This window comes from Eleutherodactylus coqui, chromosome 11 (genome assembly GCF_035609145.1).
Source record: "Eleutherodactylus coqui strain aEleCoq1 chromosome 11, aEleCoq1.hap1, whole genome shotgun sequence".
Lineage (NCBI taxonomy): Eukaryota > Metazoa > Chordata > Amphibia > Anura > Eleutherodactylidae > Eleutherodactylus > Eleutherodactylus coqui.
The window spans coordinates 119,677,769-119,749,857 of NC_089847.1; the positions used below are offsets into that span (position 1 = coordinate 119,677,769).

The window sequence follows — 72,089 nt, forward strand, 5'->3', positions numbered from 1 at the left end:
CTATGGAGTGGCACACTGCCCCCTGCTGGTGTGATTGTCTGGGGGTAGCTGGGGGCATCACATGTGACAGTTGATCCCCCCTAGTGGTGGTATGAGGGACAACGACCGCTCAGCGATATGTTCAGCACATCCTGCAGCCACATGTGTTCCTCTCATGGTGGCAGGATAGTTCTATCATTCTTACATTCACACTTTCATTCCTCTCCTTCATTCTCCTTCTACAGGACGGACTCTTCCTGACAAGGACTGAAGGTTTATCAATCACATAACCCAATAATTCTTTTTTATAGCATTACAATTGATGTTCAAGGATAAACAATAGTTTTATTGTCGGTCTCTTTCCTTTGTTAACAGTGAACAATTATCATTAGAATGACTCAGGAATTAGTGAATCATGACTATCATTGGGAGAGTAAATGTGACTTTAACCCTTTCAGGGCCGGGCCTATTTTGGCCTCAAGGACCATAGAAATTTTTTATTTTTACCCCCACTGTATTCCAAGAACCAGAACTCTTTTTTTTTTCCCAGTAGGCAAAACTGTTCTTCGTGGGATAAGTTGTATTGGCCAACCATCTTGGTGCACATATAACTTATTCATTCGTTCTTGGAGGAGAATAGAAAAAAATAGTCATTATTATTTGCGCCGGGGGTGAGCAGGGGGTTGCAGAGGGGAGTGGGGGGGGGGGAGAGAGAGCTCCCCCCTGTTCCCCACTGCTACCCCCCCCCCCCCGCTCCACCATGCCCCCCCCCCCGAATCTTTTCGTCCGAGTAGTCAGTTACTCGGAAAAAGCGGTGCTCGAGTGCAAAAACACCCGAACCGAGTACGCTCGCTAATCTCTAATCCTGAGGTATAAATAACAGGTATAGTTTTTTTTTATTTATGAGTATATCTATATCATTAGAAAACTTTTTTTTTTTTAAATTTGGGTGCGGGAATTGGAAAAAAAATCGCAATTCCACTTTTTTTTTTAGGAGGCTTGACATTGAGATTTTCTGATCATGCGGGACGGACTAGGCCGCACGACGCACCACAAGCCGCAGTTAATTCCACATGAACGTCATCAGGCTACCTGCAGATTTTGATGCAGAATGGAAAATGGCCTAAAACCGGCCTACAATTCTGCATCAAAATTCGCAGTTAAACCTGCAGATTTTGATTGAAATTCCGCAGCTGTGGATTTGTCTGCGTCCTGCGGCATAATTCGGTCCTATTTGAAAGGTCCCTTATAATGCTGTATATAAGCACCGCCATTAGCTTCCCTCTATTTTACTGCTAAAGAACACAGAACATAGTACAGGGGAATTATGGGAGAGCAGCGCCATGTCAGCACCACACACAGCCCGCCCGCAGTACTGGATTAAATGCAGGGTTTACATTTACTAAAAAGTAAGTTTATGAGGTTAAACATTTGCCCATTAGATTTCTAACCCATAGACTATGTGGTCCTCACTTTGTTTGCCATACTATTCTTAGCGGAAAACCATTTTAAATGGTGGAGGAAACGGGCAATTTGCTTAATCGGCCTAGAGCACAAAAATAACTTGTCCCGACCCTGCACAATGCTATAATTGGACCAAATTGAGCAAATGACTAGATCAAAGTTGAATATATTTAACACACCAACACCTTGGAATGTGATTCTGAAGAGGTTGCATTCCAGTGACTCCTTAATGTATTTAACGGGGTTGTTCATTCTGCACAAGCACTTTTTCTTAGAAGTGTCCCAGACACAATAAGCGGATCATAGTACATACATCTGCGGGTTGCAGGAACTACCAGCGATCAGTTATAATCTATAGGGAAGCCTGCCAGTAAGTGCTCCATTATCCTACAGTGCCTCCACAGGTGAAATGAAGTATTACACAGTTTCTATTGAAATTAGTGCACTGTCGGTGTAATGTACAGATGTGTCAGGTCCTCCAGAATGGGAGAAGTTCTTTGGATCTACGTATACTTTGACTGAGGGTCCTGAAAGGCTTGTGAAACTCACTCATAGAGAATTTCAAGATAGGTTTTTCTAAAGTAATCAGAAGAAAAAGTAGGTTATTAGGACATGGTGGCAGAGCTGTAGTTTAGGGAGTGTTCCTAACTGTTAGGCAATGCCAGCTATAAATGATGACTTGGCAGTGTTTGTAGGATGGTGGTTTCTAACAATAGGGGGCAGGTGGCAACTACATCCCTGTTTCTATAGATAGAAGAAGGATACGATCACATGGCAGGTCTGGATAAAACATGAATCGGGCCAAGATGATGTGTGTTACTTCAAGCTGAACAGAAATCTCCAATCTTTCAAAAGAAGAATAAAGTCAGACCCTAAGGTGGTGAGAAAAGAGACTGACAGATGTGTAAGGCGATCAGACAATGCCAAACATACAAACGTTGTAAGTGAGAGGACAGGGCTATGCCCCACTGTACAAAGCCTGGGGCTACCGGAGCACAGAGGGATTTACTAAAGCCGACCGTGCAACTCAGCATTTAAAAGGGCCAACTTGCTCGGAGCAAAAAAACATTGAAAAGAACAGCACTAAAGTACAGAAACAATGCGCCTCAACACTGACCGCCACATTAACCAGTGACACGACAAAAAGCCCTCTCCCTGTATACTTTTAGACCACCACACAGAATATGGGCGAATCTTAAAAAAAAGTTCCTCTCCATTGATCCTTCTGAAAGCTAATTTACCTAATTCTTTGCAAATCCTACTGTCCACTGGTCATGGCAACTGGCGCTATCCGATGACCTCACCATAGGTGGCCTAGTTGCATGCTCCAGGACCTTCTAGACCAGTGATGGCGAACCTTTTAGAGACTGAGTGCCCAAACTGCAACCCAAAACCCACATATTTATCGCAAAGTGCCAACATGTCAGGGGGCGGGGCTTATCACGACCTATGATTTTCACCTCCGTCGTTCTTAAAAGGACAGGGCTGCTTTAAAATAGACCGGGTGCAGATTTTGACTGCTTTTGGATGTGGAAATGCTGTGGAATTTGCCACAGAAATTTCCGCTGAGGACGTTCTGCAACATTTCCACCTCATGTAAACATATCCCAGCAGTAATAGTGACCCCCCAGAGCGGCCCCAGCAGTAATATTGACCCCCCAGAATGGCCCCAGCAGTTAGAGTGACCCCATAGAGCAGCCCCAGCAGTAATAGTGACACCCAGAGAGGCTTTAGCAGTTATAGTGACCCCCCAGAGCGGCCCCAGTGGTAATAGTGACATCCCACAGTAGCCCCTCAGTAGTAATAGTGACATCCCACAGTGGCCCCAGTAGTAATAGTGACATCCTACATAAGCCCAGTAGTAATAGTGACATCCCACAGCAGCTACAGCAGTAATAGTGACACCCCACAGTGGTCTCCAGTAGTAATGGTGAAACCCCCACAGTGTCCCCATTAGTAATAGTGACATCCCACAGTAGCCACTAATAATAGTGACATCCCACAGAGGCCCCCAGTAGTAATAGTGATACCCCACAGTGGCCCCAGTAGTAATTGCGACATCCCACAGTGGCCCCTGTAGTAATAGCACCTCACCCCCCCGAGACCCATATTTCCCCACCTCCTCTGCTCGGCGGTGCTGCCACTGATCCCAGGTGTACATTGTGACGTGCTGCAGGACGTCTCCTTCCCTCCCCTGCTCTCACGGAACCAAGTAGAAGATGTCAGGGGAGGGGGAGGAGGATCCCGGCTGCACACTGACATCAGCGCTGCTGAGTGAATACCGACAGGGGAGCTGCAGCACCCCTGCCAGTATTTACCAATGTGGTGAGCGGCCAATGGCGACGCGTGCCAGCAGGGAAGGCTCTGAGTGCCGCCTCTGGCACGTGTGCCATAGGTTCACCACCACTGTTCTAGACCATGTTTGAACCTCAGAATTAGGGTTCCTGTTCCTTAGATGGATTCTGATTTTGACCTTATTTCTGGCTACATCTTGAAGCTTTAAAGTGGTCATCCCACAAAAATCACTTATCACCTATCTACAGGATTCAACCCCCCAGTGATCATAAGGACTGCACAACTCGAGCCATCCAAGGCGAACACAATAGTGGTGTGCATGCGTCACTGTGGACAAGTCTGGGGATGGGCCAGACGGCAAGGGGTGAAAATGAGGTGCTCGCATAAAGGTATCGGGGCGGCTGTCCCATAAAAGCCATTGGACGTGTTTGCACTGAACGACCGTCTTTGAGTTTGCTCTTTGGAGCGATTACTCGGCCAATAGTCGTCTTGTGTAATGGGATTTAACGATGAAGAATGGGAAGGTTCCTTAGATTCTGCTCCTTGGTTAGTCGGTGCCAGTCAGGAGGAGAATCCGATCAACCTGATGTTTTTTTTAGAGGGCACAAATTGCGAATTGTTTCTATGCCTCAAGACGAGTCAAGAAGAAGACGTCCAGATCTTAATGAAAGAATTACTTATGGCATTAGTGTTTGCCTCGGAGCCTTCCTCTACTTTTGAACACCTCTTCTCCCTCACACCTCGCTCCTTCACTATCCCTCCATGTGACACTTTCTCACATCCCTCCTCCTTCCCTTCCTCGCTCTCTTTTTTCCTCCCTGATGTCTCTTGCTCCCTCCCTCCTGTCTCCTTCTCTCTCAGCTGCTGGAGCTGTAATATCTCAGTGCCCTGGAAGGAGAAGCACATACATTTCAGCAGGACTGCAGTGAGATAGCTGTGGTGCCCTTCATCTGGCGGCTTCCTCAGCCCTCCCTTCCTCTCAGCCCCATCACAAGTCACTCTGTGATTTGCAGTGGATACCAGGAGCCATACTGGGGGGAGGGGGGTGACACTTGACTGGAGCAGAATACTCCCAACATATTAAACAAGGGACTAAGAATTTGGAGGATGGATGATATTAGTGTAACAGGCTGGGGGTCCAACACTGACGATGGTGGAAAAAATTCCAAGAAGCTGCCACGGTGTTTACTGCAAGCTAAATAAGGATCCCCCAGGTCCCAGCAGCATCCTGCAGCACCGGCTGGAAGGTAAGTGGACTGCAGTCCTGGGTGTCTGGCAGCTCCTGGGGTGGGACGCCAGCAGGACACTTGGTGGCTTCTTAGGTCACCAGGGCCGTACCTAGAAATAAGGCAAAGGGGCTGGATGCAACAAGGTGATATTATCCAGAGAACAACCCGGTTATTATTCTAGAGCGAGTCATAGGAAGGATAGAAAAAGTGACGATTTAGAGGAAATGGTCATTTATCTATCTATCTTGTATCTATTTTATATCTATCTATCTATCTTATATCTATCTCGTATCTATCTATCTCATATCTCTCATCTATCTATCTATCTCATATCTATCTATCTATCGCATATCTATCAAATATCTATATATCTGTCCAAAATCTATCTCATATCTATCTATCTAATATCTATCTATCTATCTCATATCTATCTATCTATCTATCTATATCTATCTCCTATCTATCTATCTATCTCATATCTATCTATCTATCTATCTATCTATCTATCTATCTATCTCATATCTATCTATCTATCTATCTACCTTACATCTATCTATCTATCTATCTAATATCTATCTATCTATCTCATATCTATCTATCTATCTAGCTTATATCTATTTATCTATCTATCTATTGCATATGTATCAAACATCTATATATCTATCTAAAATCTATCTCATATCTATCTATCATCTATCTAATATCTATCTCTCATATCTATCTAATATGAATCTATTTATCTCCTATTTATCTATCTATCTTAAATCTATCTAATATCAATCTATATCTATATATCTCATATCTATCTATCTATCTATCTATCTATCTATCTATCTATCTATCTCATATCTATCTATCTATCTATCTATCTATCTATCTATCTATCTATCTCATATCTATCTAACTATCTCATATCTATCTATCTATCTATCTATCTGTCCCATATCTATCTAATATTTATCTATCTCATATCTATCTATCATTTCTCAGGGTGCTGTTGTAGACACTTTAGTAGCTGCCACTAAGCCTCGTAATTTACGACTAATTTCCGGGCTGCACCTGGGTTTCCAACTTCAGGACTTCAGGTAATTAGCGGTAAATTGTCAGTGTTAGTGCTCCGTTAGGACTTATGTAGCAGTACACTAACTTCTATCTATCTATCTCATATCTATCTAATATATATCTATCTATCTATTTATTTATCTATCTCATATCTATCTATCTATCTATCTCCTATCTATCATCTATCTATCTCCTATCTATCATCTATCTATCTATCTATCTCCTATCTATCTATCTATCTATCTATCTATCTATCTATCTATCCATCTCATATCTATCTATCTATCTATTTATTTATCTATCTCATATCTATCTATCTATCTATCTATCTATCTATCTATCTTTCTCCTATCTATCTATCTATCTATCTATCTCCTATCTATCTATCTATCTATCTATCTATCTATCTATCTATCTCCTATCTATCATCTATCTATCTCCTATCTATCATCTATCTATCTATCTCTCTCATATCTATCTATCTCTCTCATATCTATCTATCTATCTATCTATCTATCTATCTATCTATCTATCCAACCAACTACAGAATGTTTATCTCACTTTCTAAACTCATCTATAGGTGTAGACCCCACTTACGGACACCCCTGGCACGTAACTATTCCACAAACCACAATGATCACACGCCATTTACCCTTTGACACATTTTAGCCACTAACTAGGTGTCCAGAGAGCAATAGAGCACATTAAGTGATAAATATTTGTAATGAGCACAATACATAGCGGAGCATCTCCATCCTGCGCGTCGCCTGACTGATGGATCGTCCAAAGAACAATTTGCATGACAACTGCGGGGCACAAGCAGGTCCAATCAGTTAGTCTGTGTGTTGTCTGGATGACTGAGGTATAATAATGCTATAACGGAGTGCTATATACCCAGCATAGGATGCCTACATCATAGCGGCGTACGGACATACGGACAGGAGTACTGTACGGTATATTATCTAGAGTATTGTATATATGAAGGCCTGAACAAATGTAGCATATGAGATCAATCAGATGTAGCAGAGCTGCATTGGTCATTTAGAACGATTCATTGCAAAGTGTAATAGCTGCAGCTTTACATGGGACTGCAAGTACGTCTACACATATAACGATCATTAACACGACCGTGATAACTTGATTCACGGCATTGTAGCACATTGCATTAAATGTCAAGTTAACATTTGCTACCTCTGTACTGTAACATCTTATCTCCCTTTAACAATGTAGCGTTTTAGAACCAATTCAGCTCTGCTACATCTATACAGTTGACTCTTCCTTTCAGCTACTCCCGTGGATTACCTAAAAGACTTCTTGACATAACAGATGGGCTCCCCGGCACAGGCCACCTGCTTTTGGTGCAGTATGTTAAATTAGAGGTGGGCCGGACCCCTGATCTGGTCTGGAGTGTAATTATCAACCCTGCAGAAACGGCAATCACAAATGATCTATTTTATGTCCTGAATGCACCTACTGCATTGGCGATGACAAGTTTGGCTTTGCAGTGCAGAACTTTGCTGCGTAGTATAGCGGTAGTAGTGCTGAATGTGCGGGTTAACTTTCTAAAGTATTGCAGTGATTGTGCGGCATGAAAAACCTTAGTCGGTTCTGTCTCCGGCTTGAGATCATGATGAGTTGTGCCAAATGAACGACCCAGCTCTGCTACATCTGTAGTTAAGGTTCAGCATTTAGAAGGGTCATATCCATCAGGCGTGATACAGTAGTAAGGAGCGGGGACTGTGGAAAGAATGTGGTAATCGGAGAGATGAACTAGCTTAGGAGCGAGGAGGAGATTTTGTAAGCAGGTAACACAGATATCATTTGGGATTGTACAGGGGGATAAGCAGTCGGTGTCTGTGGCTTAATGATAATGGCAGTAAGAATGAAGGGAACGCAGCTGGGAGGTCGAATCGAGTCCTTGGGCAAGAGATACATTGGCACGAAATTAGGGCGCCATGTTTACGGCCATGTAAGGAGACATAAAGTGGCACATATAAAAGTCTATGGGCCATACTGTAACTCCATGTGACTCGAGTCATGTTCCATTGACGGGAAAAACTTCCATGAGCACCATATGGCGGTGCATTGTACTGCGAAGCATGCTCCGTGCACGCATCTCTAGAAGTGTGCTAATACAAAGTACATAGAGATGTTAGAATGCTCAGAGTAGATTGGACAAGATTTTATAATAGTTCATCAGATAGTTGTCTGCTCGTTTGGCCAACGGCTACCTCGCCCAACGCCCCATGGCTTGGCAAGACATCTCTGGTAGCAGATTATCTCCAGGTGAAATTCAACTGCCCATTACGTATTTCTGCCGCCATGATGGAAGAGTCGGGAGGCCACCAAATTCAGCCAGATTGGCAGATTTGACCGATATACACCCAATATGCATGAACATTGTAATAGGAAACTCAGTTGTATTGCAGCCTGGATGCCTATGGGAAGACGCCTCAAGCCAATATTTCCAACTTTGCTCACCTATAGAGTATATGATGTACTAGAAGGTCTTTATTTTCTTCTTGATAGAATTTATTCCACCTGAACCCCAGAAACGAACAGACAGTGTAAATATTTAAACCAGTGACTCATTGTACTTTTCTTCTCCTTTCGGCTCAGATCACCCTGGCGATTTCTCCTGGAGATTGCAAAGTTTGCTGCTGGGGTATAGCTATAGTGGGTGTAGAAGTAGCCGTTTCTCCTGGGCCCTGGAGCTTGATGGTGCCCAAATGTCCCTCTGCTACAAGAGTATTACACGAGCATTATAAATGACACATAGCAGCTCACACCCATATCAGCCCCTGTAATTAATACAGTGCTCTTATCTGAACCAATAATTAAAACAGACCCCAGATCTGACCCCATAAATAAAACAGATGTGGGCCATGTCGGAATCCAGTGCAATGCTGGTGCCAAGAGCAGAAGAGAACCAGCCGGGAGCGAGGAACGGTGAGCAATACAAAAAAATGTTCAACGTTCCCAGGGACTGATGAATGCACTCATTGTATAGAAGTATTGCAAAAAAATCTTTACCAACAAAATAGCGCCCCCTCTGACAAGGTGGCGCCATAGGCAGTCGCCTACCTATGCTTACCCCTCATCCCGGTGTGCTGTCACATACGTGTGATATTCATTTGTATAGTGTGGCTGGATATATTATAATAGGTCTTACCACTGGCAAAGAAATCTGGAAGTAGCTCTTCATCCCTCATCCAAAAATAATGCACTAGGGCTTGATAAAAGCTTCACACTCCGCTCTCTCTGTACCCAAGTGTGAAATCAATATTTCAATATTTTTGGTTTTATATCTCAGCTGAGGTTCAGCATGATTTTTTCTTTTGAAGTGTTGGCTCTATTCGGTCCTCGATGAGTAAAATACAGAAGTCACACTGACATGGTTCGACCATATAGTCTACTCCTTGAGATCTACACTAGGCCGTATTAGTATAAGTCAATGTACCGTATCTATCTATCTCATGTCCCAACCGTGGTGTTTGGAAATCTATAAGAGACAATGCATGTATTTAACTAGGACCATAAGTAGCACATAAGTGGACCTTGTTGCTGTAGATAAGAAGGGATGCCTTCTTCTTAGGCGTTTCCCACACTCTACTATGGGATCTGCCCATTTAGCAAGAGTGATGTTCATAGTAGTTTACGGTATGTGGTGAAATTGGAAGGTGATCTGTAAGCTCAACGCCAGATCAAGGTAGGAAGAACAGTGTGTTTCGAATTTGGAAAAATTTAGCTCCTTTTCTTGGTTCCCCATTGAGATGTTGAAGACCCTAAAGTCATACCCAACTTTTAGGCCTATGTGCTTGCCCCACTTTGTATAGTGTGTCTCTGGGAATCGTATTAAGTCTGGTGTTTGAAATGCTGGACTTAATAAATTCTCCACATAGCAATTATTTCTCAAAAGGTTCCATGTATAGGAGATATTTTGGAAAAGCTTGACGAAAAAGTTGGCAACCAGTGGTGGAGGAACATAATAATGAAGTCCAACCACAAGAAGGTCCATGAGGTTCAGCACACTGTGGGCCAGTGCTTCTCAATCTTTTTTTAGCTTGTGGTATACCTTGGTAAAAAATGTAGATCTCTCTCTTTCTCCCCTTTGCCACGGCAATCCTGAGCACACTAGGGTACCCCGACACTGTGGTGGGGAATCCCTGTTGTAGAGAAACCCAAAGTCAAATCACATGTTTATGGGATCTATTATTTCTTCAGTGGGAAATACCATATATCTTGGGGGCATTGTCTACCTCAGGTCAACAATAGGGTTAGCTGTTGAGTTGGACAGATCCTTGAACTCAGCCAAACATGTCCCAGATGGGAACAACTCTGATTAAGAGGTGGCTTGGAGGATAGAAACAGCCAAGCTTGGATGAGCTATGCTGTCCCATAACTCTGATAGAAGTCAATGGGAGTTACACAAAAAAATAGAGATGGGAATATCCCTTTCAGTAAGTTACGGTGAAGAGACATGGAAGACAATGGTCAACTAAACTGCTGCTCCCGAAGGCTATGTTCACATGGGGTGGGAATTGCTGTGGAGTATCCGCTGTGGATTTCATCATTTTAATTGAAGGAGTGAAGTCTACTGTGGATCTGCGTCGAAATCCAACGCAACGGTGTGGATTTTGACATGGTTCTGCCCTGTGTGAACATAGTTTAAGGCCGGATTCACGCAACCGTATTTACACGCGCAATACACAGTAGATACAACTTATTGATTTCAATGGGTTTCGTTCAATTCCGTTACGTAATTAATAAGCAGCATGTTCTATATTCTTGCACATTTGCGCAGGTAAATAGAACATATGGAACTAATTAGGCTAACTAGCCTTTTCAATGCACAGGACCGTGGCTGTGGGCTTTTTGCACGCGCAATAAGTAAAGTAAAGAATGCAGTTACATTCGGGGGGGGGGGCGCGGGGGTGAGCGGGGGGTTGCGGAGGGGATCGGGAGAGAGAGAGACATCTCTGTCGCTCTCCACCACGCTCCCCTCCGCCGCCCCACGTTGCCCCCCACGGCACCCCCGAATCTTTAGGGACGAGCCAGCAGGTACTTGAAAAAGGCGATGCTCTCTCGAGTAAATCGCCTTATCGCGTATGCTCGCTCATCTCTAGGCAGGACCCATCTTTCTGCTTTTTTTTTTTTTGCTCGCACGAAGTTTGCATGGTCAAAAAAAAAAAAGACTTTTGACTGATTCATTGATTCATGCGCAATACGCTTCACAGCGGTGAGCCTATTAATGCATGCGCTCGTCTGTAGAAGGGATTCATGTGTGGCGTAACTTTATGCTTGTGCAAGTTATGGGTCCTTCACGCGGGCTTTTCTGTTTTTACGCACGCCTCAGAGCAACCTATTTGTGTTTTGAATGAGGCTTCTTTGTGCATATTGGCGCATTTTACTGTACTTTTTGTGTTCGCAGGGCATGTTTTTTTTTGCGCACGCCCCAATTTGATTGGCTAGTTAGACTAATGAGTTCCAGATGTGTTCTTCTTCCTACGGAATTGCCCAGCGTATTGCGCATTCTGTATTGGACAGCCCCATAGACTTCTATGGGGGCCTTTGGCGCCAAACGGTAGATTTTTTTTTTTTTAAAAAGGACAAACGATAAAACAGATTGAAATCAAAGGATTCTATTCTCTGCGTATTGCGCGCGCAAATTTTGTCTGAAGGAGCCCAAAATCTCCATATGTCCGTGGAGGTAAAATTCCGTCACATCTGAATCCCCCCTTACTGCTCAACTCCAATTAGGATAAACATCTTGGAAGTATTTTGTAAGGAATAATTGCGTCTTTGAATCCTTTCTTCCCCATAATCATGCATTATTAATCAGCGGTAATGAGTAAAGTCGTGTCGTATTGTACTTTTTGAAGATATAATTTTTGCTACAGGATAATGTAACTTCTGAAATGTAATTAGCATCTAATGATCTAATGGCTGGCAGCTTGTATCGCTCGCCTGCGGTGATGTAACCAGTTTTCCATTCCAAACCCTATAACAATCGGTAAATGACGGGGCATTTCATATATCACATTGCTGGAGGAGTAAAATAGTCGCCCTGACAACTGTGCCCTAATGAAGGACCGCGCAGCGCGGTGGTAATGAACGCTAACGAATGACCACACAGCCCCGGGAAAAGAAAAAACGCTTTCTGTATAGTGTTCTGAACAGAAGGCGAAATACCGCCATACAATGCCAACGTAAACGCAAATCAGGACCCGCGGTGGGAGCAGTTCTTTCCCACACCCTAGAAATATCCATAGACACAAAGAGATCACAGTCCGCAAATACGTTTCATCATTTTTGGATTGCCGTTCCCGTACGAGAATGTAATAAAAGTTGATCCATTATCGATTTTGAAGACAAAAACTTTCTTAAATACTTTGGAGGAAATTTATTGACGTCACTTTTTCCCAAAAATTTTTGTGGTGGGCGTGGCTTAGCGGGAGGGGTGTGGCCGCTGTGGTCCAATAGACTCAAAGGGGTTGTCTGCCCATTTTTTTTATTTTTATGAGGGCCTGCGATCAGTAGTTGATAGACGGGGATCCGCCACTCAGGGGACCCGTCCATCAGCTGATTGGCCAGCTGGCTGCTACGGCACTTCCTGCTCCGATCCTGGTTAGGACCGGATGTGACGTCCCGACAAGAAGAGGAACGGGAAGTGCAGTAGCAGCATGGCTTTCCCATTCATTTAAATGGGAATGAAGCCATCACTGGCACTTCCTTCCCTGTCCGCCCACTGCACTGGTCAGCGGGTTGAACGATCAGCGGATGGGGGTCCCGACTGGCAGAACCCCATTCTATCAATTAATGATGGCCTAAATAGAGGAAAGGTCATCAGTGAAAAAAAGGACAGACAACCCCTTTAACTTCGGGTTGAGCCCTGCTGTCACTTCACTGTATACTAGGCAAATAGATTTCGTAGCAGCTGTGCCTTTAATTGCAGCTCAGTCCTATTCACTTGCATGGGATGGAGCTGCTCTCAGGCCATGCGACCAATGAACGTGACGTCACCTGAGCACTTGATCCCCTTCAATCAGCTGATCGGCAAGAATCCTCAGGGGTGGACTCCTACCGATCTGACGTTGATGGCCTATACTCAAGAATATCGAAGTCCTGGAATCCGCTTTATTAAATTTCCCCCCTTGTGTTTTGGTTTCTCACCATTTTCAAAATCTGTTCTTGTAGTCAGTGAATGGAAATCTTAAAGGGGTATTCCACGAAAATACTATTGATGACCTATCCTCAGAGTAGGTTATCAATAGCTGATGTGGTGGCTGCTGACAGCGCTGGATGGGGGAATAGGAATGATTTATTGACTCGTGTAAAAGGGTTCTAAAGCTGCTATGGTGCAGCCCAGCAATTGTTGAGAAAAGGCGAATGGCAGTGGTAGCCGCTAGCAATAGTGTAACAGCCCAAGGGACCTTTTACACGGGTCGGAATTAGTTTGGCAGACATTTCTGTATCACAATGTTATCCCTATGGGGTTCGAATCCTGAACTTGTTCCAATCTGCGCAACTTTACTTAAAATACGCAAGATTAAATTACGCAGAAATATGTTCTACTACGGAATTTAGAACCTCTTGCGGAATTGTTGTTGCGGAGTTCTAACATACAGGAGGTGTAATTCCATAATTAAAGTTTGTGTAAGAAACGGAAATTCCACAAGACGTTTTGCGAAACGCATTCCGCAGTTAAAAGCGCAAAAAATCCGCACTAATTCACAAAGCCGCATCTGTGCTGCATCCTGCGGATAATTCCATCCCGTGTGAACGGACCCTAATGGACCTGCCTCACGGAATAGAATAAGGTCGCGGTAAATTCCACACCAGGGCCATTACATGCCGGCGCACCATGCTGATTTCCGTTCGCGGAGGGAAAATCACAGCATGTCCTATTCCAGCGCGGATTCCGCACAGCCGGCTTCCATTGAAGTCAATGACATTGTGGAAGGGTCGTGGGTTCTGCATCATCGCCTAGCGATGGTGCGGCATTTTCTATACTGCACATGTGCGCCATCCTGCTCATCCGCTATACAGAAAAGTCGTCTGCGGACAGGTACGCAGCGGTCTCCAGTTGGGCGCAGGGCCTGATTATGCTGAAGAATTACGCATGCGCAATCCGACCTGGCCCTGTGTATTTGGCCTAGTATGAGAGATTCTGGCACCCTACATATATAAGGGCCGTAGCTGCATCACAGGGCACTTCAGAGTTAAAAGCGCCATTGACAGGTGCGAGATGGAAATGTTCATGAGATGTCTGTTCACACTTACGGTGCGTGAGTTTGGAGCAAAGCGGAGCTCTGAATTTTAGGGTGTGCTCTGGTACTTACGGTGTGTGAGGCCACGAGGTAGTGATAGTATGGAGTACGAAGTTTGAGTATGGAGCGTTACGACTAAGATGGGAGTCAATGGACGGTATGCAGTGCTCTGTCACCCCGAGGAAGCAGAAAAACGTACCCCTGCACCACATGCTGCGAAATACGGAGACGGAGATACCGGTTATTGGTGTGAGACTTCTGGTTTATGGTTACCTAATGTCTAAAGTCCCTGTAATGGAGCGACTGCATCAGTATAAAATATTTTGCTTCCGTCTGTCATGGAGCGCCAACCTGAACCTGTGCCGCACCACCACCACCACTCACCATGGGCACGATATATGCAGGAAGCACGTAGACTGGCACGTACGAGGTTTGGAGTGGTGCGACTGTCAAGGATAGAAGAGCTGGGGCGGTTGGCCTGGCACACACAATGCCTTGGCAGAGAGCAGTTTGATGCCCACTTAGCAATTACTTATGTGTTCTATGAGTCTTACATAACTTCTCGTTATTTCCATACAGCTGAGGACGTACGTGGCTGTTGTCTCTACGAGGGCCGCGGCTGAGAGGGGATCGGGCTGAATGCTGAAAGCATTAACATTTACACTAGATGTACTTGAATGAAGAGCGCAGGAGGCTTACTCTGCAAATAATCGTCATTGGAAGTGGAGCGTAGAAATAAAACGTGTGTGGATGGATGGATGGATGGATGGACGGACGGACGGATGGCTGGATGGACGGACTGCTATCTTGGAGCGCACGGTGATAGTATGTAGCGTTGATAAGTGACACAGTTTGCTCTTTCAGGAGAGTTGCCGTTTGCTGAGGATTACAGGAGATTACTGTAGAGTTAGTAGCGTGATGATATCTGAGTGTTGGCGTCGTCAGTGAAGTCACATAAAGGCATCTTTGAATAGATCTACAAGGGCTTCACAGAGGCCCCCTATAGTTTGTACATTAAAAGGTATTTCCAACTGAGAGAAACATTTTACAATATATATACTGTAGTTGAAAGACTTTGTGAATATACAGCTCTGCCTATCTTTTACTGATCCTGAGTTACATCCTGTATTATACTCCAGAGCTGCACTCACTCCTATTCTGCTGCTGGAGTCACTGTGTACATACATTACTTATCCTGTACTGACACTGAGTTACATCTGTATTATACTCCAGAGCTGCACTCATTATTCTGCTGGTGGAGTCACTGTGTACATACATTACTTATCCTGTACTGATCCTGAGTTACATCCTGTATTATACTCCAGAGCTGCACTCACTATTCTGCTGGTGGAATCACTGTGTACATACATTACTTATCCTGTACTGATCCTGAGTTACATCCTGTATTATACTCCAGAGCTGCACTCATTATTCTGCTGGTGGAGTCACTGTATACATACATTACTTATCCTGTACTGATCCTGGGTTATATCCTGTATTATACTGCAGAGCTGCACTCACTATTCTGCTGGAGGAGTCACTGTGTACATACATTACTTATCCTGTACTGTTCCTGAGTTACATCCTGTATTATACTCCAGAGCTGCACTCACTATTCTGCTGGTGGGGTCACTGTGTACGTACATTACTTATCCTGTACTGTTCCTGAGTTATATCCTGTATTATACTCCAGAGCTGCACTCACTATTCTGCTGGTGGAGTCACTGTGTACATACATTACTTATCCTGTACTGATCCTGAGTTACATCCTGTATTATACTCCAGAGCTGTACTCACTATTCTGCTGGTGGAGTCACTGAGTACATACATTACTTATCCTGTACTGTCCCTGAGTTACATCCTGTATTATACTCCAGAGCTGCACTCACTATTCTGCTGGTGGAGACACTGTGTACATACATTACTTATCCTGTACTGATCCTGGGTTTAAAAAACACCAGTGGGTCGGAGCCCTAAGAGAGGAGAGAGCCGGCAGCAGAAATATCATTACAATTGATATGCCGCAGCTTTGAATTATGCGCCGCATGCAAGTTTCAGCACGGCTTGGCCGCAGCGGATCGGCCGCAGCAGATTTTTGTAAATCTCGTCCACTTTGCTGCTTAATCTCGTGATTAAAATTTCTGGCGGAATTTCCGCCCCGTGTGAACCCAGCCTCAGGCCTCATTCACACGGGCAATGCGATTTTTTGGGCCGCATGAAAATCATATGTGCGGAAGGGAGCCATGACCAAATCTCGCGTTTTCTCTCCCAGTCACACAGCTGGGTGCGGCATATATATGCCTCCTTTGCCGACATGTACATCATGGGGGGTTAATACAAGCATTCTGATAGTTCTTCATTGGCTGATAAAGTGGTATTCCGGGACTTCGTGAACTTTTTATATTGATGACTAACAGGTTATCAATGGATGATCGGTGGGGAACTGCCGCTCGGATGACCGCAGAACTACTGATAACTGGCTATGGCCACTGGAGGAGACAGACAGCGCCGACCATAGTGCAGCGGCCTGGGTTGCTTTGCAGCGCAGCTCTTGTTAAATACAATGCAATACCAACCTGGGCCGCTCAGCGCTTCCTGCTTCCTCTGTTGACCTGGGGAATCGGCTGATCGGCGGGGATTCAAGCAGCGAGTCCTCAATCTATGGGTCAGTCATCAGTAGAAAAAGTTCACTAAGTCCCGGAATACGAGTGCGATGCGTTCTGTTGCGCTTGCGATTTTCACCCGCATGGAAAAAAGCACATGAAAATTGCCCATTATTCCCTACAGAAGCAAAACCGCAGCGCAGCGCCCTGGCATGACCGCCGAACACGGGGCGATTTTATTCTGTTCCCATAGGGAAGAATAGGCAATCCTTCCACCGAATCCCCCAAAAATAGAACACGCTGCAATTTTTTTCTTGCATCGCTTCTTCTTATTGCATTGCAAGAAAAAAATATATCACACATGGAAATACCCCGTTTAACCCCTTAAGGACCAGGCTGTTTTGTACCTTGAGGACCGGATTCTACCCATGTGGTGGTTTTACTGCTCTATAGTTTTCCCTTAGCTACCAAAATTATTTCTGCTGCAATTTTTTTTTTTCGTGACATATAGGGCAATTTTTTTAATAACTATTTTACTGACCTTTTTTTTCAGTTTTTTAGTTTTATTGGGGGTAAAAAGCTAACAGTAGTGATAGTAGTCATTGGCAGAGTTGATCAGGGTCTGATAGGACCCTGCAGCTCTGCTGTGCCAGGGGCTCCTAACGGTCACGTGATCACCGTATCTCATAGTAAAAGAAACTTCCACTTTCACTTCTTAGTACATAGCACTCATGGAGAGCTATGTACCCAGGAAAGGAGAAGGTAGAAGTGGTTAAAAAATGCTTCTCCCTTCTCCTCTGTGTTCTCAGCTGTGCCTAACAGCTGACAATCCAACCTGCTCCTGCTTGATTGCAGGAGTAGAGGCTTTAATCCTGCGGCGTACAACCCGCTATCAGGTGGGATTAAAGCCCAGGACCAAGCACATATATTTACTGTGCTTAGTCCTTCAGGGTTTTAAAACAATGGGTTCTATTTCTGAGCGATGTCTCGCAACGCACAGAAATCATGCTGAAAAATTGCCCACAAGGCTCGCACCCTAAGGATTTCGATAGGTAAGAAATGTTAAACTGCTGGGACCCCACCAATAGCAATGTAGCTATGAGGGTTCAGAGGTAGCTGTTACACCTTCTGCCACATAGGTAAACTCTAGTATCAAAAATGTCAAAGATATCTGTGTGTCAAATTCTACACAGACCAGTCCAGGAGAAGTTGTCATGGCGGTATGGGCCAGGTGCAGAACAAAAGGGAAACTGAACGACTCCAGGCATAGAGGACATCAGCTGATAATAAGGTCTGCGTCACACACTGCAAAGGAGCCCACTGCATTGGGGCCCAGGAATTTCAAGTTAGTCCTCTGCCCACCGGTCGAGGGGGATGGAGTTTGCTTTCCGTCCTCACCAGCACAACTGCATTTGTAATGCGGAGCAGTCATCCATTCAGCTCAATTGGAAGCAGCTGTGCGCCTGCACTGGTATGATGTATGGCTCGTGCCCCTCTTGTTCGTTGACGTTTCTTTTGCTTTGTTAGTTTGCCACTTAAATTCTGTTTATTTGTTGTTATTTTGTATCTGATTGTTCGGATACAGGAGCAATTATGTAAATATTCCCGGAGTCAGCGCTACGGATGCAGGTGAGTCGTTCTCATGTGCAGATGTAGGCCTAATTGAGCCTGCGTGAATTTTATGGACTTAATGAATCGCAAAACAGGAAATTAGCAGAATTTCCCAAATATGACTTTGATAAATAAACTCTAAAAGGCGGAACGTAATGACGGAGCAGTTGGCATTCGAAAGAGATAAACCTGAAGGAGTAGATTTTAAAGGGACATTGTCCCCTATCATAAGGTATATCAGGAATGGGGAGTTCAGGATGGTGTATCATAGTCACCAGGTGCCCCGTTCCAGCGCCCTGTCCACGCCATGTGCCGGCATCTTGAGTCTTTCTGCGCACGCATCTCCCAGACATGCGCCAACTTCACAGGGACACAGCACTGGCATGGGGCGCCCAGTGAATATGAAACCCTGCAGTCCCTGTTGCCTCACTTTTTAACCCATAACGTAGTTTATGGGCCTCAAGGGTGATGACAGTGTCATAAGGTGATGACAATGGGCATCTGGTGATGACAGTGGGCATCTCTACCATTGGGTACTTAACTAAGGTTTCTAAAAATCAATCCGGGACTATTGAAGCAATAAAAATAGGGGTACTTACCTGTCCTCTGCCCCAGCGCTGCAGCCCTGCGGTTATCCTGGTCTTTGCTATTGCTGCAGTGACCAGGTGCCCTTTTCCTGGCATCACCATACAGATACAAGGAGCCATGATACCAGGAGAATGGCACAAGGTCACTGTGGCCTCTTATTGACTGTAGCGGTCAGTTGGTAGCACGAAAAGAACGGGAAGACCGCTGGGCTGCCCCATAACGGCAGTCCAAGTGCCTCAAATTAACATAGTGACCTCTTATTAAGGGATTCCGCAGCGGAATCTTGCCCTGGGAGCAGCGTCGTTCGCGCTTACCTGCTTACTTTCATCTTTACTGCGGATGGTCCGCACGGCAAGACCTTTTTTTTTTTTTAAACTCCTGCTTCTCCCACGTCATTGCAGAAAGGCTGCGGATCGGACAGCTTCCATTGACTTCAATAGAAGCGTCCACTCGGAATCCTGAATATCAGTGCCGACCGAGTGATCCATACTGCTGACAGAGTGCCCCACATGCATAGTGTGAGCAGACTGCCCTCAATAGCCAATACTACCATAGAGTACAGCTATATATTTGTACAGCTCACGGCCTCATTCACACGAGGGCTTTTACGCCGTCCCAAAGTCGCGACCATGTGAAGCATTGTATTCCAATGTATTCGTTCACATAGGTGATTTTCGGGCGCGTGAAAAAAATCACGCCATCAAATCGCCAGCCATTTTTGGTCGCTGATTTTTCTTGCTGCGTCCACAGATCGGTCTTGACCTACCTTTTGACGAAAAACGCTGGTAGCTCCCACCAATCGTGAAAATACACACGCTTGTGTGAATGAGGCCTACCACTGATATGTTATAGCTGCACATACATCGGCTATCAACGGGCTGCATAATTATGAGAGAGGATGGCCAGAGATAGTAGCATGCAACAGGTTAAATGGTCACTGAGCTCCAAAAATGTAAATGCAAAGAGTAGAAAACCTGTGAACAATTTCCATACACTGCACATATAGGAGAGCAGGATCTTCTCTATCTCTCTGAGCTGGTGGGTGTAGACGGCTGCTATAATGTTTCCATACACTGCACACATAGGAGAGCAGGATCTTCTCTAGCTCTCTGAGCTGGTGGGTGTAGACTGCTGTTATAATGTTTCCATACACTGCACACATAGGAGAGCAGGATCTTCTCTAGCTCTCTGAGCTGGTGGGTGTTGACGGCTGCTATAATGTTTCCATACACTGCACACATAGGAGAGCAGGATCTCCTTATCTCTCTGAGCTGGTGGGTGTAGACTGCTGCTATGTAGTCTCCATACAATGCACACAGGGGAGCAGGATCTTCTTTATCTCTCTGAGCTGGTGGGTGTAGACTGCTGTTATAATGTTTCCATACACTGCACACATAGGAGAGCAGGATCCTCTCTACCTCTCTGAGCTGGTGGGTATAGACGGCTGCTATAATGTTTCCATACACTGCACACATAGGAGAGCAGGATCCTCTCTACCTCTCTGAGCTGGTGGGTATAGACGGCTGCTATAATATTTACATACACTGCACACATAGGAGAGCAGGATCTTCTCTAGCTCTCTGAGCTGGTGGGTGTAGACGGCTGCTATAATATTTCCATACACTGCACATATAGGAGAGCAGGATCTTCTTTATCTCTCTGAGCTGGTGGGTGTAGACTACTGCTATGTTGTCTCCATACTGCACACATAGGAGAGCAGGATCTTCTCTACCTCTCTTAGCTGGTGGGTGTAGACTACTGCTATGATGTCTTCATACACTGCACACAGGGGAGCAGGATCTTCTTTATCTCTCTGAGCTGGTGGGTGTAGACTACTGCTATGTTGTCTCCATACTGAACACATAGGAGAGCAGGATCTTCTCTACCTCTCTGAGCTGGTGGGTGTAGACTACTGCTATGATGTCTCCATACACTGCACACAGGGGAGCAGGATCTCTTCTCTATCTTTGAGCTGGTGGGTGTAGACGGCTGCTATGTTGTCTCCATACTGCACACATAGGAGAGCAGGATCTTCTCTACCTCTCTGAGCTGGTGGGTGTAGACGGCTGCTATAATGTTTCCATACACTGCACACATAGGAGAGCAGGATCTTCTTTATCTTTCTGAGCTGGTGGGTGTAGAATACTGCTATGTTGTCTCCATACACTGCACATATAAGAAACCAGTATATCATCTATCTCTCTGAACTGATAGGTGTAGATGGCTGCTATGGTGTCTCTATACACTGAACACATAGTTGCTGTATTATGGCATCCATTGGCTGGTACCATATGGCTCCATAGACTTCTGTGAGTGACACAATAGCCCCTTTCCCAATGGAAGCAGAAAATCAGTGAACTTTATAGGGCTATTTTGAACCTTTTTAATTGATGGCCTCTCCTTTGGTAGTCATCTTCAGTACTCACTGCAGGAAGTGGGAACGCCACGCTTCTCCTATACTTTCTGTTTCCCTCATGGTCAGGACAGGATGTGACGTGCTGACCATGAGAGAAGCAGGAAGTGTAGTACAAGAGTGGCGCTAACATTGATTCCAATGGGAGTGAAACTGGCACTCGCACTTTCTGCAGTGACCACTTGTGACGATGTCCGGCCCGCTGCATTGACAGTCAGCTGATGGATGGGGGTCAGAGCGGAAGACTTCAGTCCATCAACTACTGATGACCCATCAAGAAGGAGAGGTCATCAGTTAAAAAACCCAGAATATCCCTATACTTCCATCAAAGTTGCCCCCTGGCACCCCATAGCAGTGGTGTCATGTAGCTCTATGGGTACATATAACAAGCATAGTTCTGATCGACTGACCATGAGTAATTGTTACTTAATTATAAGGTGACCCTTACAGTCTTGTACTATTCTGTGTGTTAATCTATGATGGTCCCAAAGAGATGGTTGTAGCAGCGACTGCAGCGGTATCCAAGGCTTTGTGGTCTGTACTAAAGGAACGTTCCTTAAAGAAGAAGATGGATTTCTTTTGCAGTAATTTGCACCTGCAGCTGCTGCTACAATCATTTCTTTGGGACTTCATACATGTGGATCCTGTCATCCGGATCTTGTTGGAAGCGTGCAACTACTACCCTGTGTGGCTCTCCCGGGGGGTCAGTGTGAGTTGTGCTGCTGCTACATCATTTGAATCTATGACAGTGTTGCAGTATATGATGTGTGACTGTATGATGGTGTTGTAGTATATGATGTGTGACTGTATGATGGTGTTGTAGTATATGATGTGTGACTGTATGATGGTGTTGTAGTATATGATGTGTGACTGTATGACAACATTGTAGTATATGATGTGTGACTGTATGACAACATTGTAGTATATGATGTGTGACTGTATGATGGTGTTGTAGTATATGATGTGTGACTGTATGACAACATTGTAGTATATGATGTGTGACTGTATGATGGTGTTGTAGTATATGATGTGTGACTGTATGACAACATTGTAGTATATGATGTGTGACTGTATGACAACATTGTAGTATATGATGTGTGACTGTATGATGGTGTTGTAGTATATGATGTGTGACTGTATGATGGTGTTGTAGTATATGATGTGTGACTGTATGATGGTGTTGTAGTATATGATGTGTGACTGTATGACAACATTGTAGTATATGATGTGTGACTGTATGACGGTGTTGTAGTATATGATGTGTGACTGTATGACAACATTGTAGTATATGATGTGTGACTGTATGATGGTGTTGTAGTATATGATGTGTGACTGTATGATGGTGTTGTAGTATATGATGTGTGACTGTATGACGGTGTAGCAGTATATGATGTGTATAAATGTATTAAGGTGTTATAGTATACTATGTGTGGCTGTACAATAGCATTGTAGTGTATGATGTGTGACTGTATGACGGTGTTGTAGTATATGATGTGTGACTGTATGACGGTGTTGTAGTATATGATGTGTGACTGTATGATGGTGTTGTAGTATATGATGTGTGACTGTATGACGGTGTTGTAGTATATGATGTGTGACTGTATGACGGTGTTGTAGTATATGATGTGTGACTGTATGACGGTGTTGTAGTATATGATGTGTGACTGTATGATGGTGTTGTAGTATATGATGTGTGACTGTATGACAACATTGTAGTATATGATGTGTGACTGTATGACGGTGTTGTAGTATATGATGTGTGACTGTATGACGGTGTTGTAGTATATGATGTGTGACTGTATGACGGTGTTGTAGTATATGATGTGTGACTGTATGATGGTGTTGTAGTATATGATGTGTGACTGTATGACAACATTGTAGTATATGATGTGTGACTGTATGATGGTGTTGTAGTATATGATGTGTGACTGTATGACGGTGTTGTAGTATATGATGTGTGACTGTATGATGGTGTTGTAGTATATGATGTGTGACTGTATGACGGTGTTGTAGTTTATGATGTGTGACTGTATGATGGTGTTGTAGTATATGATGTGTGACTGTATGACGGTGTTGTAGTATATGATGTGTGACTGTATTAGAGTGTTGCAGTATACTTACAGGAATGCTGCCTTCCAATAGGTGGCCCTGCAGAGCTATTGTTCCATCTCTCTTATTTGCATTTTGCTCACTCACCTTCTAGGTGCTCTCATTAAGGAGAAGAGATAGCATTCCCGACCCACATCACAGGCCTCTCGTTAGCCAAGCCAGAAACCTACTGCACACGGATGAGGGACAAAAAACCCTAAACAGCTGTCTGTGTATGGATTCTGGCTTGGCTTTCAATTCCCAGTCATTGTTACAAGGCTTGTATAAAGAGTCTAACATTGACTTGCAGGAATGCTGCCTTCCAATAGGTGGCACTGCAGAGATATTGTTCCATCTCCTTTATTAGTATACTATGTGTGACTGTATGACGGTGTTATAGTATATGATGTGTGACTTATTTCAGTGTTGTAGTATATGATGTGTGACTGTATGACAGTGCTGCTATATACTGTATAACTTGTTGTTGTGCCGAGCAAAAGTGGAAATCCAACAAGTTGGTGGGCTTATTTTCTGGGCTGGTGTGGAGTGAGGTATCTTTTGGTTTAACTCTTACGTTGGCAGTATTACCTGACAGCATGGCGTAACTTGAAAAGAACTGATGGTGACAAGCACGGGCGTAAGCATAGGGGGTGCAGAAGGTGCGGTCGCACCTGGGCCCAGAAGCCCTAGAGGGCCCATAAAGTCTCTCTTTCCCATATTGCAAACCAATACTATCAATGAAGCTTTATAGTTGGGGGCCCCGCAGCATCAAGTTACGCCTCTGGTGACAAGGATTCTGGGCAGACAGTCGGGGCAGCGGCCGTACGGGCGCACAGGACCACATAGTGTGAACTCAGTATTGACTTGCTTGTGATTAAACTGTAAGAGCTCAGCAGCCCTTCATCAATCTCTTGTCTATATATCGATGTTCCTTCACAATGGCTGGTGATGGTGTGTGACAGCTGCCTGGTAATGACCGTAACGCAAATAATTTGTGGTTATTACCCGTGTAATACCTTACCAGGGTGTCAGCTGCTTAAAGGAGGTTTCCAGGCACCTCTAGGAGTTACAGCTAAGTAGCAGCATCCTGCACCTTTTATCTGCCGCTCTGGACGCTCTTCTTCGTCCCATGCAGCCGCCAATTTGCCGCTCTGTTTACATGCATCTCTCCCGCTGGGTTACCTACAGCTCCTTGTTTATTGGTCAGAGCAGTAGCTCCGCCCACAACTTACAGGTCCTACAACTTACTGGCACCAACCTCCCTCCCACTGAGAGTGCCAGAGAAAGCTTTGATGAAGCAGACAGACAGGAGCTCCCAGCACTAAGAACTGCAATTGAGGAATACAGCGCGGAAGTAGCAAATGCATAGAAGATATCAGAGGAAGTGGAGATATTTTTTCAAGCAGAGGGTCACGTGACATTAGAAAATAAAGAAAGTAGCTAGAGCGGGTACAGAGAACTTGTTATAAAATTACTTTGTGACTTAGATTTTATAATGTTAGTCTGTGCCCGGAATACCCCTTTAAGTAACTTTCTTGGCTTAATCTAAGTTTGCGTCACAGATGGGGGCAGTATTCAAGCACTGCTGTCTCGTCCTTCTACGTCACTCACTTCTGACACCTTCCGCTCTATGTGGGAAGATATATTGAGTCAGGCTGTCTAGTCAGGTATTAGTAAATCCCACTATGCCCCACGCCATCAACAGCCACAACAAAGAAACAATGGCCGACATTTCAAAGAGATTGTATACTCATAGCATACATAAAAGTAACAAAAAAACAACCATAAAAGAAAATTAAGAAAAAAGGGAAAACATGGAGTGCTGTAGCAGGCCCACTGGCTAGATATTTCCCCTTATTCGTGTGAAGACCCAGCATTTTTGATGAGGCTGGCCTCACTTACAATTTGATGCGTGGGATTTGCCACTTCTACTGACCCAAGCAATCCTGCAATGTTCTCCAGGGTCAGGAGTGATACTCTCTGCACCTTTCTTAGTCACCTCATCATTGCTCCAGCTCAAGGCTGTCAGATCCTTTTCTCTCCTGCCTCCAGGTCTTCCTTCCAGTCCGGAATTCAGCTCAGCTCTCTGGCCTACCCTTATGGTTTTTGTGTGCCCCTCTCTGCCTTCTATGCAGTGAAAAATTGCCTTTTATATCAGAGCATCCTCCAATCACAGAGTCCAGTGATCATGCTCAGTCCCGTTACACTAAAATTTGGTACAGAATTTTGCGTATATGCCCAGTCTGTTTCAATGGCAACATTAACCTTGGGGTGAGTTCCTTACACATGTAGACCCTTACACCTGACCCGAATAGCGTAGAACGGAACCCATTGTAACGGAGGCTCTGAATGGAACTGATGTGAAGATAGCCCTAATCTAAACCGCATTCTAGTGTGTGACTGTTGCAGTGTATGCAGGGGCGTAAGTAAAGGCTCAGGGGCCCTGATGCTAAAGGTGAGCTGGGGCCCCCCTCTATCTGTATCTGTACCCGTACCCATACCTAAACCATGCTGCATAGAGACATAACTTGAAGCTTCTGGGCCCCAATGCAAAACCTGTAACAGGGCCCCCAACTATAATGCTTTATTCATAGTCCTGGGCTCCCTATATGGAGAAGAGAGGCCTTATGGGCCCCCTAAGGCTCCTGGGCCCGGGTGCAACCGCACCCCCTGCACCCTCTATAGTTACGCCCCTGAGTATATGTCTTGTAGTATAGGGTTGATTGCGCAATATAATTAGGGAGCACAGTGAGTACGGTAATATTACACACAGCGCTGCTTTAGACGCCACACAGCTTTTACTTCTACACGCTGTCTGCTAATAAGATGTGGAAATTTCCGACTCTGCTGTTTGTTGTAGCTGGAGAGGTTTCCCTGTTTGCGCAAGTCCGTGCGTGCGCTGCTGTTTTAATAGACTGTTCTGTCAACTAGGGGAAGAAGAATATTTACTAATAGATGGCATTGTCAATTTTAGGCAACTGACTGCAATCCCTCGAGGCACAAAAGTCCATATGTTGCCTTTCTCTACACGCAGCATCATTAACTCCTTCTGCGCCGCATCCCTCAGTACATAGAAGCTGCACAACAACGACTATACAAGTGACTGCATTAGAAATTCTGCAGATACAACTGCTATGGAAGCGTGACTGCAGGATCAGACTACACAGAGTTTGTAGTCTGTAACCATGGAGACACATGAGTCTACGTAAGAGCTGTATGCGCAATAGAATGCGATAAATGCGCAAAGTTACTTCATTATCTTAAAAAAAAGCTAATTGGGTGTAAAGGTGGACCTAATGATGTAAAGTGTATGGGTAGCATGAGACCATGATTAATTCCTTAGTGACTGGACGATTTTAGGTCCTAATGACCAACCAATTTTTTTTTGTTTGTTTTTTTTCATTGTCGCATTCCAAAAGGTATAACTGTCTAATTTTTTCCGTAAACATAACCTTATGAGGACTTGTTTTTTGCAGGATGAGCTCTAGTCTTCACTGCTTGCACATATGGGCCCATATAACATTTTGATCGCTTTTTTATTACATTTTTTTCTAGAGGTAAGATTACCAAAATCTTCAATTTAGGCAATTTTTTAATGGTGTTTACCTCCTTGCAATATAAATAATATGTTAAAGCACTGCTCCTGCAAAAACACGTTTCCAATGCATCAGATCAGATAGGCGATTTTCTGCCATATAAAAAAGTGCCCGGCTGGCCAAGATAGTGTATAGGAGCGCATTTTGGCTGGGCGCTTTTACACCAGGCAGGAAAGATAGTCCTGGAACTATCTTTCCCGGACGAAATATGGCTGCTGCCATAGGCTCCTATGGGAGCCTATGGTAGCTGGCGGAGAAGGAAGGTGGGAGGAAGTTTAGCAGTGTGTCTGCTAAACTCCCACCCCCTTCCCTCCTTCTCTCCGCCCATTGCTGGCTGTTTGCAATGGTAATTGGCGGGATGGTAGCTAGTTGCTTAGCTCCCACCTCCTTCCATTGCTGGCAGCCGACAAGGGACAGAGAGGGGGTAGGAGCTTAGCACACTAGCTCCCGCCCCGCCCCCTTCCCTTGCCCAGAGCCGGCGAGGGAGCGGAAAGGGAGAAGGCAGTTTAGCAGAGCTAAACTGTCTCCCCCTGCCCGACGGCAATCCAGGCTCGGTGTATATGCGCCAGGCCGGGGGCATCTGAACAGGTGCACAAACGGCAGATTTGTGCGACTGTTCATGCATTTTTAGGATGCTGGCAGGCGCACGTAAAAACACCTACGCTCATGTGAATAAGTCCTGAGGCTGAGATTATTTTTTTACACAGCAAGTGAGAAAAGTTGAGTTTTGACCTTTTTATTTTTTTTATATATATTTTTTATTATTTTGTACACTTTTAAAAAAAACTTTTTATTTTTGTCCCAGAAGGCGACTTGAATGTCATCAAGAACAATTGTTCTTTTAATACATTGAATTACATCAGTATTGACCTATAAGATTCTGCCTCTGGCTCAGCCTCATCGCTCATGGTAGATGGCAGACATGGAGGCCATTTACAAGCCTCTGGGTGCCACAGTAACCCATTTGCATGCAAAGGGTTAAACAACTGGAATAGGAGATTTTTCCACTCCCAGCCAATAGAACTGGAGCCTAGTAACTATCAGCATGAGAAACCCATGCCAGCCTTATTCCTATGTGCCATAAAAGGGCACATGCAATGGAATAAACCCCTTAGTGACAGCTGGAAAAGCACGTATTGGTCACTTAGGGGTTAAAGGGGACATACACGGGACTGGATGGCAATACATTGGGGGCTTGTGAGTTAAAAGGGCATGTCAGCAAGCTGCCCCCCAAAAAAGTCTGGTCAATCATGCCATGCGACTGATGTGGTATCAGCTAATTAGGTAGGGGGTGGGTGATGGTGGAGCAAGACGGGCTGATAATATTAATCATGTTTATATATATATTTATAAATCAAACTACTAACGAGCACTTGTCAGTGAGTATGTAAGTGCTTCTCATGCTCCTCCCCTGGTGACATCATCCCTCCCCCCGGTGATGTCATCAAAGGTCCTACAGCATATATAAAACACAGAGCCTGACCGACAGAAGAACAACACAATTAGGGCTCTTCAAAAGGGAAGGACAAAAATAACACAATGAGAATACAACTCAGCCGTTATTATCTCAGACACAACTTATCAGTCCTGACAGAAGACACCAACCTACCTCCACCACAGAGATCTGGTGAGCTAAAGGACCTGTGATGACGTCGCTGCTGTGGGAGGAGCCATTCTGCAGTTTGGTAGAAAGTACTGTATGTGGGTTCTTCTCATGCTCCGCTTCCTGGTGACGTAATCGCAGGTCCTATAGGATATATAAAACACAGAGCCTGACCGACAAAAGAACAACACAGTTAGGGCTTTTGGAAGGGGAGGACAAAAATAACAAAATGAGAATACAACTAAGCCGTTATTATCTGACACAACTCAGCCGTCCTAACAGAAGAAACCGACCTACCGGCACCACAGAGATCCGGCGGGCTGAAAGACCTATGGTGACATCACTGCTGTGGGAGGAGCTAAGCTGTGTTTGTCTTGTGGGGGAATCAAGATGCATGTAGTAGAGCTGTGTGCATAATGTGTGGGGATCATAATGGATGTACCGTGTAGCAGAACTGTGTGGCGTATTGTGCCACCAGAAACCCTGGTACTATAATTTCCTAATAATTACTAGCATATATAAATATATTATATGTGTGATATAGGTATTGTTATATTACTATGTCATTATTGGGAATGTGAGAGGCCCCATAAGTCCATCCAGATCAGCCTATTGTCCAGCCATATTGATCCAATGGAAGTGTAAAACATTATAAGTAAAAGTAAGAAAAAGTTTAGGGATGGTCTCAGGGGATCTGATATCGTTCCATCAACGGAGGAGATGCAAGGGTGAATATGCAGCGTGTCCCAGGCAGCAGCTGGACAAAGTCTGCATTGTGATTGCTTCAGCGGTAGAAGCAGACCTAGGAAAGACACACAGGGGAAACGGCCTGAACACAGACCCTGCTGTTGGAAGGGAGGTTTACAAAGTGAAGGGTATTCAGGATTACAGTCACCTGGTTGTAGTTGCCAAGAGCCAGATATAGAACAGGAAAATGACTCGCTTAGAACAAGTATTTACAGGCTGCAAACACAAGAGCCAAACATGTAAAATAATACCGCACAAGAGTGCAAGGGGCAGTATAGGTCTAGAAACTGGTGGCATTGGGGCATGCACCAGGCACATACATACAGGTGAGTGGGCGCCATTGTGAAGATTAAAATGGGCCCCCTTCTGCTGCTGGATTATATTATTCCCCTACCAACCTTGGACAGGAGGACTTAGTTCTTCACCCGTCCCCCCGTCCCGCCCCCCCAACTGTTCTGCCAGAATCCTTGAGTTAAAGTAGTTTAGCCAAAAAATTATCCAAAGGGGAAAGGTGATAAAGGAATGAAAGAAACATTACTTACCTGTTTATTCCATTACCACTCCAGCGCTGCCATTTTGGTGCTCCCTGCCAACTTCTCTTTACTCGGCTGCAGCAATGATGTGACTGCAGCAGCCAATCACTGGCCTCAGTTATCTCGTGTTACATGCCACTGAGGCCAGTGATTGACTGCAGCGATCATATTGGGTATTCGAGCAGAGCATCCAAGTAAACAGAGACCAGAGGTGAATATCAGACCTGGCGGGGAAATAAGTCGGTAAATAATTAAGCTTCTTTCCTGGACGTCCTGCACAGCAGCACATACTTTATCCCCCTGTTATGTTTGGATAGATGATACAAAGAGTTAATTCAATGTTTGAATAAACCTTATAAAAAGTGTTATAAACAGGTAGAGAGTGGTCCAAAAGAAAGAGAGATTGTGAGCCTCTAAACCCACTATAGCTAGATGATGACTGAGACAGTCTATTAGCTCTTGCTACGGGAGCGAAGGAAGGTCTCCTCAAGAAGACATTAGAACTCTCTCTACCAGGGCCATGGTGATGTTATGGGCGGAAAGTGCTCAGGTTCCAGTTGAGAGCATCTGCTGGGTGGCATCATGGAGCCTGCCGAATACCTTCATCCGTCATTAGACTTCTCGGCAAGAGAAAATTTTTCTCTTGGACACTCTTTTGATTTCTGAGCTTTCTTACCTAGGATCATCCTATATATCCGTATGTATGTGCTGCTGTGCAGGATGTAGAGATCATTGTACATACCTATAGGTATGTGCTGCTGTGCAGGATGTAAGGATCGTTGTACATACCTATGGGTATGTGCTGCTGTGCAGGATGCAAGGATCATTGTACATACCTATGGGTATGTGCTGCTGTGCAGGATGTAGAGATCATTGTACATACCTATGGGTATGTGCTGCTGTGCAGGATGTAGAGATCATTGTACATACCTATGGGTATGTGCTGCTGTGCAGGATGTAGAGATCATTGTACATACCTATGGATATGTGCTGCTGTGCAGGATGTAGAGATCATTGTACATACCTATGGGTATGTGCTGCTGTGCAGGATGTAGAGATCATTGTACATACCTATGGGTATGTGCTGCTGTGCAGGATGTAGAGATCATTGTACATGCCTCTGTGTATGTGCTGCTGTGCAGGATATAAGGATCATTGTACATACCTATATATGTGTGCTGCTGTGCAGGATGTAGGGATTATCCTACATCTCCATATGTATAAGTGCTGCTTTGTAGGATCTACAGATCATTATGCATCCCCATATGTGTATATGCTGCTGTGCAGGATGTAGGCATTGTCCTACCATCTGAAAAGTGTATATGTGCTGCTGTGTAGGATGTACAGATCATTATGCATTCCCATATGTGTATGTGCTGCTGTGCAGGGTGTAGGGATCTTCCTATGTCCTCATATCTATATGTGGTACTTTGCAGAAGGTCCAGGAAAGACTGAACTTCTTACACTAGTCTTTCCTGTAGTCCAAACATCAGCACATAACTACCCTCCCAGCAAAGTTGAAGTCTTTAAAATTACACAAAGGGGGAGGAGCTAAGGCACTCACTTTTTATTGGTTTTGTTCATAATTTGAATGAACTCCTCATGTCAGCTGTAGAGATGAGCGAGCATACTCATTAAGACGATTTACTCGAGAGAGCATCCCTTTTTTTGAGTATCTGCTGGCTTGTCCCTGAAGATTTGGGGGGGTCGCCGGGGTGAGCGGGGAGTTGCGGAGGGGATCTGGAGGGAGAGAGATCTCTGTCACTCTCCACCCCGCGCCTCCCCCCGCGGCGCTCATCTCTAGTCACCTGTCCAAAGCACATGTATGTGCTGCTTGGATTACGGGGAAGAAAAATAGGGTAGGATATTCAGTCTTTTGGTATTTTATCAAATCCACACCCCCTTTCTTGGACCTATTAAAGCATATGCCTTATTGCTGGATGCTAGCGGGGAGCCAACTAAAGATATAGGGCTTTAGAGTAATAAAGAGAACTTTTGCCCCAGGAAGAGGAAAGTCTAGCTGTGCCTCTGAATAAAGGATGCAGCCAATCTAGACTGGACCGCTCTTTCCAGGACGCCCATTACAGCTGCCTCTATAGTCAGTTCACCCTTGTATTAGATCGTCTTTAGGGTTATCTTCAAGTAATTAGAGATAAGGAGTTCATTAGATCTTTTCTTATGCATTGATTCCTGAGAAAGAGAATCCGTTTGACCGGCCATAAATCTCAATCATGGTCGATAAATTCTTCTGGCTTTATATTCGTGTGGAAGGAGTCTAGAAAAGAACTTGTGAGTCATTTCTCTTCCCTTGATGGCCGTGAGTCACAACTATGACAAACAGCAAACATTCGAGGATGCCTTCAACGTCCTAGTGCCGGTTCCCTCAGCACAGAGACCTTCACCAGACTCTTCCTCGGTTCTGTATGGTATATTGAACCTTGTCTTGGCCAACCCCTTCTCCACAGAGCTGTATTCACGTTTCCATGAGACTGAGCATCCCTTTGGCAAGCCTCAATCTTCAGCAATGAACTGAACGGAATTTCTAAATGATCTGCAATATTCAAATTGGAGCGGTGAGAACATTTTTCGCTCTCTGTGTGAGTTGGTCTCTATGGTGATATGTATGGCTGTATCACAATATGTAGTGGATTTACTCTTGGGAATTTAAGTTTTCTGATACAAATTACGCCAAAGATACTATTTAACATGCTTTGCACTCCATTTATGATGTGTTTTAGACACTTTCAGACACTTTTTTCGCCGTGCTCGACAAAGGGGTGTGGCTTCAGGGAAACTGGGTGTGGCCTAAATGTAACATTTTGCAATGTATATATTAGAACAAAATAGAATATTACATTATGTGAACCATAAGCGCCTTTTCAAACTAGGGTTTTGTTTTCCGCTTTGCTGATTCGTCGTATGAACATCAAAACGGAAAGGAAACAAGACCATAGAAATGCATTGAAGTGGAAGGTCTTCAGCTTCAATCCATTTCTGTGCCTTCCTTCTTCGTTCCGTTTTTCGCACTGGATCAGAAGGCTGCGCTTTTGTTTTGAGTTTCGAAAACGGAATTGTACTCAAAGGAAGGCGGATGGACAATCTGTTTTTCAGTAGTGGTTCTTCAATGAATGTGGCTCAGTGGTTAGCAGTGTTGCCTTGCAGTGCTGGGATCTATGGCTCTAAATCTCAAGGTTCAAACTTTAAAAAACTCCATACAGACATCACCCTTGGTTAACATAGTAACATAATGTGTAAGGCTTAAAAAAACATGAAACGGCTGTCTGTACATGGAGTCTGGCCTCGCTTTTAATTCCTAGTCATTGTTACAAGGCTTGTATAAAGAGTCTAACTTTGGCTTGAAGGAATGCTGCCTTCCAATAGGTGGCGCTGTGGAGGTATTATTCCATCTCCCTTATTTGCAGGGTCAAAAAAGACATATGTCCATACATTTCAAGTTCAGCCTATTACCTCCAATGTTGATCCAGAGGAAGGCAAAAAAACCCTGTTTTTCAGTAGTGGTTCTTCAATGAATGTGGCTCAGTAGTTAGCAGTGTTGCCTTGCAGTGCTGGGATTCAAGGCTCTAAATCTCAAGGTTCAAACTTTGAAAAACTCCATACAGACATCACCCTTGGTTAACATAGTAACATAGTGTGTAAGGCTTAAAAAAACATGAAACAGCTGTCTGTACATGAAGTCTGGCTTTGCTTTTAATTCCTAGTCATTGTTACAAGGCTTGTATAAAGAGTCTAACGTTGGCTTGAAGGAATGCTGTCTTCCAATAGGTGGCACTGTGGAGGTATTATTCCATCTCCCTTATTTGCAGGCTCAAAAAAGACATATGTCCATACATTTCAAGTTCAGCCTATTACCTCCAATGTTGATCCAGAGGAAGGCAAAAAAAACCTGTTTTTCAGTAGTGGTTCTTCAATTAATGTGGCTCAGTGGTTAGCAGTGTTGCCTTGCAGTGCTGGGATTCAAGGCTCTAAATCTCAAGGTTCAAACTTTGAAAAACTCCATACAGACATCACCCTTGGTTAACATAGTAACATAGTGCGTAAGGCTTAAAAAAACATGAAACAGCTGTCTGTACATGAAGTCTGGCTTTGCTTTTAATTCCTAGTCATTGTTACAAGGCTTGTATAAAGAGTCTAACGTTGGCTTGAAGGAATGCTGTCTTCCAATAGGTGGCACTGTGGAGGTATTATTCCATCTCCCTTATTTGCAGGCTCAAAAAAGACATATGTCCATACATTTCAAGTTCAGCCTATTACCTCCAATGTTGATCCAGAGGAAGGCAAAAAAAACCTGTTTTTCAGTAGTGGTTCTTCAATGAATGTGGCTCAGTGGTTAGCAGTGTTGCCTTGCAGTGCTGGGATTCAAGGCTCTAAATCTCAAGGTTCAAACTTTGAAAAACTCCATACAGACATCACCCTTGGTTAACATAGTAACATAGTGTGTAAGGCTTAAAAAACCATGAAACAGCTGTCTGTACATGAAGTCTGGCTTTGCTTTTAATTCCTAGTGATTGTTACAAGGCTTGTATAAAGAGTCTAACGTTGGCTTGAAGGAATGCTGTCTTCCAATAGGTGGCACTGTGGAGGTATTATTCCATCTCCCTTATTTGCAGGCTCAAAAAAGACATATGTCCATACATTTCAAGTTCAGCCTATTACCTCCAATGTTGATCCAGAAGAAGGCAAAAAAAAACCCAATGAGTTAGAAGCCAATTTTCCCCATTTATGGGGAAAAAAATTCCTTCCCGACTCGAATCTGGCAATAGGAATAATTCCTGAATCCTAGATTTGAACCTACAACTTCAGCACTGCAAGGCAGCAGTGCTCACCACACCTTGTAACACGGGGATTCTAGGTTTACGTCTATGGACAACATCTGCATGGAGGTTGTGTGTTCTCATTGTGTTCATTCTTCTCTTTCTTCTTGAGCACCGTGGCTCATTAATTAGCACTGTTGCCTCGCAGCGCTGGAGTTCTAGGTTCAAATCTGGCCAAGGGTGATGTCTGTAGTGGCTTTTTATGTTCTCTTTGTATTTATTCTTCGTGCTCTTCTATTTCTCTGGCAATGAAAGAACAAGCGAGGACGCTCAGTTGTTAGCGCTATCGATGCTAGGAAACGGAAAGCTTTACAGAGGCTTCCTGATTATCATTTTTAATAAAACTGGATCAGTTAAAAAAAAACCACTAGTGTAAACGGGCCTTAAGGTGTTCTCCTTTTTTTTTAACCCCGTAAGGATGCAACATTTTTTAATGTTTTTTCCTCACCACTTTCAAAAATGATAACTCTCATCTTTCCGTCGGCATAGAGCTTGTTTTTTGTTGGACGAGTCAAATTTTTCAATGATGTGTATTATAATGTACTGAAAATACAATTTCACCATCTATGGAAGAAGGGCTTGTTTTTGTACATTGAGGCAAAAATGGCGTGACCACTTTATTCTGTGGGTCAGGACTATTATGAGGATAGCAAATTGATAGTTTTTTTTGTTGTACTACTTTTAAAAAATAAAATCTGTTTAAAAAATCCATTTTCTGTCACCATCTTCTGACCACCATAATTGTTTTTAGCTTTCCATTAATGGAGTTGTGTAGGACTTGTTTTTTTGTGGGATGAATTGTGGTTTCTGTTAGTACCAATTTGGAGTACATATGACTTTTTGATCGTTTTTTATAAAAAATTTTTCCTGGAGACGAGGTGACCAAAAAGGTGCAATTCAGGAGTTTTTTTCTGACGACGTTCACTTTGCGGGATAAATAATCCAAATAATGACCTGTTTGGGGACTTTATGTTGCAGAAACAGGACAGAAATGTTTATACAGAGAAAACGATTATACAGAGAAAGATAGAATTCCCTGTGGCCGAGTACTTTATATTAAAGTAATAGGTTATTATGTTGAAAGGCAATTTCAAGTCACAAACCACAGAAGAATTCATGAATACAAATTTATAATAACTTTTGACACTTTCAACACAGGGTTAAATTCTTCAAAAGGATTCATGGGTGAGTGGGAAGTATGAGACATTTATAGCACAGATAACACTCTGGCCTGGTGACCCCCAAACACTAATTCAGGGACCATAAAACCTTCACATCTATTTTTGTATTTCTATTGTAATATTTTTTTAAGTGCAAATTAATCACATCCGTGTCTGTGCCTTGTCATAAGTATGTGTGTATATATATGCATGTATCTTCAGATCCATTTCATTATGCCTTGATGAAGGAACCTGTGAGGTCCGAAAGTTTGCATGAAGGCTATATTCACACAGGCTACAAAATCGCACAACTTTGTAGCGCTACAAAAACGCATGTCTGTGAAGCCCATGGTTTCCAATGGGTTCTTTCAGGCTACAAAACATCTTATATAAAGGAGCCCATTGGAAACCATGGGCTTCACATACATACGTTCTACCCCTGCACCTCCTCCCCACCCCACCACGTTTGCTTTCTAATAACTGATTTCCACGTAAAAACCCCTACTGCCTGTATTCCCCATGCCTCGCTCCCCCCTTGTACCTCCTGTACCACCCCCACCCCATTTGCTTCAAACTCATTGTACCTCACATTGTAATTGTTGTATTGTTTGCCTTTCTCCCATGCTTGAAAGCGCTGCGGAATAAGTTGCTGCTATACAAATAAAGATTATTGTTATTCATGTCTAATATGTTTGTTTTCTGTCATTATAAATACAGGTAAAGTTTTTTTTTTAACTCACAGTATCCTTTATTTATTACAATAATGAAAAAAACACTTTTTTTTCACATTCATTTACAGGGGAATTGAACTTGTGATAGTTTGATCAATTATATCATATGCTGCAATACTTCAGTATTGCAGTATATGGTAATTCTGCTGGCATTGTGTTAGGATATGCCATAGGCCCATCTTAATAGGCAGAAGTACATAGCGGCCCTTGGGTCCTTCAGAAGGCCACCGACTGTCATGACAACGGAAAGGCAAATTGAAATCTCATCACAAGAGTAAACAGCCGCAGTTGGAATGTCAAAGACAGCTGACCCCTGCTTCTAAGCTACGCCATTTTAACCCCGAGTGTCTGGAATGTAAATATACTGTACATCCTGGGGTGTAAAGGGGTTAATAACAGTCTGGCAAAAATTGTACCAAATAATTAATTAATAAAAATCTAATTACTATGATAAGATATACATTTTGGGGCTCATTTCCTTATACTGGCGTCTCGTACTCCAAACTAAATAAAGCCCGTACGCCGCAATGAGCGACAAATGTATCATTGGTTTCATCTGGTGGCTCCTCCGTGCGCCACATCAAAAACTTACGGCAGCTAAAAACTCCCCTCCCCTCCGCGCTCCCCCGCCGAGGCTCCCACGAGCATGCTCGGAGGAGAAGGCACTTACTCGAGATGAGCGAGGCTCGTTCGAGTAACTCACCTTACCGAGCGTGCTTGCTCATCTCTAGTTATAGTAAAAGAGACAGTCCACATGTGGCTACCACCCCTGAAGATAGACCCCTCCCAGTGTTTGAAAAAGTGGCGGTGCGCAGTGTACAAGCTTCAAAAGACACTAAATTCTGGTGTCCAGGGGTTCTTAATAAGACCCCATTATTTCAGTACTGCTAAGCCTCCTTACGCTTGTAGGTAAGCAGAAAGTTGTCCTTTAACTGACTACTGTCCCATGTAGACGGTACGACAGTCATCTAAAGGATTGCATTCGTTCCGGTCTTCTTCACAGGGCACCCTTAGTACTTGTCCTAATATATAGGGGACCCAGACATGGCTACACTATGCACCCTTAGTACTTGTCCTAATATATAGGGACCCAGACATGGTTACACAGTGCACCCTTAGTACTTGTCCTAATATATGGGGGAAGCAGACATGACTACACAATGCACCCTTAGTACTTGTCCTATTATATAGGGGACCTAGGCATGACTACACAGTGCAACCTTAGTACTTGTCCTAATATATAGGGGACCAGACATGGCTATACAGTGCACCCTTAGTACTTGTCCTAATATATAGGACCCAGACATGACTACACAGTGCACCCTTAGTACTTGTCCTAATATATAGGGGACCAGACATGGCTATACAGTGCACCCTTAGTACTTGTCCTAATATATAGGGGACCAGACATGGCTATACAGTGCACCCTTAGTACTTGTCCTAATATATAGGGGACCAGACATGGCTATACAGTGCACCCTTAGTACTTGTCCTAATATATAGGGGACCAGACATGGCTACACAGGGCACCCTTAGTACTTGTCCTAATATATAGGACCCAGACAGGACTACACAGTGCACCCTTAGTACTTGTACTAATATATAGGGGACCCAGACATGACTACACAGTGCACCCTTAGTACTTGTCCTAATATATAGAGAACCCAGACATGGTTACACAGAGCACCCTTACTACTTGTCCTAATATATAGGAGACCAGACATGGCTACACAGTGCACCCTTAGTACTTGTCCTAATATATAGGGACCCAGACATGACTACACAGGGCACCCTTAGTACTTGTCCTAATATATAGAAGACCAGAAATGGCTACACAGTGCGCCCTTAGTACTTGTCCTAATATATAGGGACCAGACATGGCTACACAGTGCACCCTTAGTACTTGTCCTAATATATAGGGGACCCAGACATTGCTACACAGTGCACCCTTAGTACTTGTCCTAATATATAGGACCCAGACATGACTACACAGAGCACCCTCAGTACTAGTCCTAACATATAGGGGACCGAGACATGACTACACAGTGCACCCCAGTACTAGTCCTAATATATAGGAGATCAGACATGGCTACACAGTGCAGCCTTAGTACTTATGCTAATATATGGGGGACCCAGACATGACCACACAGGGCACCCCTAGTACTTGTCCTAATATATAGGAGATCAGACATGGCTACACAGTGCAGCCTTAGTACTTATGCTAATATATGGGGGACCCAGACATGACTACACAGTGCACCCTTAGTACTTATACTCATATATAGGGACCCAGACATGGCTACACAGTGCACTCTTAGTACTTGTCCTAATATATAGGGGGCCCAGACATGACTACACAGCGCACCCTTAGTACTTGTCCTAATATATAGGGGACCCAGACATGACTAAAAAGTGCACCCTTAGTACTTATACTAATATATAGGGGACCCAGACATGGCTACACAGTGCACCCTTAGTACTTGTCCTAATATATAGGAGATCAGACATGACTACACAATGCACCCTTAGTACTTGTCCTAATATATAGGGGACCAGACATGATTACACAGAGAACCCTTAGTACTTATAGTAATATATAGGGGACTCAGACATGACTACACAGTGCACCCTTAGTACTTGTCCTATTATATAGGGGACCCAGACATGGCTACACAGTGCACCCTTAGTACTTGTCCTAATATATAGGGGACCCAGACAGGACTACACAGTGCATCCTTAGTACTTGTCCTAATATATAGGGACCCAGACACGGCTACACAGTGCACCCTTAGTACTTGTCCTAATATATAGGGGACCCAGACATGACTACACAGTGTACTCTTAGTACTTGTCCTAATATATAGGGACCCAGACATGATTACACAGTGCACCCTTAGTACTTATACTAATATATAGGGGACCCAGACATGACTACACAGTGCACCCTTAGTACTTGTCCTAATATATAGGGGACCAGACATGACTACACAGTGTGCCCTTAGTAATTGACCTAATATATAGGGGACCAGACATGACTACACAGTGCGCCCTTAGTAATTGACCTAATATATAGGGACCCAGACATGACTACACAGTGCACCCTTAGTACTTGTCCTAATATATAGGGGATCAGACATGACTACACAGTGCACCCTTAGTACTTGTCCTAATATATAGGGGATCAGACATTACTACACAGTGCACCCTTAGTAATTGACCTAATATATAGGGGCCCAGACATGGCTACACAGGGCACCCTTAGTACTTGTCCTAATATATAGGGGATCAGACATTACTACACAGTGCACCCTTAGTAATTGACCTAATATATAGGGACCCAGACATGGCTACACAGTGCACCCTTAGTACTTGTCCTAATATATAGGGGACCCAGACATGGCTACACAGTGCACCCTTAGTACTTGTCCTAATATATAGGGGCCCAGACATGGCTACACAGGGCACCCTTAGTACTTGTCCTAATATATAGGGGACCCAGACATGACTACACAGAACACCCTTAGTAGTTGTCCTTATATATAGGGGCCCAGACATGACTACACAGTGCACCCTTAGTACTTGTCCTAATATATAGGGGACCCAGACATGACTACACAGAACACCCTTAGTAGTTGTCCTAATATATAGGGGACCCAGACATGACTACACAGAACACCCTTAGTAGTTGTCCTTATATATAGGGGCCCAGACATGACTACACAGTGCACCCTTAGTACTTGTCCTAATATATAGGGGACCCAGACATGACTACACAGAACACCCTTAGTAGTTGTCCTAATATATAGGGGACCCAGACATGACTACACAGTGTACCCTTAGTACTTGTCCTAATATATAGGGGACCCAGACATGACTACACAGTGCGCCCTTAGTACTTGTCCGTTTCTGTTGTCCTGCTGTGTGCCACTCCTCTACACCCTGACATGAAAACTACATGTGGGCAGCCACACATAGACACTTTTGTGTCCAGATCATTGCAGCCACACAGAATGGCATTGTAGGCCCCACACTGCATGTTGTGCTCCCCTGACCTAGACTGAACTGAGAAAGGGTGGCTTCACACGAGTCTGTTTATGTATGTACAGTTGTGCACACAAAAACACGCTTCTATTAAAACCATTGGTTCCCCATGGAGGGTTCACATGTCTGTGTTTTCAGGCATGCAAATGCATGTACCTGCAAAATATAGGGCGTGCGTGCACTATAGGTCCGTGGTATGCATCAATATTCCCCAGCGGGGAGTCCCCTGGTCACCGCACTAAGCGCTCAGCCAATCAGATACAGCCCTTTCAGCAGGCGGGGATTTGAAACACAGTCAGAGCAGTGCAGGGAGAAGACAGGCTGTACGCGCCTGAGCCCCGGCAGCTGCGGAGAGGGGAGTATGTTTTTTTTATTTTTTACACATTCTAGGGATGATTTTTCAGGGAAGGGCTTATATTTAAAGCCCTTCCCTGAAAATCACTGCAGTGGTTGCCGGCAGACCATTGCCTTCAATTGGGCCGCTGGCAGCAGCCGCGGCCCCACTGAAAGCAATGCTGCATGGACCTGCATTCACACGTGTTTGTGCACATACGTGGGTGCGCGGTTTTGTGCGCACCTATGTACGGCACACGCACACGCTCATGTGAATGCACCCTATTGCTAAGTTACAGGGGCTACACTATCCCTCTAAACCGAGCTCTATGATACTCCAGCCACCGGCTCCAGTATATACATTTGCTCAGCCTATATAACAGGATATTTGTAGGGGCCGTTCTGGGTCTCTATACAAGGTCTCTTCTCTTCCTCATCCCTTTTTTTCCTTTCCCTCTTTGTTTCTTGTGATGTCATTTTGTTTCTTCTGATGTCATTTCTATACTTTTTGTATGAGTTTCCTCATCTGATCATTTCTACTTCTGTATAATGCCCTTTTTGCCTTTGTATTCCCGTATAAACCATTAGGGACACAGACTAGTTTGGTATTTAAGGTCGCAATTAGAGATCAGCGAGCACCAAAATGCTCGAGTGCTCCTTACTCGCGTCGAACTTTCAGTGATGCTGGAGTGTTCGTTTCGAGTAACGAACCCCATTGAAGTCAATGGGCGACTCGAGCATTTTTGTATATGACTGGTGCTCCGCTAAGTTTTTCATTTGTGAAAATCTTAGCAAATCACCAAAGTCATGTAAAAAACACAGAAATGGATAGGGCAGGAGAGGAGCAACATGCAGGGCTGCATTTCGGGCTCCGAAGTCTCACTATTAAGCCACAATAGTGGCAAGAGTGAGACCCCCCCCCCCCACTGTCAGCATAACGATCGTTCTCCTCTGCCACAGCTGTAACAGTGGCAGAGAAGAACGATGTTAGCCCATTGAATTCAATGGAGCCGGCAATACAGCCGGCTCCATTGAAAGCAATGGGCTGCCGGCGAGCGCGGGATGAATTTTCGGGAAGGGCTTAAAAATATAAGCCCTTACCTGAAAAAGAAAGATTTTAGTGTAAAAAAGAATAAAAATGCAGGCATTCTCTTCAATGGAGCCGCTGCTGCCGGCGACTCCATTGAAGACAATGGTCCGCTGGCACACCTGAATTCTTTTTCAGGGAAGGGCTTTACATATAAGCCATTCCCTGGAAATGAATTAAAAGTGATTTAAAAAACAAAAAAAATAGATACTCACCTACCTTCAGCTGCCGGGGCACAGCCTCGTGTTCTCCTGCTGTCCCCTGCACTGTGGTGCTGATCTGCTGTCATTCAGCTGAGAGCTGCACTGAGCCAATCAGAGGCAACACTCACTCACCCATTCATGAATTCATTAATAGGTGTGAGTGAGATTTGCCTCTGATTGGCTCAGCGCTGAGCCAATCAGAGGCAAGTCTGACTCACACCCACTGCAGGCCAGCCGCGCTGAACTCCGTCTGCCGGGACCAGGTGAGTATATATATATTTTTTTATTTTTACACATTTCTGGATGAATTGCACGGAAGGGCTTATATATTTAAGCCCTTCCCGACAATTCATCCCGCGATCGCCGGCAGCCCATTGCTTTCAATGGAGTCGGCTGTATTGCCGACTCCATTGAATTTAATGGGCTAACATCGTTCTGCCGGGACAAGGTGAGTATATATATATTTATTTTTTTACACATTTCTGGATGAATTGCAGGGAAGGGCTTATATATTTAAGCCCTTCCCAATAATTCATCCCGCACTCACCGGCAGCCCATTGCTTTCAATGGAGCCGGCTGTATTGCTGGCTCCATTGAATTCAATGGTCAGTGCTCATTTAATCAAGACGAGTACCGCGTGGTGCTCGTCTCGAGTAACGAGCATCTCGAGCACCCTAATACTCGAAGGAGCATCAAGCTCGGACGAGTATGCTCGCTCATCTCTAGTCGCAATCATTTTTTAGTATTTTCAACACCAGTTTTCAAAAATTCTAACTTTTATACTTTTCCTTTGACACGGACGCAGGAGGGCTTGTTTTTTGCGCAGCGGGCTGTAGTTTTCTGTTGGCACCATTCTGAGGTCCATACAATGTATTGAATAACTTTTATTAATTTTGGGAGGCCAGATGAGGGAACACATCAATTCTGCCATCACTCGAATTTTTTTTTTTCCTGCTGGTCAGTACAAATACAGCGATATCAAAATGATATATTTTTGTAAGTTTTTCTACTTTTGCACAATAAAAATCAATTTTTCGGAAAATAATTTGTTTTTGGCTTCGCTGCATTGAAATATCCAGAACTTGTGTATTTCTGCATGGATGGAGCGGTGTGACGGCTTGTTTTTAGTTTTTATTGATCCCATTTTTTGGTGCATATAACTTTTATGATCACTTTTATTGCATTTTTTGGGGAGGCGAAACAAACAGAAAAAAGCATTTTGGCTCTTTTTGGGGGGTTTTGTATTTTTTTTATAGTGTTTGGTGTGCAGGATAAAAACTGTGTTCAGCTTATTGTTTGGATCGTTATTGATGCAGCGTTAGCAGATGTATGTTTTTTAAATTCATTATTCCTATGCAAATAAAAAAAAAGGAAAGTGCGCGAAAAAAGGTTATTTAAAGTTTATTTTTGTAACGTGGATATCTATAGCTTTTTGTGTTCCTATAGAAGATCGTATGATCACTCAGGTAATACACTGTAGTACCTCTGCACTGCAGTGCACTATCTGTTTTTTTGGCTATGACAAGCTATAGTAGACCCAAAGGCTATTGTCTAGCATCCAGTTGCCTTGGCAACCCATCAGCCCTCCACAATTGGATGGCAGAGGGCTGGTAGTGTTACAAAGGGAGCGCATTCCCTCTGTTAACTACTTACATGCCATGATCAACATTGATTGTGGCATGTAAAGGATTAACAGCAGGGATCAGAGTTTTCTGCAATTCCTACCATTACAGCGGTACCCCAGCTGACCGGCTCTTTCTGCAGGTGGTGTGGACTAATTTTCTGAGCCTACGCCATCTACATCCCGTACATATACAGCATGTCACATGAACTCCCGTTCTCCCGTGACGTACATATACGTCATGGGGTGGGAAGGGGTTAAACTGATTCTAGTCCCCGTTCTATTTTTGTACCCTTATAGCCCAAAATTTTAGCAAAAATTATAGTTTCAAAAGAGAAAAAGGGTCATCATCATCATTTATTAAAAAGCTTGTCCAATTGTAAACTATTTATGGCCTATCCCCAGCATACTGAAGTGAAAAGGGAGGTGGAGCAACCCTGCGGTTGTGTTTGTAGACTAGATGATGTCACTGGAGACCCATATAGGGGCTTGGTGAGGGTCCATATCCAGAGATCCATGTGGAGGTGTTGCCAATTTGAGTTGTGCCAGGGTCTCTATCACCAGAGACCATGTAACAATTCGCTGTCTCATGGGCAAGTGTGCTCATGCACCGAGCTGATTTCTGCAGCAGGCAGACAGCTCTGTTCACCTTCCAGTGGCCAGGCTTGGTATTGCAGCTCAAATTCCCATTCATTTTAATTGGAACTTTGCCTGCAATACTAAGCCTGGCCACTGTAGTGGGAACAGCGCTGTCTGCTTCCTGGAGAAATTAGCTCAGTGTACAAACACAGTGGCCCAGAGAACAGCTGATCAGCGGAGGTCCCAGGTGACAGGCCCTGGAAAATCTACTATTGGTGACCTATTTTTAAGCATAGACCATCAATAGTTTACAACTGAAAAAGCCCTTTAAGAGTCATTATGCAGTATACCCTCAGTGCCATATACATAATGTACTGTATGTTTGTATGTATATATCTATATAAATGAAATAAGAACAGATGTGTATAGCGGTATCTATAGAGACTGACATACCCACGGATACACTGTAGCTGCAGAAGTAGTGCTGCTCTAATACACTTTAGGCACCTCTATGTATACATATAGGACAGCTCTAGCTATAGCTGTAAACAGCATACATTCTCCCATGGAGATCCAGATGAGTATATGCACTTACATGTTGCTGCAGAGGGGACTGGACTTGTGTGGGTCACTTTCTGGTCACTTGGCTTTCACTGTGACACATTGCCCATGCTGCAGTAAATGACAGAATTCTGTTTTTCTTCTAGAGGCGACGTATCGGAAGAGAGACTCTCAATAAAGAGTTGAGCCAAGAATTATTCCAAGACTTTCACCTGCCATTGTCGGGGCCAAGACAGACAGATTTACCTATTTTATGGTAAGAACTTTAACTCTTTCCTGACGAAGGGTGATTGATGCGCCTGCCACATTCTGCAGTTCTGATATTCCCACTTTCAAAAAATCCTACCTTTTTTTGATGGGGGGGGGGGGGGACATATATTCATAAGGGCTTGTTTTTTGCAGGACAATTTGTATTGGTATTACAGGTAAAGTTCCTTTTCACATCAATGGGAGATTTGCCTGTAATACCAAGGCTGCCCATTGCAGTGAGAACGGAGCTGTCTGCTTCCTACAGAAATCAACAAAGTGCACAAGCTGATCACTGAGGGCCCTGGGTGGTAAACACTGCTGATCTACTATTGATGTTCTACCCCAAAAGTGGGTCATCAATAGTTTACAACTGGACAACCCACAACCCCTTTAACATATCATATAATGTATTGGAAGACTTTTTAAAGTGGGAGGAAATAGGAAGAAAACACAATTGCAGCACTTTGGGGGGGGGGGGGTTATTTTTGCAGTGTTCTTGATTGAGGGCTCATTCAGACGACGTATATATGTGCGTACATACATCCGCACAAAACCGCACGTCTGTTAGAACCATTGGTTCCCTATGGTGTGTTCACATACTTTACAGGCGTGCAACGCACACACCTGCAAAACATAAGGCATGCGTGCACCATAGATCCGTGGTGTGCGTCAATATTCTCCGCTGGAAGTTCCCTTGTCACTGAACACTGTGACAGTACTGTCACAGTGTTCAGTGACAAGGGGACTTCCCGCAGGGAGTAAAGAATTCCCTGCCACAGCTGTAACAGCTGTGGCAGAGGATCGCAAAGCTCTGCCATTGCTTTCAATGGGGATGCCGCTGCCGGTAGCCCCATTGAAAGCAGTCGGATGCCGACACCCCCGCAGTGATTTTCGGGGAAGGACGTTAAATATTAGCCCTTACCTAAAAATCATTCCTAGTTGTAGTAAAAAAAATAAATAAATCTATACTTACCTCTCCGGCACTGCCAGGGCTCAGGCGCATCTAGCCGCTTGGGTCCCGTCATCGTAATGAAGTTCTTTCCGCAGCTGGGGATTTAAAATCCGCGCCTCCTGAAAGGGCTGTGTCTGATTGGCTGAGCGCTCAGCCAATCACAGGCAGCGCTCAATCATTCATTGAATGACAGCTGAGCGCTGCCTGTGATTGGTCACAGCGCTCAGCCAATCACAGGCAGTGCTCGGCCATTCAATGAATTCAATCCCCGCCTGATGAAAAAACGTCATTACAGTACCGGGGACAGAGCAGAGAAGACATATCGAGCCCCAACAGTGCCGGAGAGGTGAGTATTTATTTATTTTTTACACCAGCTAGGGCTGATTTTCATGGAAGGACTTATATTTAAAACCCTTACCTGAAAATCACTGCAGGGGGTTGCCAGCAGACCATTGCAGACCAATGGCAGCAGCCCCCATTAATAATGAGATATTTTTTTAATAAATTGGACCTTTATATATGTAGCAATACCAATTTTTTTATTTTGTTTTTGTTTTTTTTTACTTTAATTTTTTTTTATAATAATTAAAAAAAATCTTTATTTTACTACCTTTTCCTTTTTTTTATTAGTCCCCATAGGAGACTTGAACTTGCAATTGTGTGATTGCTTATATAATATAATGCAGTACTATGGTACTGCATTACACTGCATTTTAACAGGCTGCCTATTAAAGATGTGTCATAGGCCACGGGCACATCTTTAATAGACAAACAATCAACCAATAGCAGCTCTGGATGCCTTCAGAAGGTCCCAGGCTACCATGACACCCTACGATCTTGTCATTGCGGAGCCGTTTGATATATTTAAATCCCAATTGATCAAGACATTTAATTGCCACTGTCAGATTTACCTTCCTATGTTCAAAGACAGCCAATAACCACTGTGTATGGAGCATGAGAAGGCACAGACGTGTGTACATTTGTATATACTGGTATATATGCCCCATCCAGATGTTTCATTATGCCTGAGAGGATCCGAAAGCTTGCTATAACATCATGTATTTTTGTTGGCCATTAAAAGCTATCATATCTACAAGATGACTTGGTTTCTCTTACTGAGAACAATCACATTTTGCTCTACTGGCTAAAGCCTCATGTCCATGGGCGGGTCGGACTCCTTGGGCGGGAGTCTGCAACAGAATCGCACCCTGCCCGCGGCAAGAGAACATTACTTACCCCCGTCCGGATCCTTTACTTGGCTGTGCAGGGATCAATTCACATTTGCATTCAGGGTTTCTGTTCTTCCGTTCCTTCTTAGGGACCTTTCACACGGGACAGAATTACGCCGCAGGACGCAGGCAAATCCGCAGCTCAGGATTCCCCCCCCCTCAAATCTGCAAGTCTAATTGTAGATATTGATGTGGAATTGCAGACGGGTTTCAAGCCGTTTTTAATTCTGCATCAAAATCCGCCACCAATGGTGCGGGTTTTGACGGGGCTTTTGATGCAGAAATTCTGCTGGCCGCAGCATTTCCGTTATGTGTGAATGCACCCAAAGGCTTAGGTCACATTTCTGTTTAAAATGTCCATTCTTCTATTCCGCCATGGAACAGAAGAACGAATAAAAAAGCCATGCCAGATGGGTCAAACGATGGAAACCGCTGGAACCTGATGGAACCTATTGACTATCCTTATTTGCATATTTTACCCAGAGGAGCTTGCATGGCCTTATAAGTCTCCTTACTCACATTCTAGGTGTCTCCACACTCCTTCTGGGTGCTCTCCTTGGGGAGAGACGATGGCCCCCTCCGACTCACTCACCTCCTAGGTGTCTCCACACATCTCTGTGTGCTCTCCTCAAGGAGAGACGACACCCCTCCCGGCCAAGGCAGTGTTCTGTCATAGGATTTTACTGGAAGAAATAGTGTAGTATGCTGCGCTCTTATTTCTGGCATTTATGAAGGAAGTCATAATGGAAAAGCCCTGACAGAACAGAGCCCAAGTGATGTTAATGTACTCCTCAATTTAAATACATTATAATCTGGGCATATTATCAAACAGCGCAAATATTAAAGTTGTTTTCCAGGACTCCAATATTAATACCCTATCCTTAAGCTAGGTCATCAGTATATAATCGGTGATGGTCCTTTGCTCAGAATCCCTGTTTAGAGAGGTCAAGGTGCTTGGGTCTCTTCACTACATACCGAGCACAGCGCCGTACATTTCATAGTGGCTGTGCTTGGTATCGCAGTCAATTGTATTCAACTGATCCGAACATCACTGGCCTGAATGGAGAATACTACACTCACACAAGCGTTGTGACCTCTTCAAAGAGCTGATCCGTGGGCAGTTCAAACAGTGGACCTCCACAATCAGATATTGATGGCCAATCCTAAGAATAGGTCAATAATATCGAAACCCTGGAAATCCCTTTTAAACTCATTTTATGAACTCTTATGAAGAGAGAGAGACCACACAAGTTGACCCCAGAACAAGTTTTAAATTGTTTCTGTGGTTCTCTACGCCATTCTGTAAGCCTCAAGTGCGAACAAGGTTCAAAGAAATCACATATATTTTCCATTCAAGTAAGAGATCTCTAGTACTTCATGGGAAGATCACACATGCGGCGGAGGTTTTTACCTTAACGAAGTAGATGCTGCAAAAATATAGCAATCCTCCAAAACTGCTTAGCGCCGTAGTGAAGGCATCGGTAACAATATGTGGCACCTTGATGTCTTTTATCATTCTCAGGACATTGCTGTAAGTGCACCTTGAAATATTCCTTCGCACGAAAGTGCAAAGAAGAAGTGAAAAGAGTAGCTCATTACCTTGGTGGTGGTGGTGGTGGAGAATTTGATTCCTTTACAGGGAGAAGGAGATTTTTTTTCTTCTCCCCATTAAATGAGCCTTCTCCGCCGCTCATAATCCATAAAACCGAAATCTTTTTATGTGTGATTCTTATAGAGGAATTTAACAAGGTGGTAGGAAGAGCGGCCCCGGCACAAGGTGACTTTTGTTCTTTGCTGCTGAGTTGAAGACGCTAAAGTAAAATGTTGTCAATAAGTCCAAATGTCAAAAAGTCACAAAATATCTCATAACAAAGTACAGATGAAACTGGGGAAAATGAGAACTGAAAGAGAACAAGATGCATCTCTACCATGATGGTGGTCCGCAGACGCCCCGTTACTGGTGTCATAGTAGGTGCAACTGTGCCATCTAAATAGCTTCAAAGTAACTACCGGTGGGGAGAGTTTAAAAATTAGCACCCACAAAGCTGCCAGGGGCTTCCCAAAAAAATCACACATCATTAATAGTACTGATGTACTCTTTAAGCTCAGGTTTTTAAAGGCTATGGAAACCTTGGTAACAAATCAAAACATACACATATCTTGTTAAGTCACTGCAGAAAAAATGTTTCACTTATCTTTGTTTTTTGCATTGCGTTTTCCTTCTCATGCATTTAAAAAGCCTCATACTTGGTTTGGGAGCTCTCCTACATTTAGGCTTCTGGCTTGGGAGCACTGATCAGCTGCCCTCTCTCTCATGAAGCTCCACCTCCACTCTCCCTTTCAGAAGCTGTGTAGCATAACCACACCCACTCAATACTACACAGCTCTCTCTCATCCTAATTCTGGCAGAGAATTCACCCGGAGTGAATTACAGCCTTCTGTAATAGCAGCTTTCTCTGCTCTCGGCTTCCTTCACCATCCTCTGGCACTATCATACAGCCCTCTATAAAAGCTTAACCTGTACATAAGTGTGGCACTGTTTTTATAGGAAAGCAGCTATATTTTCTAATCATGCACAACCCCTTTAAGCTGCCCCTTATCTACCTGTTTTATTAAAGGGGTCCACTGTTCAAATTCCTCATCTTTTATCCATAGCAGAAAGTGTACAAAGAGTGTCTCTTGCTCTAGAGCAGTGTTCCCCAACTCCAGTCCTCAGGGACCGCCAACAGGTCATGTTTCAGGATTTCCTCAGTGTTGCACAGGTGATATAATTACTATCAGTGCCTCAGACATTGCCACAGGTGTTCTTACTATAGGAGAGCCTGAAAACATGACCTGTTGGTGGTCCCTGAGGACTGGAGTTGGGGACCCCTGCTCTAGAGAGCCTGGCATATCTGTGCTTTACATTTTCAGTTCATTTATTTCAATGAGAACTTTGTAATGTTTCACTTCCCCTGTGGGGGGTGCTGCAGGGAAACTGAACACCTACTGTCATGTTTCACCACGGATTACAGCTGATCACTGGAAGTTTCTACTGAAGTGCTAGCCTTGTGTATTGATGATGAGATATTTGTAATGGATGCATTTCCTTTACTTAATAAACTATTTCTGTGTCCTTCCTAAAGGTACAATAAACAACAGAAGACCTTGAAGAGGCTCAATGACGGTTTCCAGCCATGCAATGTTCTTGGAAGGCTGTTCTCTTACTAGCGCTTGCCTCAATTGCTATTCAGTACACAGCCATCCGGACCTTCACCACCAAATCCTTTCACATCTGCCCAATCCCCAATCCAAATAACTGTAGCCCTGGACAAGACCCTACAGAATCTCCTGATCGTCTCTGTGAAGATGGTCAGTTGATAAACTCGAATATTTCCAGAAAGACTCATGTCCTTATTTTGGCGACCACTCGTAGTGGATCTTCCTTTGTAGGACAACTCTTTAATCAACACACAGATGTCTTCTACTTGTTTGAACCACTTTACCATGTTCAGTATACCCTGATACCCAAAATGACTCCTAGTAAGAGCACCACTGATAGACGAGTGATGTTGGGTGCGAGTAGAGACCTTTTAAGAAGTCTTTATGACTGTGACTTGTATTTCATGGAGAACTATATAAAGCCACAACCAATTAACCATACTACAGACAGGTTATTCAGAAGAGGTGCCAGCAAAGCTCTGTGCTCTCCACCAGTCTGCGATGCACTGGGACCCACTGACATTTATCTAGAAGAGGGAGACTGCGCGAAGAAATGTGGAAGCTTAAATCTGTCTCTTGCGATGGAGTCTTGCAAAGAACATGGACATGTAGCCATCAAAACAGTGCGTGTTCCCGAGGTTAACGACTTACGAGCATTGGTGGAAGATCCAAGACTGAATTTAAAGGTGATCCAGTTGGTAAGGGACCCAAGAGGCATTTTGGCTTCTCGTAGTGAGACATTCAGGGACACCTATAGGTTGTGGAGGATCTGGAGGGCCACCGGTCGTAGACCATATAATTTAGACGCAACCCAGCTGACAACAGTCTGTGAGGACTTCCTAAATTCTGTATCTACAGGGTTAAGCCGGCCTCTTTGGTTAAAGAGCCGATACATGCTCTTGAGATATGAAGACCTGGCTAGAAACCCCATGAAAAAGATGGAGGAGATATATGACTTCGTGGGAATTCCACTGGATACCAACGTCGAAAGATGGATCTTGAATAACACCCGAGCAGACCAGTCCTCTGCCAAACACAAATACGGCACACTAAGAAATTCTGCCGCCACAGCCGAAAGCTGGAGACTCACATTATCTTATGACATTGTAGAATTCACCCAGAATGCCTGTCGACAAGTACTAGTCCAACTGGGTTACAAAACCGTGAGTTCTTCCCAGGACTTGAGGAACCTTTCCTACAGCCTCATTGAGGACAGATCTTTTACCCCTTTTTTGTGATGGTTAATTTAATGGTAACTAAAGACTTAAGATATTACCAACAACAGAGAGAAAAATGTTGGAAAGTTTATTTTTTATAAGAGATCCCCCTTTCTTCATCTTGTTTCTTGCTCTGGGGGGAAAAAAAACAAAAAAAAAGTTGCACTATCGAGGGAGGGGTAATAAAGCACATGAAACAAATTGGGGGATTATACCTCTGCAAAACTTGAAAATGTTTTAGTAGTTGAGTTTCAAAAAAAGTACCATAAAAAGGCCCATACTGTTCTCTACCACACAAAGCAATGTAGTAGAAGCGGAGAGAGTCTTCGAGGGATGTTGACCTTGAGACGTCCCATGGAAAGGTTGATCAACAGGTGCCATAGCCCTATCAAGCTAACTTCCATAGAATAAGGATATTTCGAGGGTTCCTTGTCCCTGTATGTCACAATGGCTTCTTATTTCTTGTATGGCTGCAGAGGGTGTTATAATGTTTACATAAACCAAAACACAAGGTATATTCCTCTGACGTCTACGATTGCTGTGATTTTCTGGTCTCTATGGTTTAGGGCTCTGGGTGAAGGAATTTGCACAAATTTTTTTGATCATGTTGTATTATTTATAAATGTTTATAAAGATGCATTGAAGATGATTATTGTGTCTTTTATGCTCGGGATCAGTAGAAAAATAGGAACAATTAACTGTCTTGGATTTCTATGTGACATTTCAAAAATAAAGAGGAAGTCAGCAATAAACAGAGTGTTTGATAAATGCAAAAACAAGATTCGAGTTGACAGAAAATTTCACTTTTTCATTTAATTTCCTCTTCTTTATATGATCCAAAGGGGGTTATCACATACTTGATAACTTTTCTTACTTGCCTTCAGGGCTAATGTTGTGGCGCAAACATTTTTTGTGTCTAGGTCACACTCCTTTTCACAGACCACACCACCTTTTTTCTACAGGTCACATAAAAAAAAAACCCTAAACTATAAGCCCCTCTTGTGGACCACACAGGAATAGACCCCTATGCTGGGAAGGGGTTGTCCAGTGACTTTAAACATTTTTAGAAAGTGCCCGAATACTGTAAAAAAAAAAACCAAAAATATACTCACCTCTTTCGCTTTCCCCATGGCTCTGGTCACCATCTTGCTGGCCTCAGCTCACCTTCCAGCAGCTGGTTTCATGCCATCTGAGTATGTGACCACCATGGCAATCCATGGTCTTAGCGTTTGTACTGCTGAGGCCAGTGATTGGTGCAGTGGTTACACACTCAAATGGCCCATGATGGCATTTCACAAAAATAAGAGATCAGTGGGATGCCAACTGGAGCGATAGGAGGAGCAAAGGAGGTGAATATAGATTAGTCTTCCATTCTACAGGCACTTTATTAAAAAAAAATATTTAAACCCGATAGATAACAACTCTCCCCTTTGCGCCCTTCTCTTCGCCCACTGCCCAGAGACTTGAAAACTCTTCTGGGTGCGCGGAAGTTCTCTCATTTTTTTTCAGGAAGCCTCCTGGACAGTCAAGGAGGGGCAACAAGTATGAGTTACCACTAGGGTATGACATCAAAGTCAGATCACTGGGACTTAGAATTAAGTAGTAGGGGCACTAGGACTGTGCCACGCCCCTTAGTTTCTGGTTTTGAATGCATGCCATTGAGTATAATGGGCTAAGTCAACTGGTGGGAAAAGGACAAATGAGACACATACCTTAGTGTCCTCGATAGCCATGCAGTGATCCAATTTACCCAAGATAAGGTGTTGGGGTGACTGTCCATACATGTGGTTCGCTGTTCTTAAGTGTAAGGGAGTCACTGGCTGAGCTGTCTCCATAAGTGGAGAACATGAACAGGAGAGGCTACCTCTTCTATATGTGGCTGTCCTATATAGGAGGTAAGGCAACCATAATCTGGCCCTGGAGACAATCCCTTTTGTTACAAATTTCTGCTGGTTTTACTAAATACATTGCTTTCTTCTTTTTTTATTTCTTACGTAATTGCAGGCAGGTATTTATTCTGGAAGGTCTGCCAAAAACAAGATGAGCTGAAACCTCCAAGTGATATTGCGGCTACAAAAAAAAAAAACGTGGAAGGAAATGATACATAAAAGTCAACAGAACTCAGGACACTCCTTACATGAATCAAGTTCTGATTAACATTGTAACTTAATAACAAAAAATCTTAAACCCTAATTGGTAAGACTCTAGGACTCCATCGTCTCACAATTACGGGCATTGGGGCATATTTACTAAGGCTGTCTGATATATAGAAAGCTTAAGGGGTCTATCCGGTTTCCGAACAACTTCCCTGTAATAGGCCTGTCTGCATTAAAATAACAAAACGGGATCCAGCGCTGCAGTCCTGATGTTTGTTATGACAGCGGCTGTCACAGGAAGTCAGGTGACTGCTGCAGCCAATCAGAGGCTGCAGCTTCACCGCTCGTTCTGTCATTGGCGCTCATATTCTGGGAACCATGATGCCAGGAACTTGGGAACGTGACTTTGTAACAGTGTTATTTTAATACAGACAGGCCTATTAACCCCTTCAGTGGCAGGTTTATTGTTACCATGTCAGCGCAGCAAGCCCCGGAGCTTTTCCTGAGGTAATTCGAAGTGGCAAACATGTACAGTGGCACAATAACTGTGTGTCCTGGCCAGAATTTCAGCACTAGAGTTGTCCATGGAAATCTTTTGGGGTTTAACTGCATGGTCAGGGCAGCAAGCCCCGGAGATTTTCCGGGCGTGCCACTAAAGGGGTTAAAGGGAAGTTGTCCTGTAATCAGACAACGCCTTTAAACTTAAGCAGTCCAAAGATGTGCCAAATCAATGATTTGTGTGCTGTTTGATAGATTTGGCGCATGTCAGATTCAGTTTCCTTCTTTAAGCCACCTCTTGTGTGTTTAATGTATACTTCAGACAAGTTTTTCTACATTTTCTGTTCTTTCAGTGCAAATCACAAATATGCTAAACGCTTTTTGTCAAACTTTTTGGGGCAACTAATTCTGGAACTCAGGCGCGGCAACAATAGTAAATCTGCTCCATTGTGTCCAGATTGAAAAGACAATGAAACAGTGGTTAATCTGTCCAGGACTTGTGGGTCTGACACAATTACTCAAAGCCATAACTCATTCAGGAAGTGTCTAAACATCCAAGAAAGCAAGGGCGATTCTAGTCTCAGCTAAGGTCAGTATTTATGATGCCACAATAAAGAAAGGGTTGAATTAAATTGGGTCCATTATCCCTGTACTATAACATAACAGGGCACATTATTCCTGTACTGGCCTCACTGGCATTGTCCTTAAAGGGGTTCTCCACTTTTGACTATATCTACTCATGAGCAGGTTCCATCGACAATAAGCTGATTACAAAGTGTTGCCCAGCTCGGACCTATAGTGATTGGCTGTAATCAATGGAGAAACCTGTCAGTAAGTGTCCAATTTCCCTGCAGCACCACCACAGGGGAAATGAAGCATTTCACGGTGACCATTCACATCAATGGGTTATTTGTGCAATGCAGGACAGGACAGGTCCTCCAGAGTGAGAGAAGCTCTTCGTAGCTATTCTCCACTTTGGCCAAGAGATAATAATCCAGCACCGAGGACCTCCCCGAATTATCTCAGAATTCCCTAACAGAAAATAATGGAAATAGGTTGTCAAGATTTGTAATCAGATTTAAATTAACCCCCACATTTCAGGACAAAATTCTGTCTTGGGATCGGACAGGGGGGAGGTTATATTAGCTGCAGCTGTTCTGTGCCAACCCTCTAATCCACTGGTTCCCAATCCAGTTTTTGGTCATTCAAGATGGTCAGTCAAGATGGCCAACTCAGTCTTCAGACTACCTAATCCCCACAGTAGTATTAGCGCACTATACCTGCTCTATGATTGCCAGATTTGCTTGTGTGGTCAGCAGTGGCCAATCAGAGAGCAGTGCATAGTGTGGATTAGGTAGTCATAAAATTGCTGCAATCATATTTGATGTCTGAAAGGGGGACCCAGAATCAGCGGATCGGAGGTCCAGCAGCACGCAATATACATCTCTGCCCGCTTGAACTAGCCATGAAGACGTGATAATTTACTCCTGTGCCAATAGTTCCTCTTAATGAAATAGTTTGGAAAATGTTAGTAAGAACCGAGCTAACACCAAAGCAAAACCATGGCAATTTTGTGAAGATAAGAAAGAAGAAATACAAAGGCAGCGGCAGTCTTTGCTTTTCGATCACCTATAAATTAAAATTTGAGCTCTGAGAAGACAGCTGACAGACAAATCCGTCATCCAACAAAGAAAGCCAGTCTTAACAAAGGAGGCCTCAACAAGAAGATAAGAAGCTTCTGCAGGAGCACTGAGCACAGCCAAGTTATTTTCTTCTGTATTTGCATAAAAGTAACGGAATAGTTCCCATAAGTGCATGAAAAAGAGTCTACAAAAAATGCCTAAGAGTGAATAATGAGGGACTTTCACGTCTTCTCAAGTATTATGGGCTTCGCCTGTTCCGAGATAATAGAAGACTCCGTATAGTAAGATGTGGTTAACTTGTCCGAGAACGAAGGATAAGAGAAAACTTGCCATGTGTTACATTCAATGTTCTTTGCGTCTTACCCATATTAACATATATTACGTCTGACAAACCCGTCTCTGCTTGGACTTCTGAGAAGGGCACAATGACTTCTTGTAGAGAAGATGGTCAACTTGCCAGTGACAGCTGCAGGAACATGGTAATGTGAAGGTTATCTTGACCTAGAAGAATCATGCCTCGGAGTGACAGCCCAACAGAAGGCCAGATACCATTAAATCATCTCAAGGTCTTTGAATTAGGCTCTTAATGTCCAGCATAGTGCTGAATAATGAAACTTCTCTCAACTTGTATGGCCTTGAATCTAGATTTTACTCTACAGTATGACATGACATAAGTCAGGATTTTTACGTGGTGGCCTTCCAAAGAAGGATGTTGGCTAGAAAACGTCTGGAATGTCAGGTCGATCTACAAGACAACTATGGTCTTCACCAGGATCTGCAGATGCAAGTTTAAAATATTCCAAATATTGCAAGGTGGGCTATGTCCTGAATGTTCACATGGAGGGGCTATGTGCTATATTGCCCACTGCCATATGAATCTGACAGTAGGGCGCATAGCCCTATTATGGCTCTTAACAACCCAGAACTTCTACGATGCTAACTATGGCTGCGTGCATAAGACCTTACTGTAAGTCATAAAGCCCATGCTATCTCTTCTGACCTTACGGGCTTAAACAGACAAACGTGATTTCGGCATGTTTTGCGGCTGTTTTACGCGCGCATTACTGGGGGGAAAAAAAGCCTTTTGAGTGGTTCATGCACGAATACGCTCCGTAGTGGCGAGCGTATTTGCTCATGCACCCGCCTGAAGAAGCCCTAAGTGTTAGAGATAGCAGCAGGGAGGGGGTAGATTATACACAGCAGATTGGAGTGTGTAGAGGGAAACATCCAAGTTATCAGGGGGGGGCAGATCACACAGACTGTAGATAGAGAGGAAAGCACACACAAGTTTGCCGGAGGTAGGGGAATCACATAGGCCATGACTGAGTGTAGAGAGAAAGCGGAGCACCCACAATAGACTCTGCAGGGGCAGCATGAACCACACACTCCTCAGCATCAGTGTCTGTCCATAGTACAAGGGAGAATATGTTCCTCATGGCTGTAGAAGGAATTCCTGCTGTGCTGATACATGAGAACTAGCGAAGGCAGTAGCATCCAGACACATAGACGTCACATCCAGCATACATTACTGGGATGGATACTTCACGTGAGAGTATGAAACTAGGAATGAAAATGAATAAAGGAATGAAGACTGCAGCCTGAAACTTAGTGCAACTTTCTTAACTTTTAAGTAATCATTAACATGAGTACAGATCATAACATGTTTTTCCATGTCAGAGAGGTCCATAATCTTTAAAAGGATTTTACATGGCTACCTTCTTCCAGAAACAGCGCCATGCCTAGTCATTGGTTGAATCTGATATTGCCACTTAGCTCCATTAAAATGAATGAGGCTGAGCTGCAGTACCACACACAACCTGTGGATAGTTGTGGCGCTGTTTTTATAAGAAAGCAGCCATTTTTTACTAATGCTAATACTCTACGACCATTTTAAACCTCCTGTTTATTGCTACCCAGTACTAGGATAGAATAGGCAATGACTGCGGCATCAGGCTATCTGTTAGATATGATATCGGTGATCTAGCCGCAATATTAACAGGAGATGACAATTTAATAAAGACGACAATGAGAGAAAATAAATTAAACTGATTCCAGACATTCATTGCGGAAAAGTAGATGTCACTGCTGATTAAGATACAAAGGATATCAGCGATGTTATTACACCCATTGTCAGCTACTGGGAGACGCAACTTTTTTTATTCCGTGTAGTTTATTAAGATCACAGCAGGTAAAGGCTGGGCTGTCAGGCTGATATGAGCGGAGATAACGTACCGGGTGATAGTATGTGTTATCTTTTGATTCAACTCCGTTGTTGCATTGTTAAACCCATAAAAGAATCACAGTCAGGAGACTCTTGGATTCCCATAATGCTCTGCTTTAAGGCACAATCTAATCTAAAGAAGTCTAAAATTCGGTGTTGTATAATTTCTTAATATACCGCTACTTCATGGTGGTCGGAGCTCCACTTTTCCTGCTGCAGAACTCCAAATCTCCTGCACAGATATAGACTTAAAGGGGTTTTACGGGCATTTCCCACCAATGACTTATCCATAGTTGATCAGCGCGGGTCCACCACTTGGGATCTCCGCCAATCCGCTAATCCTTGGGCCCCATGTCTGTGCAGCCCACTCAAGTGTCTACATTGGGGTCCAAGCCAGAAGTTTAATGGAAAGCATCACTCTCCATTAAACTTCAATGGGAGCCAATCAGCTAATCCTTGGGCCCCATGACTGTGCAGCTGTGCCGAGAGTCCACATTGGGGTCCGAGCCGGAAGTTTAATGGAAAACATCACCCTCCCGATCAGCTACTGATGAACTATTCTAAGGTTAGGTCATCGATAGTAAATGCCTTGGAAATTCCTTTAAGTTACCGTTCGGACTGTCTCGGGACTAGACGGGAAAGAGTAATATTACGGATGAACTCCATTTTTGGTGCTTTACCGTTGATTTGTTGGTTCTCGAAACCCTTCATTGCTTTTCCAAGATGGCTACACTACTTCTTAAGATTACCAATGCTCTATATCTGTTCTCTGATTGGACAGTGCTGCCCCAGGCATTGAGAATACAGCTGCAGGCATCTCAGAAGCTGGAAGAGGTTCCCAGGACCTGGACCATTGCGTAGAAACTACCACCTCCCTCTCAATTACACCATTGATCACATTTATAGTATGATACCACATAAACTATTCATTTATATAATGCCCAGCTTCAATTTTGTGCAATTAAGGTAGGTGTCACTTCACATGTATACCCTCCCCTTATAATGCTGCTCATCTCTTATGCTGGCCATAGACTTGAGACTTAAGTTTAGACCCTACTTATTCACATCTATAATGCCAAACTGCTGATCAACCTTGGATTTTAATGGGGTTGTACCACAATTGACTTTCATCACCTACCCATTTATCACTGCTGAGAACAAGGCTTCTGTGTCCCCCTCTCCTCCTCACTTACTGAGCAGTGTGGCGGAGATTTAATGGAGTTGCTCCATTCATCTTCAATGGGACTGTCGGAGATAGCTGAGCGCTTGTACTTAGCAATTTCTCTCAGCTCTATTTAAATGAATGGAGCAGTGCTGTGCATGCTCAAATGAAGTTCCATGCAATCTCCACATCACTGTGACTAAGCCCACAATGACGAGAAGAGGGGGACATAGGAAGCCTGTTTTCAAGATCGGTGGGTGTCTCAACAGTTAAACCCTAACCCATCAGACTTTTATCACCTATTCTATGGACAAGTGCTAAAAGTCAATTGTGGTACAACCCCTTTGGGTCTGATGCTTCATTAATAAGCAGCCCCAGAAATAAGCATGCATGCATGACCAATCCAAGCAGGCATGTCTATAGGGGAAGGTAGTCAGGGTAGCTGTCAGTTCTCTTGAAAGAGTTATCCAATGGGGACAACCCCTGTTCATATTAGGGTATATGGATGTCGTAAATGGGGGTTCCCTTCCTTGGGATCCATACAAAGATCACCTCACACACTGAAACACTCAGCTTGTACTACATGTAGCCTCAATCCACTATAAAAACAGCTGAGTGCTTCAAGTTCTACTGGACCAGTAGTGATCAACTGATGACCACTGAATTCCCATTGGGCCTTGTGTGGCACTGAGTGCTAAGGCAGATCTGAAGGTTGCAGGTTCAATCCTTGCAGGGTTCAGGTAGCTGGCTCAAGGTTGACTCAGCCTTCTGAGGTTGGTAAAATGAGCTTGCTAGGGGGTAAAGATGACTGGGGAAGGCAATGATAAACCACCCTGCAAAAAGAGTCTGCCAAGAAAATGTCACAATGTGACATCACCCTAGGAGTCGGTCATGGGGACCAGGGGACTTTACCTATACCTAGATGAAGCAACTCCTTTAAGTCTATGGCCAACATAACATTGTAGAGGTTCCTGTGGACCAAACAGGAACCTCTATAATGTTATGTTGGCCATTGACTTATCGCCTACCAATTATGTCATATTGTGTAAACAAGCAATATAAGAGGCCATATACACTGACATGCCAAAAGTTATGGGACCGTAACTAATATTATGTATGATGCCCCCCAGCAACGCCATGTGGCATCAATTCTACATTCTACCCATGCTGTCTGGATAGCCACCCGCAGTTCTGTGGCATTTGTAGGTGCATGATTTTGGGTGTGACTGGACCTCTCTTCTACATCCGATAAATGCTCAATTGGGCTCATGTTGGGTGAAGTGCAGGTCACACCATGTGTAGGAACTCTCCAGAATGCTCCTCAAACCAGTTCTGGACACATTGGTCCTGATGTCCCGATGCATTATCCTATTGGAGTCTCCTGCATTGATGGTGGATGTGATTTCTGTTAGAGTCACTTGTCTGTTCAAATGAACAATTCTAGCCAGATGTGGCCCATCACGATCATTAAGCACCCATGAGGCTGCTGTGTTGTCAACTGTGGGTGGTAATGCCTTCTATGACGTAGTCACGGTACATACATGGCACAGTGGATAAATGAATGTCAAATGCCCATTCAGCGTTGGAGACAGTGTCCCATCCATCTGGCACCCACTATTAGGCCTAGTTCCAACTCTGATAATACTGCCTTGTCATGTGCACGCTGCCCAGTGTTCAACCTCACTCACAAGATAACACCAGATACGGGTGTGGGCATTCCCCTGCCATACCATGAGTCATCATTTCATGATCAATTTACATACTGCTATCCTATGAATTTTGGCATGTCAGTGTAATGTAGTGGCCCAGTACATCCATTCCTGGCCCCCTCCATTATGTCATATAGGTCATGTCTTATGTTGGTGTGCTGTGCAAAAGTGTCTAGTCATTCTGTTATGTGTATTGCTGTTTGCAAAAGCCTGCAGATTGCCTGTGAATGTATCAGTTTATGTCCTGTCACATGGATGAGTGTGATTATAAATAGGAGTGTCTGAGAGTGGGAAAAGGTCCATGTCTTCTGGGTTCCTGACAAAGAGTGCCAGCTACACGAGGGTACCTTCAACCCTCATGTAGTGAAGAATGGAAAAGGAGGAGAGGTTCCCTGGATTGACTGTTCTAGCATGAGAGAAGAGTGAGGCCCCAAGTGGAGAGAGAGCATGAGAGAGAAGTAAATGGAGTTTTCCTCAAGGCCCAGTGCACAGGTATTCGTGTTTAATTCACACATCCAGCATCTTGAAGTCTGGGACCGCCGGGTGGAGGTACACATCTTCTATTGTTTACACACGGGCGTCCTAAAGTCAGGGATCACTGTGTGGAGGTACACTCACTCAAGTCTGTCTTAATGCCTGCACTTGGAACATTGTTTATTCTGCCTTGTACTATTGAAGTTTATTCAAGTAAAGTTTTGCCAGGCTCTGACCGTTCCTAGGGACCTGAGGTACGTTATAGCTGTCTGCGGCTGCTTTATTCTCTACCGAACATCATTCCGGTAGCGGAACGTTGGCGTAACCCGTGATAACTACTATCCCTATTCTCCAGTTTATTGGGCATCCCTATCCTGGGGGTGTCCGGAAGAGGACCAGCGCTGCCCTGGCCAAGGCTATGTGCGTCCCTCCGGGAGGAAGTGTGGTAAGTGTCGCCGTGACAAGCCAGCATCTTACCCTCCCCGCTTTTCAACGTATGCCCTGTGTCCGGAGTCACCCTATGGGATGCTGCAGTAAGAGTACCGCTTCCATATAACACTACAGTCAGTGCCTAGTGACGCAATCCCATATAAAATAGTATAAGTCACAGTACTTACATTTATCAGTCACTACATACATTTGATGGCACTAGTTATGGTTCTCAGACTATAGAGCAAATATAGATTATGTCTAGAAAAGTTTACTACCCATCTACCCTATGCACCCCAGTTAGGGAAGGCAGCTGTGCCTTATGCATCTGCCTCTACTGCCCACCCATTGCCCCAGCCCCACCAAAGACCACCATACAACTCACAGTTTTCAGGTATCTGTCCAAAATAGGTGATTGACAGGGACTGATGTGAGTATGTTTCCAGTGCAACGCTGTGGAATATGTCAGCGCTATGCATAATAATGGGTTATAAATAAATATCATGTAATGCTTTACTCTAGTAGACTCACATTCTAACCTAGAAGGTCCACCATTGACTTCATATTGGTCCTCAAGGTGCATCTAGAAACTATTTTTGCTCCTACAATAAATTTATGTTGATCTCAGTGGTGGTTGTGAGAAGCAGTTCTTCACCAGCTCAGGTCCTCATGACATACTACAGGTGATCAACTGCAAACAACTGGGACCTGAACATGGTGGAGAGGGACACTCATCCTGATGTGACTCAAGCAGGTCATCAGAGGAGAAGACGATAAACATGTAACTCAATTAATCAAACTTGTCCTTTTTCTTGGGGGCAAAGGACACTTTGCTGGCAACAGCAGATCCAACAGCTCCAACTCCACCAGTCACTACTGACATTCCTCCTTTAACGAGTCCCACACCGGCAGCAGGCACACTGGTAACTGCTGTCTTTGTTAGCTCCAAGCTTCTACTTCCCACCCATGCGACTCCTCCTAGAGTGGCTCCGACAGCTCCTCTTGTCATGCTGTATAGTCCTCCTGTGACTCTCCAGATGACACCCGCTGGTGGGTCTGGGTGGTCCTTCAAAGAATCTGTACAGAAATAAAAAAAACAAAACAAAAAGCACGTTATTCTTAATTACCAGAATGTGCAGGCGAAATCCTGAATCCAGCTGATAACCAGTTTTCATTTTAACTCAGAGGGAACAGATGGACCAGTTCATTGTATAAACTCATACGTTCACCCGTCACAGATGAATAATGCTCACATCAATTGTGAAAACTTCTTTTTGAGTGAAACTCAACTTTTAGAATTCATCTATACTGATGACTCAGGGGAAACGGATCAAATTTGCAGACGACACAAAGTCAGGAGGGATAGCTGACGTTAGAGAAGAGAAAGAGGGTTCAAAAAGATAAAGACAAGCTTGAATAGTGGGTGGCAACTAACAGAAAGGTATTTAACAAGGAGAAATGCAGAGAAGCCCTACAGCTTGACAAGAAAAATGAAAAAAAGCACATACAGAATGGGAGCAATTGAGCTAAGCAACAGACTGATCATGAGTCAACAGTGTGACGCAGTAGCAAAAAAGGTAACACAAAATTCTAGGATGTATTAAGAGAAGCATAGAGTCTAGATCATGTGAGGTCATTATCCCCCTCTACTCTTCCTTAGTCAGACCTCATCTGGAATACTGTGTCCAGTTCTGGGCACCCCAATTTAAAAAAGACATAGACAAACTGGAGCAAGTTCAGAGAAGAGTTACCAAGATGGTGAGCGGTCAGCAAATCATGTCCTATGAAGAACGGTTAAAGGATCTGGGAATGTTTAGCTTGCAGAACAGAAGGCTGATAGGAGACTTAATAGCGGTCTACAAATATCTGAGGGTCTGTCACAGTGCAGAGGGATCAGCCCTATTCTCATCTGCACAAGGAAAGACTAGAAGCAATTGGATGAAACTGAAAGGGAGGAAACACAGATTAGATATTAGACAGTGAGGGGGATCAATGAGTGGAACTGGTTACCACGGGAGGTGGTGCGTTCTCCTTTAATGGAAGTGTTCAAACAAAGGCTGAACAGACATCTGTCAGGGATGATTTAGTAAATTCTGCACTGAGCAGGGGGTCGGACCTGATGACCCTGGAGGTCCCTTTCAACTCTACCATTCTATGATTCTATGCAACCTACACTGAATAGCCACTTCATTAGAGCCCCCCATCTAGTAGCTCATTGGACCTTCTTTGGCCTTCAGAATGGCAGCAATTCATCATAGCATAGATTCCACTAGGTGTTAAAATTGCTCTGCAGGAATATCGGCCCCTGCGGACAGGAAGCTTTTTGTAGTTGCCGCAAATTAGATGAAGATCCTGACAGGTTCTGATCAGCTGACAGGAAGGGGTCTTCGATTAATGCTGCTTGTGCCAAGTTCTGACCTTCCATTAGCACGGTGCAACAGAAATCTAGATTTTTTTGTTGCTCAGTGATACAATTTTTGTGCTCTTTTGCTTTCTGCTTCTCTTACACACAATAGCGCTGGAACTGGTTGTCCGCTGTTATAGCCCCTCCGTGCTAACAGACATGTTAGTTGCAGCACCAGTATTGTATTTGGTTGCTCTTCACTGTGCAGCACCTGTTGGGCAGAACATCCTCCTCTGATCACTTTTGCCGACGAGTTATTTCCATCCACAGGATCCCCTTTTGCGGGATGTTTTCCCTCAATCACACCATTCTCTGTATACTCTGCACACCATTACATAAGAAAACCCCATAACGGTGTCAGTGACATCCTGGCCCCGGCTAGTCTAGCACCGATGACCAGGCTTTGTTGGAAGTTGCTCAGATGACTGGATTTTTCCATTTTAATGTGGAATCATATTACAATATCTCTCACTACTATGATGAGGGATATGAAGAGAAAGCAGGGGTCACTGGTCTGATTTCCATACAGGGAAGCACCAACTATGAAAGGGCGAGAGGCTCCAATAAAGTATACATTATTCATTTCAGATCGTGTAGGCATTTACACTGAACGATTCCAGCCATCCAGCGTCTGATACACTTCAATTGGAATTTCCCTCCATTCATCCTGCAAATGTCTGGTGAGTTTTCTCAAAGATGCATAAGCCTGTCTATAGTGGTCCTAGGAGTGTTGTCATTGGACAGCTAAACAATCGAAGAACGTTCTATGGAGTGACGAATTATGCTAGAGAGAAAATGAACCGGCGCACCAACAGGACTTGACCAGAATCAATTGTAGAAGACAGCAAGAAAAGAATCCAGCATCCATAAAATCACGGCTTCATTGAGACATATTAAAATCCCAACAGGAATGACATACAATGGCGTAACATTCTGGCGTGTTTTAAGCAGCTGCTTTGCCATAGCTGCTTGAAATCAGATGGGTGTTACTGGGTGTGGATGACGTCTGGGGAACACCATTTGCCTGAGTGTGTTATGCCAACAGTTAAGTACAGCATAGCTTCCGTTATGGTCCAGTGATGTTTTACGTGGCATGGTCTCGGTCCGTTGGTTGGTGTGACATGAACCATGAACACGGAGGTGACCCTGACATTCTAGACAATAATGTGTGCCGACAATGTGACAATACTCTGGGAATGGTCGGCCATACTTCCAACCAGACAACGCGCTTTGTCACAAATCCAATGCTTCTTTACATTGTTTTTAGGATATGGATATTCCACGATTGGACCGGCTGCACAGAGTCTGAACCTGAACCCTACTGGACATCTTTGGGATGAACTGGAGTGTCGGATCAGGAAACATGAAGTGTGACCATCTTCTTTAAGAGAAACCGCCAGACATTAGCAGGATGAATGGAGGGAAATACCAGCTGAAGTGTATCAAACATTAGTAGAAAAGTATGCCACGGAGAATATCCAATATCATTAGGGCAGAGGAGCCCCACTAACTATTAACATTTGGAAATAAGCAGTACTTTTGATTCTTGCTCAGGTCCCAATTACTTTTGGTAGGACAGTGTATATTGTTTTTGTTCCTAATTAGGCTCTCAGATCATAGAGGTTCCTTGAACTTTTTGCTCAGGAGACACATTTCTTTTCTTGATCTGATAAATGTTGGATTTTGGATATCCGTTAATGGCCGGCATTCTATTACAATGACCCGCAGGCGCTGTCAGATAGATATTTGAAGGTTATTCACCAGTCATATATCACTGCTCCATGACCTAAAGGAACAGTAGAATCTCATTGATCTGCTGCAGGTTAGACATCCACCACTAATGTATTTTTGCCATTGATCATTGCAGTTAGTAAGTGAATACAGCCATTAGCATACAACGCCCGGCAGTCTTATTGATCAGGTTCAGAGTCGCCAAATGACAGGGATTTTGTATAGTTATGTCCTTAGTGTGATTTACTTAATATATGTAAATAATTGTATTACTACCAGACAATTAGGGGACATGAAGGCAGACGCTAAATCCAACCCAATCACCATCACTGCTAGAAACTTGGAGTGGATTCTAGGGGTCATTTATGAGTTTACTTTTTGGTTTGGTGACATCACTGGATTCATTTTTGGGTGTATTTATGGACATTCCTTTTTTGTTAGAAAAGCCGCCCACCAATAAGCTGGGACTCCGGGCAATCAACTGCATGCAGCTATGGGGGAACCTGGCAGCGAGTGTACCATATACTCACAGAATATGCCATAAGTGCCTAATAAGTGGGGATCATATCTCGGGAATCCTCTAGGACCCATGTTCACCGATTCCTGGCCTCTACATTTGTACATACACTTCAATGAAGAGATAGCAGGTTTGGCTCTTTCTGTAGCACCCATAGACTTCAATGGAGGAAGCCAAGGGCAAATGCATCCAACTCTACATGGAAGTGCATGGTGAATGCGACAAATGGATATTAGTGAACAGGGGTTACTGGATCCTCATTCTCCCAATAGATGAGGAACCCACAGGTGTGATCCTTACCGATCAGGCATTAAGTGCTAAAGATGGGAATACCGCGAGAAGTTCTGATCTTGGATCATTTATACCGACTGCATCCTTTATTAGCGCTCCAAGCCTTTCCATGATTGACGCTTCCCCGTACAGAAATTAGAGCTGTGATCTCGGAGTGTAGCATAAGATAACGACACGTCTTCTGGGGATCAATTTCAGTGTCAATCCATGTTAGATGGGAAAATCCAGCGATCTAAGCGACTTTCGTCTATGCCTGGTCATTGGTGCCAGACTAGCTGAGGCCAGGATTTCACTGCCAACCGCATGGGGTTTTCTTCTTTCTTTCTGGTGTAATTGAGGAAAAGCATCTAGCGAAAGGGCATCCTGTGGATGGAGACAAATCGTCGATGACAGGGGTCAGAGGAGGATGTCAGGAATCGTTCTGATGAACAGGTACTGCACAGTCCAGAGCGACCAAATATGTTGCTGGTGCTCCAACTAACGAGCCTGCTCGCACAACCATAGTATGGATGGGCTATAACAGCAGATGACCAGTCCTAGTGTCATTAGGTGAGACTCAGGTGAACAAAAAAGTTCAAAAATCGAACCACTGAGCAGTAAAAAAACATCAGCTGATCAGATGAACCCAGATTTCTATTGCCTGGTGCTGATGGGAGGTCAGGATTTGTCGTAAGCAGCATGAATTGATGAACCCTTCCTGTCAAGATGGTGGAGGTCTAGTAATGACATTGGGAAGGTGTTCTTGGCACACCCTGGGTCTTCTGATACCCGTGGACAGACGTTACAATGAATTTCTGTGGTTCTGAAGGCCAAAGGAGGTCCAATGTGCTACTCAATGGGGTCTCTAAGTGAACAATATCGCAAGGATGGACATTAATCGGGAGGACCATCATATTTTCCCTTTGTTAGATGGGAACAGGACCCAAGACAATTAACTGATTACCCCGGGGGTCTCATTTTGAAAGCGCTTTCTCTCTGATGAGATGACTTCTTTAAGGATTGAAGAGCTGAGCAGTCAAGTTCCCCTTCTGGGTTGTCCCATAAGAACAATTCCTCTCTGCATGCCTTATTAGAGCATATGGATATCATAGGCAAAGAGAGACATGTTTAAAGTTTCATGGAAGGAATTGTGTATTCATACAAATGGATATTTTATAGAAATTCACATAACTTCAAAGACCTGTGCCTCTGCTGACTGCAACTACAAAGATGATGTTGGTGGCAAAGTGTTATGTAATACTGACAGCAGAGAAAACACTTTGATAATGAAACTGATAAGCTCTGCGGGGCACGGGGCGCCTTTCAAAGGGGGAATTAAATTAGAAAAGAAGAGTGAAATGGAATTTATTACAGGGAAATATGGGATTGTCAGAAGTGTCGCTGCTCTTATACAAATGTGCTGTCTATATTTAGGGAGAGACTCCGAGATTACTGAACTCCAGTCCAATCCGCAAAACAACCGATGCAAAGATAATCGGAGTCTACATCCGATAATGACTATATAGAAGGGCTAAAATATTCAGTACCAGAGCAGCGGCCATTAGCATTTGTCTTACAGTGAATTCGATATCTGAGCGCCATTTATGGCGAGCGAGCATTGCCCTTAGCGAGTAGCTGCCCGCTCGAGACAAAAGGTTCGGGTGCCGGCGGCGGGCAGGGAGCTGCGGGGGAGAGCGGGGCGGAACAAAGGGGAGATCTCTCTCTCCCTCTCCCCCCCCCCCCCGCTCCCTCCTGCTGACTGCCGCTACTCACCGCTCCCCCGCGCCGGCACCCGAACCTTTCGTCTCGAGCGGGCAGGTACTCGCTAAGGGCAATGCTCGCTCGAGCAATTGCCTTTAGCGAGTATACTCGCTCATCTCTACTAATAACCTATTCTTAGGATAGGTCATCATTAGATGACCAGCGGGGTCTGCTTCTCGGGATCCCCGCCAATCAGATGATTACTGGCATCACAGTCAGTATGGACAGAGCAGGAAGAAGCTTGCGCCATCTGTACCGCAGCAACTGCAGCGCGGCTCCCGGTGAATTCGTTAAACGCATCTAAGGATACAGTAGTTCATCAATAGAAAAAGTTTCCAAAGTCCCGGACGATCCCTTTAAGATAAGAGAACTTGTCATAGGAAGGTACTCAAGTTAAAAGGGGTTGTGCCAAGTTATAAAGTTATCCCCTAACTACAGGATAGTGGATAGCTTTATGATCGGTGGGAATCCGACCACTGGGACGCCCACCAATCCCGAGAATGAGGGTCCATTGGGTCCCAGAAGGAATGGAGCAGAGTTTACGCAGTTGCGCCACTGTTCCACTTACTGCAATGACAGTGACGGAGATGGCTGTTATTGAAGTGAATGGAGCAATGGAGCGCCTATGTGACTTCTGTTCCGTTCACTTGGGGACCAACCGGGACTCAGGATCAGTGTGGGTCCCAGCGATTGGACCCCCCCCAATGATCATAAAGTTATCCCCTATCTACAAGATATAAGTCAAGTTATCCCCTATCCACAACTCTATAACTTGGTGCAACCCCTTAAAACTTTGTAACATCTGTATAGAGCTCCATTTTTCTGATACAGAGCTCCAAATCCTCTGTATAGACATTGAGGGGGTAAAAGATTACATTCGGGTTGCATACAGCCACCCAGGATGTATTTTCCACAAGAGAAGACACCAGTATTATAAATGACACATAGTAGCTGGGAGTCCCCTGTTGCAGATTTTCCACTGTCCCCTACATCAACCCCTATAATTAATAGATACCCCCAGATCAGCCCCTCCCCCCTCACAATTAATACAAAGCCCTAATCCAGCCCACAATTAAAACCGACCCTAGATCTGACTCCATAATTAAAAGAGATGTGGGCAGCATCAGGATCCGCTGCAGAGCTGGTGCCCAGAGCATCAGAGAACCAGCCGGGAGCGTGGAGCAATACAGAAGAAGCTCCACTCCCCCGGGGGCTGATGGGGCGCTTCTTGTAGAGAAACTTAAGTGTTGCAAAAAAATGGTTTACCAATAAAACGGCACCCTTTCTGACCTGAAGCAAGGTGGCGCCCTCTACAGTCACCTATCCTCACATACCCCTTGTCATGACCCTGCAACAACTGAACTCCCTCGGGTCCTAGGGTGCACCATGGAGTTTCATGGCGATCTAATGTAAGTTGAGTTCAATTGAACTGTATGGGCTGCAGCTGTAATACAAATACTAAAATGAATGTTTCAGGGATCCTGCTAGAGGGAGACAGTAGTCATAATTTTGAGGGGTTCTTCTCTTTGGATAATCCCTACTTGTTAGTAGTGTGCCTTGACAATAAATAGATCACAAAGTGCCCCCCTGAAGGATCCCCAGTGATCAGCTGTAACCTGTGGGCAAACCTGACAATAAGGGTTCTTTTACCTGGGCAGATTGCTAAGGATTGTTGATCGACAATGAGCATGTCTATCCGAGCATGCGTATTATGTTCCGCACGAGCAGTGTATCTGTAATTACGAGGACCATTCATACCCATACTATCAATGTTCGGCTACACATCCCCCTGTACACATGGGGAATTGTACAGCCTACAAGCGGATATCTTTATCCTTGCATAAACTGCCAAACGAATGCTTGTTCATTCAGGGGCCAGCTGATTGGGCCCGATAGGCCAAGTAAAAGGCCCTTAAAGGGGTTTACCCATGATTTAAAATAGCTTCATAGCCACTCTGTCCTTCCTGGTTGCTGCTGACCTTGTCATGTGACTGCTGCAGCCAATCACTGGGTATAGAAGATCACTGCTGTGGCCAGTGATTGGCTGCAGCAGTCACATGTCCTAGTCAGCTGCAAACAGGAAGGACAGAGTGCTTGTGAAGCAATCTTAAGTGGTGGTAAAACCCTTGAAGTGTTCATTTTCCCTGCAGCGCCACCACAGGAGAAATGAAGTATTACACATTTAAATCAATGGGTTGTATGTATAATGTGAGATAGGTCAGTCCTTCAGAGCGGGAGATGCTGTAGTCAAGAAATAAGACCCCACTCCATTAACCCCTTAATGACGCGGCCCTTTTTCTTTTTCCATTTTTGTTTTTTCCTCCCCCCTTTTAAAAAATCTTAACTCCTTTATTTATCCATCGACGTCGCTGTAGGAGGGCTTGTTTTTTGCGGGACGAGTTGTATTTTTCAATGGTGCTATTTAAGGTACCATATAATGTACTGAAAAACTTTTAAAAATTCTAAGTGGAGTAAAATGAAAAAAAAAAACGAGGCAGCTCTCAGCTGTCATTCAATAGTTGAGAGCTGCCTCTGATTGGTCCCTGCGCTCAGCCAATCAGAGGCAGCACTCACTCACCCATTCATGAATGGATGAGTGAGAGCTGCCTCTGATTGGCTGAGGGCTTTGACCAATCAGAGGCAGCCCATTCAGCAGGCGGGGATTTTAAATCCCCGGCTGCTGAATACTACAGAAAGCAGTTCAGGAGAACTGCCGGCCGAACACGGCTGAACTCCGGCTGCAGCAAAAAGGTGAGTATACTTTTTTTTTTATTTTTAGACATTTTCAGGATGTTTTTCAGGGAAGGGCTTATATTTTAATCCCTTCCCCGAAAATTCATCCCGCGCTTGCCGGCAGCCCATTACTTTCAATGGAGCCGGCTGTATTGCCGGCTCCATTGAATTCAATGGGCGAACATCGTTCTTCTCTGCCACAGCCGTTACAGCTGTGGCAGAGGAGAACGATCTTCAGTATATGTTCTCAATGGGGTCGGCGCTGCTGCCGCCGGCCCCATTGAGCGCATATATAGAACACCGATTTGCGCAGAATGCAGATAGGCGTGTTCTGCGAATCGTTGTGTCCTATAATTTATCGCAC

The 72,089-nt window shown here is 44.1% G+C and overlaps 2 protein-coding genes across 2 annotated transcripts in view; one reads left to right on the forward strand and one right to left on the reverse strand.

The window, feature by feature from the left end:
* Positions 1–4,658: 4,658 nt before the first annotated feature.
* Positions 4,659–52,811, forward strand: CHST1 (carbohydrate sulfotransferase 1). Its single transcript, XM_066582446.1, has 3 exons — positions 4,659–4,985; positions 45,376–45,485; positions 50,785–52,811. The coding sequence occupies exon 3, from the start codon at positions 50,836–50,838 to the stop codon at positions 52,096–52,098; it is 1,263 nt and encodes a 420-aa protein (XP_066438543.1). The 5' UTR covers positions 4,659–4,985; positions 45,376–45,485; positions 50,785–50,835; the 3' UTR covers positions 52,099–52,811.
* Positions 52,812–57,928: 5,117 nt separating this feature from the next.
* The window catches only part of LOC136582398 (transmembrane protein 263-B-like), a 222,240-nt gene continuing 208,079 nt past the window's right edge, over positions 57,929–72,089 (reverse strand). The window contains exon 3 of the mRNA XM_066583423.1: positions 57,929–63,386. Within this exon, the coding sequence (XP_066439520.1) occupies positions 63,100–63,386 (287 nt within the window). The 3' untranslated portion in view covers positions 57,929–63,099. The remainder of the gene's footprint in view (positions 63,387–72,089) is intronic.

Bases quoted from the DNA above. Each gene is read 5' to 3' on its own strand.
- CHST1 (XM_066582446.1), top strand. From the start codon at position 50,836: ATGCAATGTTCTTGGAAGGCTGTTCTCTTACTAGCGCTTGCCTCAATT.